This window comes from Scyliorhinus torazame, chromosome 4, assembly GCF_047496885.1.
Source record: "Scyliorhinus torazame isolate Kashiwa2021f chromosome 4, sScyTor2.1, whole genome shotgun sequence".
In the NCBI taxonomy this organism is placed as follows: Eukaryota; Metazoa; Chordata; class Chondrichthyes; order Carcharhiniformes; family Scyliorhinidae; genus Scyliorhinus; species Scyliorhinus torazame.
In genome coordinates, this window is record NC_092710.1 from 254262216 (window position 1) to 254334304 (window position 72089).

Below are 72089 nucleotides of genomic sequence, written 5' to 3' on the forward strand. Positions count from 1 at the left end.
TGTGTTGCCCTATTATGTATTTTCTTTTCTTTTCTTTTCATGTACTTCATGATCTGTTGAGCTGCACGTTGATAAAATACTTTTCACTGTACCTCGGTACGCGTGACAATAAACAAAATCCAAATCCAAGATCAAGGAACAAAAGTGAAGGAGGAACTTAAAACAAATATCACTCCTGCAAAAGTATTAGGGAAACTAATGGCACTAAAGGCCGAGAGCTACCCTCGGGTCTTGAAAGAAGTGGCTGCAGAGATAGTGGATGCATTGGTTGTAACTTTCCAAAATTCTCCAGAATCTGGAAAGATCCTTGTGGATTGGAAAACTGTAAATGTAACATTTCTATTCAAGAAAGGAGGGAGACAGAAAGCAGGAAATTACAGGTCTGTTAGTCTAACATCTGCCATTGAGAAAATACTTAAATCCATTATGAAGGAAGTAATAGCAGGACATTTAGAAAATCATAATACAATCAAGCAGAGGCAACATGGTTTTGTGAAAATGAAATTGTGCTTGATAAATTTAGGAGAGTTGTTTGTGGATGTCACACGCAGGATGGATAAAGGGGAATCAATGTATTTGCATTTCTTTTTTTAAAAGATAATTTATTGAAGGTATATCCAAAGCACATAGAAAATACAAAAACAGTCCAGAACACGAAACATCAATGAACACCGCATAACATATTAACAATACATATCACACTATAATAATACATTACAACAGGAACGTCCTATATATACAAGTACGACGCCAACGCCCTCAACAAGAAAAAGAGAGAAAAAATGTTATTCCTTAATAAAACAAAATAATGTACCCCCCACCCCTTAACAGTAAAAAATTACTGTGCTCCACCACCACTCCCACCCCCACCACCCTGCTGACAGTCTAGTAGTTCTTGAAAAAGTGGATGAACAGCTTCCACCTCACGGATATCCCTCATCTGAACATCGAATGTCGAGCTTGATTCTCTCCAAATGAAGAAACTCAGCAAGGTGCTGTACCCATGACCCAGTGCTTGGCGGTTCTGAGTGTTGCTAACTTTGCCTTAGTTCAATTGCTCTGTTTTATTACCTTTGCTCTCGAGTCGTCAGGTATCTTTATGATACCGCCACGAGGTTCAAGTCCGAGTAATGATCAATAATCCAATACACCGATTAGTAAGATTTAAATCAAAGCACATTTATTATACACAATAATCGCTACTCATGCACAAATTCTACGTCTAAGCTACTTCTACAACTAACAGGCCTATACTTAACGTCGGACTGGCCCACCAGGTCAGGGGAACAAATGGCCTTTCGTTCGGGTTCTGAGCCTGCGGGATTCGAAGTTGGTACGGATTGGTAGCGAGCGTTGAATTAAGACTTACGATTGCCGGTCTTCACTGCACCGGTCACGGTCAATGTTGGTTCGTGTTGCTGGGTGACCCGGGCAGGAAGAAGAGGTGAAGAGAGCTGTTGAAGAGTGAAGAGCGAGCGATTTGAACTTGGGGCTCAACTCTTATAGTCCCCAGGGGCTTCCCGCCTTTCGGGGCGGACCCTGTGCCTGGTCCCAAATGATTGGACTTTGTCCCAATCGCTTGGTTCGATTTTCTCCAATACTGGAGCGGTTCCGTGATCGATGGGCGGTCTTGAGGTGCTTGTTCACCTCCTTTGTGTTGGCTCCTGCTGCTGCCGAGGAGTCTGGCTTTGCTTTGTGTGTCCAAAATGTTACTTATTGTTCCCGGGGATTGCTCATCAGTATGCAGATAGCTGCTACTTTGTATTGCTGATGGTCGCTGGTATCGATGTTGTCTGGTTTTTGCAGAGGTAAATACACAGCAAACCTGCAGCTGCTGGTTTTTGTCTTGTTGGCTGACTTTCCCATCAGCCTTTGCCCTTCGCCATTTTGAATCGGGAGTTGGCCAATTTAAGTGGCTACATGAGGCCTGCCGATTAAGCAAAATTCTCCTTTGAGCTAGTAGGGAGGCGAAACCCACAACACCGGCCCCCTTTCCCACCATGACACCAGGATCCTCAGACACACCAAAGATAGTTACACATGGAGAAGGCATGACCCCCACACCTGAGACAATACATCCGTAACACCCTTCCAAAACCCCATTAGTTTTGGGCAGAACCAGAACATATGGATATGGTTCGCAGGGGGTCCGGCAGATCTTGCTCATTGACTAGCCACTTCCAGGAAGAAACGGCTCAGTCTAGCTTGTGTCATATGTTCTCTGTGCACAACCTTAAGCTGCATAAGACTGAGCCTAGCACACAACGTGGATGCATTCACCCTATGCAATGCTTCCTCCCAAATCCAGCCCGCACCGCGCCTCCAAAATCCTCCTCCCATTTCTGCCGCACTGTCACCATAGAAACTTACTCCGTACTGGCCAACTCAGCATACACGTTGGAGATCTTACCCTCCCCAATGTCATCATTCACCAGGAGCCTGTCCTGTCGACCCAATGATGGCAACATTGGAAACAAACCCACCTCTTTACTCAAAAAGGCTGTTATCTGGAGGTACCTAAACTCATTACCGCTGGACATTTTATAGGCCTCCATCAGCTCAGTTAGGACCCCAAATGTCCAACCCAAAAACAGGTTCTCAAAGCATTTGATCCACAAGTAGTCCCATTCCCAAACCTGACATCCAAGTTCGCTGGGATGAATCTATGGGTACCACTAATCAGAGCCTTCCTGTACATGTCCTCCAAGCCAAAATGTAACTGGCACTGGTTCCAAACCCTCAGGGTGGAAACCACCACTGGGTTTGATGAGTACCTACCCAGCGAAAAAGGAAGGGGAGCCAAACCAATGCCCTTAAGGAAGTCCCTCCACACGAGGCCCCCTCCACTCTGGACTATACCGACCCCTGATCCAACAACCATCTTCGGACCATAATAATATTAGCAGCCCCAGTAGTACATTGAAAATTGGGAGGGGCCAGGCCACCCCCTCGTCTACTCCTCTCCAGACAAACTCTTTTAATACAGAAAACCCTCCGCACCCACAAAAAGCCCAAGACAAGCCTATTAATCTTTCTGAAAAAGAATTTGGGCAGAAAGATTGGAAGGTGCTGAAATGCTAAAAGGAACCTCGGTAGGATCACCATTTTAATAGTCTGAGATCTTCCGGACAAAGATAGAGGCAAACTATCCCACCTTTTAAACTCCTCTTTCATCCCCTCGAATAAGCATGTCAGATTGAGCTTGTGAAGCTGGGCTCAATCCCACGGGACCTGAATCCCCAAAGAGTGAAAGCTCTCTCTAGCCAGGCGAAACGGGAGCCCACTCAAAGACTCCTGACGCCCTCCGGAGCCATTGTATCTGGAGAAGGAGCTTAATTCACTCAAAATTCCTAGGATCTTATCAATAGATTCCAAGGGGTTGGAAACATACAGTAGGAGCTCATCCACAAACAAAGAAAGCTGATGTTCGTCTCCCCCCCTCGCTTGATACCGCTCCACTCTTCAGACATCCAAAGAGCCATTGCCAAAGGCTCGATCGCAAACGTGAATAGCAAAGGAGAGAGTGGGCACCCCTGCCTCATCCCATGCTGCAGAGTAAAATACTCAGAACTAACCCCATTAGTGGAGACGCTTGCCTTCGGGGCTATAAACAACAGTTTAACCTAGTCCACAAATCCCTGTCCGAATCCAAATCGCTCCAAAACATCAAATAGGTACACCCAATCCACTCGGTCGAATGCCTTCTCAGCATCCATTGACAGCAAAACACGTCAAACAACCTCCGAATATTGGTTGCCAAAGCTCTGCCTTTAACAAAGCCAGTTTGATCCTTCCCAACCACTTCCGGTACACATCCCTCAATACGGGTAGCCAAGACCTTGGCCAGAAGCTTTGCATCTACATTCAAGAGAGAAATTGGATGGTAAGATTCACATTGCTCAGGATCTTTGTCCTTTTTTTGGATAAGGGCGATGGAAGCCTGCGACAGTGTAGGAGGGAGCGGGCCCCTCTCCAGCGCCTCAGTGTACATTTGTACCATTAACGTACCCAGCAGCGTATCAAAACTTTTATAAAATTTGGCTGGGAATCCATCCGGTCCTGGGGCCTTCCCTGACTTCGTCAAATTCACACATCCCAGCAACTCCCGCAGATCTACTGGAGCCCCCAATCCTTGCAACCTAGCATGACCCACCTTCAGAAACTCCTTCGCATCCAGGAATCTGCATTTCACTTCGACCCCCGGTGGCAGTTTCGATTGGTACAGCCTTCGATAGAAGGACACAAAAATTTTATTAATCCCTGCTGGGTCTGTGACCACCTCTCCCCCCTTGCTCCTAAGTCTACCTATTACCCTATCAGCTGTCTGCTTCCTTAGTTGATGGGTGAGTATCCTACCAGACTTCTCCCCATGTTTGTACAAGAACCCCCTGGCTCTGATCACCTGTCTCATCGCCTCATCTGAGGTGACCAAATTAAACTCCATCTGGAGCCTCTGAAGCTCCCTCAACAGTACTTCATCTTGTGGTTCCAGGTAACTGCGATCAACTGCTAAGATTGCCTCCACCAATCTCAATTGCTCTTCTCGCTCCACGCTTAGCCTATGCGTCCAGATCAAAATAAGTCCTCCCCTAACCACAGCCTTCAGTGCCTCCCACAACACCCCGGCGGAAACCTCACCAGTGTCGTTCTGATCCATATAATTAGGAATGACCCCTTCCAGAATCTCACACAATCCCTTATCCACAAGACCAATGTCCAATCTCCACTGAGGTCCACAAGTGGATATTTTTTCCGCCTGCAGGTCCACCCAGTGAGGGTTGTGATCAGACACCATGATCGCCAGGTACTCTAGGAATCAGTGACTTGTCTAAAACGAAAACATTTATTTGAGAATTACACTTGTGAATGTGTGAAAAAAAGGAAAACTCCCTCGCCTTAGGCCTCCCAAAGTGCCATGGATCTACGCTCTCCTTGAGCTGCATGGATTTTGACAGCTCCCCAGCCATTGCCGATACCCTTCCAGACCTAGGGCTTGATCGGTCTTACTCCGGGTCCAGGACTGTATTAAAGTCTCCCTCTAGGATGAGTCTGTACGAATCTAGGTCAGGGATCAGGGACAGAACCCACCTCATAAAGTCCATATCGTCCCAATTTGGGGCATATATATTGCACAGTAACACTGTTGAGCCCTCCAACTGCCGACTCACCAACACGGATCTACCACTCGGATCAGCAATGAATCTCTTCATTGAGAAAGACACTCTTTTACTTATTACTACAGTCACCCCCTCTCGTCTTCATATCCAGTCCAGAGTGGTAAACCTGACCAACCCAACACCTTCTCAGTCTTATCTGGTCTGCCACCTTCAAATGAGTCCCCTGGAGAAACATCAAGCCTGTCCCCAGGTGGATGAGCAAATATGCGCGACCTTTTAACAGGACCATTCAGGCCTCGAACACTCCAAGTTACCAATCAAATGAGGAGCTCCTGTGGTACCCCCCAGGTCCTCAAGCGCACCTAGGCTTCCGCTGCCATCGACTTCCACATCGTAGCAGCTTAATAAAACTCAAACCGTCAGCTATCCCATAACTCCCTCCCACTTCCCACCCTCCCCACCTTCAAGTTAACCCCCAAAAAAGAAAGATTCGAAACACTAACCTCTCTTCGCCATTTTGTCCCCCACATCTCCTTCGTTTTCTGTTTTTTACACCAGCATGGTGCCCCTGCATGAGGCCCGTAACTACCCTGAACCCACCAAACCACCTATAGCCGATCCGAGACAAATAAAAAGGAAAGTGCCCAAGTAAGTAGTTACCCCCCTCCCATCCTCCCCACACTCCCATGAGCACCAGACCCGCCTCATTAGAATGAAAAAGAAAACCGGAAGGAGAGTGATGAATAGAGGAACACCGTATTAGAATACATGGCAAGCAAACTAACAACAGAATCCCAACAACTCAGAACAAGTACATTATAACAATTTAACATATTTACAAATTCCCAATCCCTTGGTCTCGAAGAAACTTATCCACCTCCTCCGAGGGTGTCCAAGAAGTATTCCTATTTACAGAAGATGATCCACAAGCTGGCCGGATACAACATTCCAAATCTCACACCTTCTTTGTGGCGAACTGTCTTGACTTTATTAAAACCGACATGAAATTTAGCCAGTACTGTAGCCCAATCGGGGTATATCCTGATTCTGCTCCCCTCTCATGCGCTCTTCTTCGCCTACCTGGCCCATCTCAGGATTTATTTTTGTCCAGGATGCACCACAATGGCCCTTGGTTGCTCACCTGCCTTTGGTTTCCTTCTCAGAGCCCTGTATGCGCAGTCCACCTCTGGGGTTGATTAAAAACCTCTTCACCTACCAGCTTCAGCAGCATCTGTGCCACATACTCCGATGGTTGTGAACCCTCCAGCCCCTCCGGACATTCAGCCGCCGCTCTCAGTTCTCCAGCTTGTCTACTCTACCTTTGTTGCTCTTATTAGCCTTCGTTTTATTAGCTCTAATTCTGTCACATTTGCTCACGAGTCGCCAGGTATCTTTCTGATACCGCCACGTGGTTCAAGCTCTAGTTATGATTAATAAGACAGCACACCGCTTAGTAAGATTAAAATCAACGGTCATTTAATATGTACAGCAATAAATATTTACACAATAATCCTACTTTCTATATCACTACCTACCACTACTGGCCAATACTTAACTTTTGGGAATGGCCCACCAGGTCAGGGAAACGAATGGCTTATCGAATTGGGTCTGACCAGCGGGATTCAAAAGGCTGATACAGGTCGATGGCTAGGAGTCTCTATCAGGTAGCCATCACTGGAGTCAAACTTACGGTTGCTGGTCGATGGTTCTTGCGAAGGTTGCGAGCAGGAGAAGAAGGGAGAGAAGGGTCGATCTGAACTTGGCCCCTATCTTTATAGGTCCCAGGGGCTTCCCGCCTCTCGGGGCGGACCTTGACCCTGGTCCCAAGTGATTGGACTTGTTCCCAATCACTGGGTTCATATTATTGGAGCATTCGATATGCTCCAATAATGGGGCGATTCCTTGATCGGGGGGTGGTCGTTCACCTTTCTTTGCCTCGGCCACTGCTGGCGCCGACAGGTCTGGATCGGCATTCAATTGCTAATATGTTGCAATTGTTCCCGGGGGTAGCCGATTAAACTGCAGATGTCTGTGTTGATGTGCTGCTAATGGTCGCAGGTATCGATCTGGGCCGACTTCCCCAGAGCCGAATTCTGTCTGCAGCTGTCCGTTTGTGCCCTATTGGCTGCTTTTCCCATCAACCTTTTCGGTTAGCCATTTTACATCGAGTTTTGGCTAAATTAATCGGGAATAAGCCATTTTAGGTGTCTACACCTTGTTAAAACTGCTGGCAATCAGGGAAAGCTCTGCTTCCATCACGGCCAGCCGGTCATTGTGATCGGAGACAGACTCCTCCATTGTTTGGAGCAAAGTGCCCTGGGACTCCAACTGCTGCTCAACCCTCTCCACTGCTGCTTTTGTTGGATCAATGACCCTTACCAAGTCTTCAGAGGTTTCCATCCTCTGCTTCTCAAATCGGGTGTTTAAAAAGTAAATTGTGCCGTAGACCGGGAGTATAGGCTCCGGGCCTGTCGCCATCGCACCTTCGACCACGCTCTCCAGAGCCTCGGGGTCTGCCTGTTGACGTTTATTTCTCCCCACCATATTTTTGGATGGATGCATGTCGAGCCGTTCAAAGTTTTCCGGCACCTTCAATGAGTGGAACTCAGACTTTGGAATTGTACATGGTAGACTAGTACAAAAGGTGAAGTCACACGGGATCAGGGTTGAACTGGCAAGGTGGATACAGAACTGGCTAGGCCATAGAAGGCAGAGGGTAGCAATGGAGGGATGCTTTTCTAATTGGAGGGCTGTGACCAGTGGTGTTCCACAGGGATCAGTGCTGGGACCTTTGCTCTTTGTAGTATATATAAATGATTTGGAGGAAAATGTAACTGGTCTGATTAGTAAGTTTGCAGACGACACAAAGGTTGGTGGAATTGCGGATAGCGATGAGGACTGTCAGAGGATACAGCAGGATTTAGATTGTCTGGAGACTTGGGCGGAGAGATGGCAGATGGAGTTTAATCCGGACAAATGTGAGGTAATGCATTTTGGAAGGTCTAATGCAGGTAGGGAATATACAGTGAATGGTAGAACCCTCAAGAGTATTGAAAGTCAAAGAGATCTAGGAGTACAGGTCCACAGGTCATTGAAAGGGGCAACACAGGTGGAGAAGGTAGTCAAGAAGGCATACGGCATGCTGGCCTTCATTGGCCGGGGCATTGAGTATAAGAATTGGCAAGTCATGTTGCAGCTGTATAGAACCTTAGTTAGGCCATACTTGGAGTATAGTGTTCAATTCTGGTCGCCACACTACCAGAAGGATGTGGAGGCTTTAGAGAGGGTGCAGAAGAGATTTACCAGAATGTTGCCTGGTATGGAGGGCATAAGCTATGAGGAGCGGTTGAATAAACGCGGTTTGTTCTCACTGGAACGAAGGAGGTTGAGGGGCGACCTGATAGAGGTATACAAAATTATGAGGGGCATAGACAGAGTGGATAGTCAGAGGCTTTTCCCCAGGGTAGAGGGGTCAATTACTAGGGGGCATAGGTTTAAGGTGAGAGGGGCAAGGTTTAGAGTAGATGTACGAGGCAAGTTTTTTACGCAGAGGGTAGTGGGTGCCTGGAACTCACTACCGGAGGAGGTAGTGGAGGCAGGGACGATAGGGACATTTAAGGGGCATCTTGACAAATATATGAATAGGATGGAAATAGAAGGATACGGACCCAGGAAGTGTAGAAGATTGTAGTTTAGTCGGGCAGTATGGTCGGCACGGGCTTGGAGGGCCGAAGGGCCTGTTCCTGTGCTGTACATTTCTTTGTTCTTTGTTTGTTCTTTGTGTTAGAAAGTCCGATCGGGACTTTTAGGTAAAAAAGAAATTCTCCTCGCGGGAGCCACCAGTCCATGGCCGCCGAGCACATGGCCACCAACGGAAGTCGTATTTGCATTTCTGACTGGAATTCGAAAAGGTACCATGGAAAACATTACGTACATAACTCATGATGTTTGGGGTAATATATTAGCATGGATAGAGGATTGGCTAAATAATGAGAAATAGCGAGTTGGGGTAAATGGATAATTTTCAAGGTTGGCAAACCCAAACTATTGGGGTGTCTCAGAATCAGTTCGTCGGGTGGTTACGATCTATATTAATGAGTTGGATGAAGGGATAAGTATAATGTAGCCAAATCTGCTGTTGATACAGGGGGATGTAGGAAAGCAAGTTGTGAGTAGAACACAAATAGTATGAAAAGGGATACAGACAGGTTCAGTGAATGCGCAAAAAAATAGACATGTAATGGAAAACATAACCTTTGTTTATCCACTTTGCTGGAAAGAGTAAAAAACAAATATTCTTTGAATAGAGAGACTGAAATGCGGCATTATAGAGGGAATCTGAGGATTCCCTCTATAGTATAGAGGGTTCTCATTCATTTTTATTCATTCTTTCATGAGGTGTGGCCGTCACTGACTAGGCCAGCATTTATTGCCCATCCCTAACTTCGCTTCAGAAGATGGTAGTGAGCCATTGTCTTGAATCGCTGCAGTCCATGTGGTGCAGGTACACCCACTGTGCTGTTAGGGACAGTTCTAGGATCTTGACCCAGCAATAGTAAAGAAATTGAATTCTCCGGCCATTCAAGCTTGTGGGTTTGTCTGGTCCCGGCGAGTTTATCGGTGGCATGAGGTGGCTCCAGTGGGGCTTCTCATTGACAGCAGCGGGAGCAGAGAAACCCACCGCCAATGAACTGTGCGCCAACTCCCGCTGCCGAGAAACATGAGGCTGGGAGACTGGAGAATCCCCAGTGTAAAGACAGGATGGTGTGTGGCTTAGAGGGGAATTGCAGGTGGTTATATTCCCATGCATCTGCTGTCTTTTTTCTTCTTGGTGGCAGAGATCGCAGGTTCAGAGGTTTGGATCAAAGAAGCCTTGAATTGCTGAAATGTGTTATTGGTGGAGGGAGTGAAGGTCTAAGGTCATGGGTGTGATACCAATCAAGTGTGTTGTTTTGCCCTTAATGGTGACAACTGATCAATTATATGAATCATTAAATGTTAATATTCAGATATTCAGTTATAGTAAGTAATTAATGATCACTTAAGAGCAGCACGGTAGCACAGTGGTTAGCACTGTGGCTTCACAGCGCCAGGGTCCCTGGTTCGATTCCCCGCTGGGTCACTATCTGTGCGGAATCTGCACGTTCTTCTTGTGTCTGTGTGGGTTTCTTCCGGGTGCTCCGGTTTCCTCCCACAGTCCAAAGACGTGCAAGTTAGGTGGATTGGCCATGCTAAATTGCTCTTGGTGTCCAAAAAGATTAGGAAGGGTTATTGGGTTACGGGGCTAGGGTGGAAGTGAGGGCTTAAAGTGGGTTAGTGCAGAGTTGATGGGCCGAATGACTCCTTCTGCACTGTATGTTATATCTTCTATGTATGATTCCAATCCACCTCCACTGCTATAATACGCTGGGACAGTGAAAGGTGGGCAAGAGGAGGAAGGCTGTTTTTGCACCGAGGTTGGTGAAAGGGAGGGAAGGGAGGGGGTACATCTTTTGGGAGTGCCCTGACAGCCACCCACCACTCTCTGATGATCATACTCCTCTTTGTGCCTCCACGTGTGGCCTCCAAAACCTGTCCACAGACTTCCTCCCTTGGGTTCCTGATTTCTCTCTGCTTACAAAGGCCTAACTTACTTGTGTTTGGGATCCATGCCATCTTCTTTGTAGTACTGCTTGCGACCCCACTAATCAGATCTGGGACTGCTGGTACTGCAAGAACTGCTGGTCAATCAGATTGCCGGCAACTCTCCAGACTTCGTTCCATTGATAGGCGGAAGTCTCACCCTCTTGTTGTTAAGGCCACCTGTACGTCACCTGTGGAATGTTTTCACTATTGAGCAGCCTTCTTGAAATTCTGTCAATTTGCGACAAGGGTGGGGGAGGGCAGAGAACATGGAACATAGAACATACAGTGCAGAAGGAGGCCATTCGGCCCATCGAGTCTGCACCGACCCATTTAAGCTCTCACCTCCACCCTATCGCCGTAACCCAATAACCCCTCCTACCCCTCCTAACATTTTGCACACTAAGGGCAATTGAGTATGGCCTATCCATCTAACCTGCACGTCTTTGGACTGTGGGAGGATACCGGAGCACCTGGAGGAAACCCACGCACACACGGGGAGAACGTGCAGACTCCGCACAGACAGTGACCCAACGGGGAATCGAACCTGGGACCCTGGCGCTGTGAAGCCACAGTGCTAGTCACTTGTGGAACAATACCTCAAAGTTCCCCTCCAAGCCGCATTCCATCCCGATTTAGAAATATATAGCTGTTCATTCACTGTCACTGATTCAAACTCCTGAAAATCCCGACCAGTGTTCCTCTTGACCATGCAGTAATCCAGAATGTGCAGTGCAGGGAACAGACAAGTTGAGCACAACCGACATTCTCTTTAACATGGGTGCATGCGCCACCACACGTCAATCTTAAAGGGATCACACACAATGCAACAAGCAGGACACGCACAGCAAAGAGACATTCATGGGAACATTGCTCACTGAACCTAACATTACTATGGAAATACCATTGCTACACAGAATTCAGTCCTTTAAGAAGGTGGTTCACCACCATTTGTTACGGGCAGGTAAGGATGAATAATAGCTACTGGTCCTGCCAACCACGTCTACATCCCACAAATTAATATTTTAAAAAGCTGTTTATTTATCTTGATAGGACTAATGATGTCATTGAATTTCTTCCAGAATTGTAGCAATGTCCTTGGAGTTAATTTCATTTTTTTAATATAAATTTAGTCTACCCAATTATTTTTTCCAATTAAGGGGCAATTTAGCGTGGCCAATCCACCTACCCTACACATCATTGGGTTGTGGGGTGAGACACACGCAGACATGGGAAGAATGTGCAAACTCAACAAGGACAGTGACCCAGGGCCATGATTGAACCCGGGTCCTCAGCGGCGTAGGCAACACTGCTAACCACTGCGCCATTGCGCCGCCACTGGAGTTAATTTCTTACCACTGATGTCCTCATAACTGTTCTTGCACTGGCTGAGCTTTCTCTGGAGGGCTTTCTGCCTCCTGGGTGATCTTCCTCCTTTTGTCCACTGTCTGCATTGACCTCCAAGGCAGTATCGCTTAAGAACTCGATCATTCTTTTAGTAGCAAGAGTGCATCTTCCCTTTAAGTGGTGCTGGCTGCCTTTAAGTAACATCACAGATGCTCACCACCCTCAAACGGGTGTGCAGCCAGCGCTACCCACTGTATTCATTGGGAATGATAATTAGCAGGCAGTATGAACATTACACGTTGCCTGAGAGAACACAAACTTTCACGTTCAGTGCTCCCCACAGAATGCCCGTTTTCATTTGCGATCAAATTCCTAGGTCAATTCTTTCAGAAGAGGTGGGGAAAGCTGAACATTGGTGAGAATAACTCAGAGAGAAGTGCATGAATTGTAAAAATCTATAAGCCTTTTGATTGCAGAATGCTCCCTGGTGAGTTGGTGCCTGTGATGAGCTGCTGTTTCTGTACATAATAAACACTCTCCCAGTAACTTTATGCCGCACAATTTTGATATCCACAATGTCACTCGCGTTGTTTGACTACATCGTTCTTACAGATTACAGAAACCAGTGATTGCTAATTAAATAGTTAATTATTCATGGTGCTTTTCTATTTGCATAGCAGACACATGTTGGGATATGAGTTATTTGAGGTTTTTGAATCTTAAAAAAATAAGGATTCCTCGATAAATTAATAAAGGGGCCCAGGGGTTTCATTAAAAGGTGGCTGGAGGCAGCCAGTCCCAGAGAGAACCATAGGTGGCTCTTTCTCGTTTTTTAAAACCTTTTTGGGCCAAATGACTTGGGCCTGTGCATGCTACTCTTTCCTCAGGCATCTAATAGAACAAATTAATGAAACCACTGTTGTCTGCTGCACGGCTTTCATCCCTTCCTGAATTCTCCAGTGGTTTATATGGGCAGGTCAGGGCGGGGGAGGTAGTGGGGGGGGGGGGGGGGGGGGGGGGGGGCTCGCTCTATCTGCTCAGAAATAAAACTGGAATTCAGTAACAAATTGAAGAAGCAAACGCATTTCGATAAAAGAAAGATCAGCCAAGAGAAGAGGCAAGCAGAAAGATGGACGCCATCTATTAAGTCTACTCCAGGGTCTGCAAAATAAACAGCTCTATATATTTAAAGAAGTTAAGGTCCTTTTTCATTCTTATTGATGATAATCTCCCTCCTAGTTGTGCCCCACCTTTGACATTCCTGCAGAATATTTAAAACTCTGAGAACAACACCACTGGACAGGGTTCAGAAACCACCCTCAAACTTTCATAGAAGCTACAGGTGCGATTCAACAAAACCATTTCAGAGTCTGGTTTCGGGGAGGGTTTAGTGGGGTGTTTCCTGGCAAAGCTCAGCTCGAAAGTGCATGTATGTAAATGCATGTGTTGTGGAGTTGGCCTGTTTGTAAAACCTAGTAGTTCTATGATATGGGGAAATAACTAGGATCATATGATAGGGGCATCATTTTTAAAGGCACCCCTGATATTGCAACCCCCCATCAGCGACACCACAATGACCTCCAAACACCCCCCCCCCCCCACTTCACCCAACTTACCTCTTCTGAGATCCTTGAGCGCCAACCCCCCCCTCCCCCTGCACCCCACCTCTTATGGGTAAGGCACCCCTTGGCCTGACCCTTGGTAAGGGCAGCCTGGCACCTTGGTACTGCCAGACTGACCTATGGCAGTGCCCATGCAGCCAGCCAGACAGCCTGGCAGTTCCAGGTGGAACTGCTGGCGTGCGCAGGCTGCAGTGCCAAGGTGCCAGTGGGAGTGCCAGGATACCACCCTTCCCTGTCCCCAAACATCCAGGGGTCTCTAATGTCCTGGGAGGCCCCCAGAGGTGATGTTAGAACAAGTCCTAAACAAGGCGGCTCGGTAGCACAGTACCAGGGACCCGGGTTAAATTCTCGGCTTGGGTCACTGTCTGTGTGGAGTCTGCACATTCTCCCCGTGTCTGACTGGGTTTCCTCCGGGTGCTCCGGTTTCCTCCCACAAGTCCCGAAAGACGTGCTTGTTAGGTGAATAGGGCATTCTGAATTCTTCCTCAGTGTACCCAAACAGGTGCCGGAGTGTGGCGATGAGGGGATTTTCACAGTGACTTCATTGCAGTGTTAATGTAAGCCTACTTGTGACACTAATAAAGATTATTATTATTAAACGGCGCCCATGTGAGATGTCCGAGGCGCTACCGTAATGTCCCGGGTGCTGGGAGAATCTGGCAAACTCATATTTCAATGAATCTAATGATTCATTTATATATGCTGATCTGGTTCACGCCCAATGAGGGCGTGATCCAGAGCGCAACATCTCACCAGTTGGGAACCTCTCCAACAAAATGGCCAGATGCCAGCGGAAAGCAGCTGTCATTGAAATTGGACACCAGGAGACCAAAGTCAGGAGGTAGAGTAGCGACACAAAGTACGTTCTGTACGAGGAGAATCCTAGTAGAAGAGGTTGACATTTGAGTGGCTGCGGACTGATAGACTGCCCGTTCGACAGTGAAGGGGCCCCTTTCACTTTCAGACTCTGGCTTTGTTTTAATTTGTTTGAATCTGGTGAGACATCTCGAGCGTCGCGAACCTCGCAAGAGGCCTCTCACGGGATTCAACAAACTGACCACGACACCAAGTCGGATGTGACAAAGCCGTTAAATCACGCCCCACATTCTTTCATCGCTAAAAATTTACAAATACCAGAACCCTATTTTCTATAATTTGATCCTAGTTACTTCCCCATATCATAGAACTACTAGGTTTTACAAACAGGCCAACTCCACAACACTTGCATTTACATAGTGCCCGTAACATAGTAAAAGTGTTCCAAGCTTCTTCCCAGGAGTTTAACAGACAAAACATGACACCGAACTGAAGAGATAGATGTTAAGAAGCGTGATAAAAAGCTCGGGAAAAGAGATAGATTTTAAGTTTGAGCAGAAAGGAGGTAAGGGAGTCAGGGAATGAAGGAATGACATCCACCTTCTCAATATTGCACTGGAGGAAATTTAGGCAGAAAGAATACCTTTTTAATTATGCAGATCAAGCTCTGATGCTGTCACAGACTGCCAAGAACAGAAACCAGGACAGGTGAGCCTGAGATCAGCAAGTTTGTTAACATTTTCTTCACTTTTGTTGTGTGGCAAGAGGAGTGGTAGTGCTCTTCTGGTCCCAGATGAAAATCTTGTGCCTTTCCTCCCTTGAGTTTCTTCCTTCCACTCCTCTTCTACTAGGATTCTCCTCGTACAGAACGTACTTTGTGTTGGTACTCTACCTCCTGACTTTGGTCTCCCTGGTGTCCAATTTCAATGACAGCTGCTTTCCGCTGACATCTGGCCATTTTGTTGGAGAGGTTCCCAACTGGCAGGCTGGCTGTTGAAATAAACAATGCCGGTGTGGTGCCGATTCATAGAATCTTAGAATTTACAGTACAGAAGGAGGCCATTCGGCCCATCGAGTCTGCACTTGGAAAGAGCACCCCACATAATGAAATGAAATGAAATGAAAAATAAGCCCACACTTTCAACCTATCCCCGGAATCCAATAACCCCACCTAATGTTTTTGGACAGTAAGGAAAATTTAGCATAGCCATTCTACCTAACCTGCACACCTTTGGACTGTGGGAGCAAACTGGAGCACCTGGAGGAAACCCACACAGGCACGGGGAGAACGTGCAGACTCACAGGCAGTGAGATTCTGGAGGTTCTTTCCTGGGTGGGAGTTAAAACCAAGTTCCATAACAAAGAACAAAGAACAAAGAAATGTACAGCACAGGAACAGGCCCTGCGGCCCTCCAAGCCCGTGCCGACCATGCTGCCCGACTAAACTACAATCTTCTACACTTCCTGGGTCCGTATCCCTCGATTCCCATCCTATTCATGTATTTGTCAAGATGCCCCTTAAATGTCACTATCGTCCCTGCTTCCACCACCTCCTCCGGTAGCGAGTTCCAGTCACCCACTACACTCTGTGTAAAAAACTTGCCTCGCACATCTACTCTAAACCTTGCCCCTCTCACCTTAAACCTATGCCCCCGAGTAATTGACCCCCCTAGCTCCTCATAGCTAATGCCCTCCATACCAGGCAACATTCTGGTAAATCTCTTCTGCACCCTCTCTAAAGCCTCCACATCCTTCTGGTAGTGTGGCGACCAGAATTGAACACTATCCTCCAAGTGTGGCTTAACTAAGGTTCTATACAGCTGTAACATGACTTGCCAATTCTTATACTCAATGCCCCAGCCAATGATGGCAAGCATGCCGTATGCCTTCTTGACTACCTTCTCCACCTGTGTTGCCCCTTTCAGTGACCTATTTCTGCAAGTCAGCATGTTTCATTATGTTTCTGCAAGTCAGCATGTAAATTGGAAGTGGTAGGGGAATGTGGGCAAGAATTAATAATTAGAATTCCAGGATAACAGAGGGAAGCTGAAAGGGAAATGGATAAATTTGGGGTATGACAGAATAGACAAGAGTGGAAATTAAGAGGTAGCTAAATGAACAATTTTAATCTTAGTGACAGAGAATTTCATGGTCTTTATTGGAGATAAGTGGAGAGGGGGCATGGAAGTGAGGTGTTTAGGAAGATCACTGGTTCTGCAGATAAGAAGCTAGGTCTTATTCCACAATGATTCTAGAGTAAGGAATGCTTTTGGCAGAGGAGAGCAGAGCCCGATAATGCTTGATATGATTTAACATTGATCTCTTAACAGACATGGGGCAGACCTTTCAAGACTTGAGATGACTCCATGACTCTTATAAAATGCTAGCTGGGACATGGATGCGGAGGTCCTTGTCCCCATTTGCAACAGATACAATTTTTGCTGGCAGGGGGAAGAGGTGAGACATGACACACAGGACAGAAGCCTAAACACAGCAGAACCATTTGAACATAGTGCTGATCTCAAAAAAAATCTCATTTTACCTGGTCCAAGTGCCTTAGCCCGTAGAGTGAGAGTCACAAATTGATGGATCAGACACTCTTGAAGGGATGACAAGGCCTGTTTAAGTTTCATGATCTGAAGCTTTTCTAAATCACTTGATCATTATACATAAAAATTAGACTCAATCTGTCAGTAAGAGTTTTAAAAAATCTACTGGATGTATTGATTGACAGGCCAGCTAGTGTAGGTAATAAAATTTACATCTGTTCACACTGTTTCAATAGAGGTCTTGTTGACATTTCCCAAGTACTATTATTCTGTCCTTATGGATGTTTGGTTGACTATCAAAAGCTGACATTTTCTCAGCCAAAGGCTGGATTCTTTGTTTGGGAGTATGTTCTCTGATCAGAGCTGAATCACTTCTGGTTTGTACTGGCCCCAGAGCAACACCCAGAAGTGGTGGACTCTCCGCAGCCATGCAAATTTATGAATGGTGGGGATCACAAGGGATTCCATTCCGAATCTTGCAATCAGGCCTCCATGTTGAACATGTGGCCCAATAGTGAAGTCGGCTGCTGGCCACCCGCTTCCCTGCAATGTTAATCTTGGTCCTCCATCAACCCCCCATCAGACACCCCCACCAGATCCCCCCATCAAACCCACCCACTAGAGACCCCTCGGAAACTCTGTTACCATTGGCGGGTGGTGGAGAATACAGCTCCAGGTGTTCTGAGCTCATAGTTTAATTGAAAGTTTAAAGAGGCTATTAAAGGATTATGTGAGTCTAATGTGGAGTCTGAATAGAATTTTGCTTGTTTTTATATTTCTATCGAACTCCTTTCTCTGCAATATTAATAGAGGCATTAACCAGTTTATTTCAAATTGGTTAACAGCTCTCTTAAATAACAATTTGATTTGATTTCAATTCTTAATGCTGACAGTTGTTCCTCCTTTAAACTTTGTTCCAAAGCTTTTTAAGATGAAATTCCACTCAAACCACATTATGTTTTGCTCATCATACAATGTTCTTGAACTGATGTAAAATAAAATCACTTTCTGGTGTAGTTTGATGATTTCCACTGGCTCAGAGAGACTCAAATCCCGCTTTTGGCTACATTTAGTTTTTCAAACTGGAATGCAGATCTCGGAGGCAAATATTAAGTGGTGTGACCTTAGGTTGTGGGCAGTGCTTGAAATAAAGTCCAAATAAACTATGTAAAAGTTTGTGTCATCAATTAAGTTATATATCCATTGGTAGCTAGACAGGTTCCATTAGATATGTCTGTCCTCTGAAGCATCTTACGCACTGTTATATTAAATGATTGGACAATAAAAAGTTTTATAATGGCAGCTACAACAACCGACCCGAATGAGGAAACAAGCTTTTGGGCACTGACACTGAACGTAATTTTCATCACATTGGTATACAAGTTGAATTTTATATCCTGCGACCTCAGACATTAACCATTCCTAAAAACAGTTTATAGCTCTGCAAACGTATGACCAAAGTTGTACCAAACTGTGCTGGATTATGTCAGGTTATAGTGCTGCGCTCAGGTAATGTGGCGAGTTACTGTCACGTTTAATTTTTTTCTGACCATATGTTAGATTCATCTGACGGGAAACATGATTAACCAACGTGGTTGTCATTCCAAAAGCAGTTTGTAGGATTTGCTCCACTGAAAACCTTTCTGGTCTGAATTATTTTACAGAGTGTGTGTAAATGCATTCTTTGATGGCGTAGCTTCCGTTCTCGAAATAGCTTGATTCTTTCGTATATTTCATCAAGTTCACTTAACACCACTATGAATTGGCCAGTGGGAAACTCAGAGCACTGCTGCCAATACTGAGAAACTAAAGAAAAAAAATTTCCTTTCTCTTTTCATTTCCAGATGATTTCACAGAATTGTTCCAAAAAGTAAATCTTTTCTGTGCTCCCTGTGGCTAATCTCTATGATTAATTTGAAATTTCATGCTGGCTTTACTAAATCAATCATAACCCTTTGCACATTTCTGTCTGCCCCTTGAATTCTTTATCCCTTTTCTTGTTAGTGACATTTGCCCCCAACTGCGTGGATGAACACCACTTTCTTCCCCTTTTAATGCCATACAAGATTTGAATAAATTGACAAGATCAGATAAATAAGATTAGTATCTGCTTCTTTAAGCTGCTTTTACACACTGCAAGCATTGAGTATTTGTGGTGTCACAACAAGAGATCTGCTGATATCAGTAATTTCATCTTCTCCCCAATAGAAACCAGTATTCATACTTATTAATATTTTATAGAAGTTGCATTTTAAAAAGCACAGAAAGGAATAACGTTATCACAATGATATATATAAAAATTGCAGGCTATTTTCAGGAAAAAAATAACAAAAAAATGTACGAATAACGGACAATCACAAAACACTTTATTGGGCAGATCAATCGATGTTCCTATTAACAGCCAGGGTGGCAAACTCAGGAATACAACCATCTATGACCAACTTTACCTTTCAGGTCCCGTTCTGAAAAATTAACATTCAAATGATGACACCCAAGCTGCAGGCACTGTTTCTCCGAGTTATCTTTGATACATGCTGCCTCACCAAAATAATGCTGGCTTTTAAAGGCGAGGAACTGCAGCCCTATGCATTTAGTTTTGAGTTGAGAATCAATGGCACACTCGCAAAAATAATGGCCAGAATTCTTCAGTTGTTGCCATTCGATTTTCCCACCAGCAGCGCAGCACCACCAGCAGGTTCCGTGGCGGAGTGGGGTGGTGACAATGGGAAATCCCTTTGGCAATTGGCGGGAAGATAGAATCCCGCCGCCAGCGAATGGTGCGCCACCGAGAAACACGCGGCTGGGAAACCGGAGAACCTTGCCCCTTGTCTCCATTGATATCAGAAGTCTTCGTAGTTTCGGCATCTGAATTTTCAGAGTGGGAATGGAAAAATTGAGTGTCTGCCATCCTGCCACTCTCCTCGGGCAAAAGCACCTTGAAGTTATATTGCTGCCAAAATGAATTGTTTCCTGTGCTGTTAAGAAAACGGGGAGCAGGTTGCAATTGAAGTTAATGTTCACAACCAAACTCCTTTCACCTGAAGACAGGGAGGAAAGATTATAGGCTGAGCTTGTCGTGAAAGTAGGACTCTGTTTATTTAACATGGCTTTCTTGGGACAAATCTTAATCCCATTTTCCTCCCCGGACTTACACTACTGAATACAATAGAATACAACAAAAACTGTTTATTGTGCCACAGCAAAACAGGTGGTCATTCAGTAAAGGCACACGGTATGCAATTCTAGAATCAAGTTCAACACCATCCCCATGGGCTGGATTCTCCACCGTCGGGATGCTCCGGTTTGTCGGCAGCCCGGGTGTTTCCCAACGGCGTGGGACTGCCCCACAATGGGAAACCCCATTGACCAGCCGGCGAAACGGAACATCCCGCCGGCGTGCTGAACCAGAAATCTGGTGCGGCGGGAAGGAGAATCCAGCCCATATGTGAAACCTATTTCATCAAGCCCCTGCTGAGCAAGGCAACTTCAACCCAATAAATAGTTCCACGAGGAGTAACGTCCTATGTTACTGGAGGCAAACTATCCATTAGAGAGCGACACATGAATAAACATGGTGCCAGTAAGTTCTTACCCCCATGACTGTCAAACTCTGTTAGAACAGTCCCACAAATATAACTGCCTTTCCCACACTCTCTTTTTCTAGGATCTACGACAGAGTTGAAGTGACCTTAAAACCATAATAATCTTCTTGGCAAAGTTATTTGTTTCCCTTCCAAGGAGGCTAGCTTGGTCAGCGCTCAATAAACCTGTTTCTTTCAATTATTTATTTTTCTCTCTGTCTGTACCAAAATAGTCATGCGTCTAGAGCAGAAGCTTGAGCTTTCCACGAGAAACGTACTGACCGAGGTATGACCTCTGTTACTGTGAGCTCTGTTGCAGATGTTATGAAACTACCACACGCTTCCATGATGAACTGCAGTTCTGCAAATCTGTTCAGCTGGACTGTGTAAGCATAAATTCTAAACTCCTCCAGACTACCTGTTAGCTGCTGCAGACAGACAAGTCAAAGTGGCTGGAGTAAGTTCAGCAAACATTATTTATTCAGTGGTGGAACCCCTGAGATTTGAATCCCTGGGTTTAACAAGTGACGATGGAGTTGAACTGTATTGAAACTGGTAAGATTATTCATTACTTTTACTTATTTAATAAGTCTGCTTGAGTCAATGGGCTGAATTCTCCGATCGCCGACACCGAAATCGCGTTCGGTGATTGGCCGGAGAATCCATTTTTACACTGGAATCGGGGCGTCGCGGTTTTTCCAGTGCTCTGCCCCCTCACAAACGGCGTAGCCACGTGCTGTCAGGATGGCCTCAGAATGTCGCCTGAGGCCCTCCCACGATGCTCCGCCCCGATGGCCCGAGTCCCCGATGGCATGGAACACATTTCCTCACTGGACTGTGTCCAGCATCGCCACAGTCGGGGAGAGCTGTTCTGCTAGCAGGGGGGACTTCGGCGGGGGCTGGGGGGGGGACGCGACTGGTGGGGGGTTTTCCGGGGGTGGCGAGGGTGGGTACAGGGGGGCGGTTTTTGGCAGGCTGGGTCCCTGCACAACCATACTGTACGGCTCGGCCGCCGCAGGCATCACCCTGTACCTGCGCGGCCATGGCCATTCTGCGACCGTATCCGGAGGTAAAGCGGCGTGGCTGCTAGCCCCCCAACTGGCGGAGGATTGGTGCAGGGACAGCGCCGACTTTCTGGTCGTAAGACCAGACAGATCCTGTGGACACAGCCGCAGAATTGGAAAATCCAGCCCAATGTTTCCAAAGTGGAGGTAAGTGTGGGTAGAATCAGGGTGCTGACCCATTAGGCCAGTCTGATGATTCTGGGGCAGACCAAGAGAAAGAGAAGATCAACAAAGTTTACAATAGTGTCTTCAAGGTAACGTTTGGATGATATTTTGCACGGCCAATCATATTAAGCCTCCAGACCTGTAGAGACTCCAACTGCTCCTTTAGCAGCCCTAGCATGTGTTCAGTAATCACCATGATGATTCCTTAGCTTTTGTTATACCTGCGTTATTCAGGAGTGTTAGGGTTGAGGAATATTTTTATGGGTTATATGGGGCAGGTCTCCCTTGTTCCCTAAGTAGCTAATTTATCATATTCCTCGAAGGGTCGAATTTTGAGGGTTCATGACAGAGACCTGGCTTCTCAACAAAACTTTGCTTGATCCTGTTTCTATGGTTGGACACCAATGGATATTATTAGAATGATGGCTTTTCTTATTCACTGAGGCTTCTGGTTGGTATTCTGGAGTTGGTTAATCCCTAATTGCTCTCGAGAAGATGGTGGTGAGCTGCCGTTTGAACCGCAGAGGTCCTTGTGGTGTAGGTACATCCACCGTACTATTAATGAGGGAGTTCCAGGATTTTGACTCAACAACAGTGAAGGAACGGTGATAACTTTCTATGTCAGGTTGGTGAGTGACAAGGACAGGAACCTCCAAGTGCTGGGGTTCCCAAGTAACAACTGCCCTTGTCTTTCTGGATAGTAGTAATCGTGGTAATCATGGGCTTGGAAGGTCCTGTCGAAGGATCTTTGGTGAGTTATAAGAACAAACAAAGAACAAAGAAATGTACAGCACAGGAACAGGCCCTTCGGCCCTCCAAGCCCGTGCCAACCATGCTGCCCGACTAAACTACAATCTTCTACACTTCCTGGGTCCGTAACCTCTATTCCCATCCTATTCATGTATTTGTCAAGATGCCCCTTAAATGTCACTATCGTCCCTGCTTCCACCACTTCCTCCGGTAGCGAGTTCCAGGCACCCACTACCCTCTGTGTAAAAGACTTGCCTCGTACATCTACTCTAAACCTTGCCCCTCTCACCTTAAACCTATGCCCCCGAGTAATTGACCCCTCTATCCCGAGGAAAATCTTCTGACAATCCACTCTGTCTATTCCCCTCATAATTTTGTAGACCTCTATCAGGTCGCCCCTCAACCTCCTTCGTTCCAGTGAGAACAAACCAAGTTTATTCAACCGCTCCTCATAGCTAATGCCCTCCATACCAGGCAACATTCTGGTAAATCTCTTCTGCACCCTCTCTAAAGCCTCCACATCCTTCTGGTAGTGTGGCAACCAGAATTGAACACTATACTCCAAGTGTGGCCTAACAAAGGTTCTATACATCTGCAACATGACTTGCCAATTCTTATACTCAATGCCCCGGCCAATGAAGGCAAGCATGCCTTATGCCTTCTTGACTAGCGTCTCCACCTGTGTTGCCCCTTTCAGTGACATGTGGACCTGTACTCCTAGATCTCTCTGACTTTCAATACTCTTGAGGGTTCTCCCATTCACTGTATATTCCCTACCTGCATTAGACCTTCCAAAATGCATTACCTCACATTTGTCCGGATTAAATTCCATCTGCCATCTCTCCGCCCAAGTCTCCAAACAATATAAATCCTGCTGTATCCTCTGACAGTCCTCATCGCTATCCGCAATTTCACCAACCTTTGTGTCGTCTGCAAACTTACTAATCAGACCAGTTACATTTTCCTCCAAATCATTATACTACAAACAGCAAAGGTCCCAGCACTGATCCCTGTGGAACACCACTGGTCACAGCCCTCCAATTAGAAAAGCATCCTTCCATTGCTACTCTCTGCCTTCTATGACCTAGCCAGTTCTGTATCAACCTTGCCAGCTCACCCCTGATCCCTTGTGACTTCACCTTTTGTACTAGTCTACCATGAGGGACCTTGTCAAAGGCCTTACTGAAGTCCATATAGGCAACATCCACTGCCCTACCTGCATCAATCATCTTTGTGACCTCCTCGAAAAACTCTATCAAGTTAGTGAGACACGACCTCCCCTTCACAAAACCATGCTGCCTCTCACTAATACATCCATTTGCTTCCAAATGGGAGTAGATCCTGTCTCGAAGAATTCTCTCCAGTAATTTCCCGACCACTGAAGTAAGGCTCACCGGCCTGTAGTTCCCTGGATTATCCTTGCTACCCTTCTTAAACAGAGGAACAACATTGGCTATTCTCCAGTGCTCCGGGACATCACCTGAAGACAGTGAGGATCCAAAGATTTCTGTCAAGGCCTCAGCAATTTCCTCTACAGCCTCCTTCAGTATTCTGGGGTAGATCCCATCAGGCCCTGGGGACTTATCTACCGTAATATTTTTTAAGACGCCCAACACCTCGTCTTTTTGGATCTCAATGTGACCCAGGCTATCTACACACCCTTCTCCAGACTCAACATCTACCAATTCCTTCTCTTTGGTGAATACTGATGCAAAGTATTCATTTAGTACCTCGCCCATTTCCTCTGGCTCCACACATAGATTCCCTTGCCTATCCTTCAGTGGGCCAACCCTTTCCCTGGCTACCCTCTTGCTTTTTATGTACGTGTAAAAAGCCTTGGGATTTTCCTTAACCCTATTTGCCAATGACCTTTCGTGACCCCTTCTAGCCCTCCTGACTCCTTGCTAAAGTTCCTTCCTACTTTCCTTATATTCCACACAGGCTTCGTCTGTTCCCAGCCTTTTAGCCCTGACAAATGCCTCCTTTTTCTTTTTGACGAGGCCTACAATATCTCTCGTTATCCAAGGTTCCCGAAAATTGCCGTATTTATCCTTCTTCCTCACAGGAACATGCCGGTCCTGAATTCCTTTCAAATGACACTTGAAAGCCTCCCACATGTCAGATGTTGATTTGCCCTCAAACATCCGCCCCCAATCTAGGTTCTTCAGTTCCCGCCCAATATTGTTATCATTAGCCTTCCCCCAATTTAGCACATTCATCCTAGGACCACTCTTATCCTTGTCCACCAGCACTTTAAAACTTACTGAATTGTGGTCACTGTTCCCGAAATGCTCCTCTACTGAAACTTCTACCACCTGGCCGGGCTCATTCCCCAATACCAGGTCCAGTACCGCCTCTTCCCTAGTTGGACTGTCTACATATTGTTTTAAGAAGCCCTCCTGGATGCTCCTTACAAACTCTGCCCCGTCTAAGCCCCTGGCACTAAGTGAGTCCCAGTCAATATTGGGGAAGTTGAAGTCTCCCATCACCACACCCTGTTGTTTCTCCTCTTTTCCAAAATCTGTCTACCTATCTGCTCCTCTATCTCCCACTGGCTGTTGGGAGGCCTGTAGTAAACGCCCAACATTGTGACTGCACCCTTCTTATTCCTGATCTCTACCCATCTTGCCTCACTGCCCTCTGAGGTGTCCTCCCGTAGTACAGCTGTGATATTCTCCCGAACCAGTAGCGCAACTCCGCCACCCCTTTTACATCCCCCTCTATCCCGCCTGAAACATCTAAATCCTGGAACGTTTAGCTGCCAATCCTGCCCTTCCCTCAACCAGGTCTCTGTAATGGCAACAACATCATAGTTCCAAGTACTAATCCAAGCTCTATGTTCATCTGCCTTACCCGTAATACTTCTTGCATTAAAACATATGCACTTCAGGCCACCAGACCCGCTGTGTTCAGCAACTTCTCCCCGTCTGCTCTGCCTCAGAGCCACACTGTCCCTATTCCCTAGTTCTCCCTCAATGCTCTCACCTTCTGACCTATTGCTCCCGTGCCCACCCCCCTGCCATACTAGTTTAAACGCTCCCGTGTGACACTAGCAAACCTCGCGGCGAGGATATTTATGCCTCTCCAGTTTAGATGCAACCCATCCTTCTTATATAGGTCACACCTGCCCCGGAAGAGCTCCCAGTGGTCCAGATAACGGAAACCCTCCCTCCTACACCAGCTGTTTAGCCACATCTTTAGCTGCTCTATCTTCCTATTTCTAGCCTCACTGGCACGTGGCACAGGGAGTAATCCCGAGATTACAACCCTAGAGATCCTGTCTTTTAACTTTCTGCCTAGCTCCCTGAACTCCTGCTGCAGGACCTCATGCCCCTTCCTGCCTATGTCGTTAGTACCAATATGTACAACGACCTCTGCCTGTTTGCCCTCCCCCTTCAGGATGCCCTCTACCCGTTCGGAGATATCCTGGACCCTGGCACCAGGGAGGCAACATACCATCCTGGAGTCTCTTTCACGTCCACAGAAGCGCCTATCTGTGCCCCTGACTACAGAGTCCCCTATTACTATTGCTCTTCTGCGCTTTGACCCTCCCTTCCGAACATCAGAGCCAGCCGTGGTGCCACTGCTCTGGTTGCTGCTGTTTTCCCCTGATAGGCTATCCCCCCCGACAGTATCCAAAGGGGTATACCTGTTCGAGAGGGGACAACCACAGGGGATTCCTGCACTGACTGCCTGCCCTTTCTGGTGGTCACCCATTTCTCTGCCTGCACCTTGGGTGTGACCACATTTATATAACTGCGATCTATGACGCTTTCCGCCACCTGCATGCTCCTAAGTGCATCCAATTGCTGCTCCAACCGCACCATGCAGTCTGTGAGGAGCTCCAGTTGGGTGCACTTTCAGCAGATGAAGCCACCCGGGACGCTGGAAGCCTCCCGGACCTGCCACTTCTCACAGTCAGAGCACTGCACCCCTCTAACTGACATTGCATCAATTAATTAGTAAATTAAAATTGAAAGTTTAACATTTTTTTAAAAATGTAAGTTACTGTTAACTATCTGTTTCCTAGCACTAGATTTCTACTATAAATGTGAAAGCTAAATATAGTACTCTCCGATCTCTGGCTTAGATACCCCTCTAAATTATAATTAAGTAATTACGTTTAATTAGTTACCAATGCTTAATTTTTTTAATTTAGTGTAGATTCCCAACCAGCCACTCAGGTCACAGCTTTTCTGTGATGTCACTTCAGTCCCCCCCCCCCCCCCCCCACACACACACACACACACAATTTGAAAAGGTAATAAAAGTAAAAATGAGTAAAAATCACTTACTTACCTTCTTACCTGCTGAGGGTCTTAGATGTTCTCAGGTTCTCTCCCTGACAGAGACTGCTCCTCCTCCTCCGAACGGCTCCCGAAACTAGGTCGCGATCTTTTTAAATCTCCGCTCAGACTCGCAGCTCCCGCGCTTTTAAATCTCCGCTCCGACTCGCAGCTCCCGCACTTTTTAAATCTCCGCTCCGACTCGCAGCTCCCGCGCTTTTTAAATATTGCTAGGCATCTTGGATATGGTGCACGCTCCTGCCACTGTTTGCCTGTGGTCAAGGGAGTGAATGTTTGTGGAAGTGGTCCCAATCACATGGGCTGTTTTGTCCACGTTGAGCTTCTTGAATGTTGTTGGAGTTGAACTCATCCAGGCAGGTGGGGAATATTCCTTCACACTCCTGACTTGTGCCTTGCAGATGGCGGACTGGCTTTGGGGGATCACAAGATGATTTACTCGTCTCCAGCGAGGGAAATGGAGAGAGTTGATACAATGACACAGCCTTGTTTGATCTCAGTTTTACTGAGATAGGGTTTGTGGTGGTTCCACTGGTGAGGGTCACAGCATGCAGGTCATTGTGGACTGGGCGGAAGTTGGTGACAAATTTCTGAGAGCAGCTCAATTTGAGGGGGATACTCCTTAATCTTTCATGGTTGATAAGAGTCAAAGGCTTTTGTGAGGTCTAAAAAGGCAATGTTTTGCTGCATTCTTGGTCAGAGCCCACATTGCAGCTTCAAGGCTCCCCTAGCTTCACAGTCTGTGCGATTCCCCCAATGCAAAAATTCTCATGTCTCAGTGCTGATAGGGCTCTGACCTCACCTACACATACCCCTGGACCCAAAATCCCCTCACCCTAATGACGAATTCTAGAGTCCAGTTCCTCTCAAAGTTCTCAAAGCCCTTAGATCACCATCTCAACAGAGACAAAGTTAATAGGGTGAAGGTTCTGATGCACTCTTTCTTGGCTCTTGACAAGGGCACATATAGTAAAATTGCACTCTACCCGCTCACCCATAATTTTCTATTCATAAACTTGATTTTGCAAAAATCACAGACTGTGGCAATTTTGTAATACCTACCCACAGCACGTTTCCAGTGGTTTGACATCATCTTTATCCCAAGGACAAAAAGAGAGAGGTACGGGCACCAGAATAAGTAATCTGTGAAATAAATATCACATTGTAACTGTAAAAATGACATTAAACACTTGAAATTTAATTTGCTTTTTTGAAAGTTAAATTGCTGCCTCCAACCTTTCAAACAGATAATGTATTTTAAAATTCACAGCAGATGGATTTGACTTTAGTTCGAATTGAAAGGCATCCAGTGACATCTCCAAATCATTTCAAACACTCCCATTAAAACTCCTCAACTAAATACACTTGTAAAAGGCTGATTAAGGGTGACTACTATCCTGATCTGTTTGACATATTCAAAGGACACAGTAAGAAGTCTTACAACACCAGGTTAAAGTCCAACAGGTTTGTTTCAAACACTAGCTTTCGGAGCACTGCTCCTTCCTCAGGTGATTCTCCGATTTCCTCCCACAGTCCAAAGATGTGCAGGTTACATGGGATTGGCCATGATCAATTCCCCCTTAGTGTCCAAAGATGTGCAGGTTAGGTAGGGTTACGGGAATGGGGTGGAGGAGTGGGCCTAGGTAGAGTGCTCTTTCGGCAGGTTGATGTTGTAATGGGCCAAGTGGCCTCCTTCCACACTGTAGGGATTCTATGATTATATGTTACTTTGAACATGGCCATGCTGGGACCAAAAATACTGTGACTGCTCCACTCCAACCTGCAGCATTAGCTATTTGCACATAACTTCTGACTAGCTTGACTCATATCAGACCAGGAAATGTGCTGGAGCATTAAGTTTATGGATCCAGACCTCTATCTTACAGCGACATTTTTGAGGAGGTTTTTTTGCACAAAATCACAACAAGTAAATCACAACATGTTCGAGAAATAACTTTTTAGTTCTTAATTCAAGCAAAGATTCAAATATGTTTCTCTATTCAACTCAATTGAGATTTAAATCTGAAGCTCTAATATGTTGAATATAATTTTAATCTGTGGGGTATTCTGAGAGTATCAATATTTGTGAAGCACCTAAATGTGCAATAGATATATTGAAAGTAGCTGGAAACACTCCTAATACTAAAGCAAATTGTCGTGGATGTTGGTTGGGCAGCAGAGAGAGAAACAATGTTAAAATTTCAACTAATTCCATTTCTCTCTCCATAGATGCTGGTTGACCTACTGAGCATTTCCAGAACTCTCTGTGTTTAGATTGAGATCACCCTACTTGGTTCAAAATTGCATTCCAGGGTAGAACCAGCTGAATAGACACTGGCATAAATTTGAGCATAAATGCTGTTGAGATATTTTAAATGTATGGCAAATTTATTGACTCACATTGCCACATAACCAAAAAGAGAGACAATTATGCCCAGCATATATTAAATTAAACCTTTGAAACAAAACCCAGTCGATGAAATCTACTGGAATTGTTCTGATCACCTGATTCTGGGGAGGTGGGGAATTTTTAAGAGTGTCTTTCCCTTATTGGCCCGGATTCTTTTTGCCTCTCTCAAGAAACTATATCACATGGGTGGGAGGTGAAATTAACAAAAGATATCCAGCAGTTGAAAATCCGGGGATCAGGACACCTCAGCCACCATTTTAGCAACCGAAACATTCCTTGTGTGCGACTCAGGCGAGTTAAATGGAAGAGCAGTCTGCTTGCCTCAAACAGGCCTAAGATAGTTTCAATGTGCAAAACAACATGATTACCTCCAATTAGCGACCAAGTGTTGGTCACCAAAATCGATTGGTCCTCCCACCGACTGTTATCACTCCATCCACCACCTGCCTGTTGTGCACTCAGCATGAAAATCGGAACCAGTGAAAGCTCCAGATGTTGGCTGCGCATTTTCACCTGAGAGTCGAAAAAGACTACAACTGTCAGAATGCTAACAGCTGCATTTGGAATTTTTGGAACTGAAAGTTGCCCTTCTTTTCAATATGATTACATTTATTTATCAAAAAAAATATAGGATCACTCGTCAACCTTCTGTAATTTTGCAAACAGAAGCTATGGTCAAATGTACAGGAACAACTCTCTGCCCTACTACTTGTCACCCCTTACCAACCAAATCTGACCTATAGTGCCTCAATTGTACATTTCCTCTCTGTAAATTTAAATCCTTTTCATGACCTCACTCTTTCATGGCCTCACTCCTCCTTGTCTCTGAAGCTGCATATGCTGGCAGGTATGCTACTGAGTGCTTCACAAGCCAGGATAATCCGACCTGACTGTACGTTGGCTAGTGGGACTAATAGAATTTCAGGCCTCAGAGGCAAGTCCATCATCTCACCCTCACAGCTTCAGCAGAAACTAATCAGGGGGACAACTGAGTTCTGATTATGTTACTGTATGTTTTCATATCGGAACTACATGTTTCCAGATCCCTAAGCTTCTTCAATAACTATGCAATATCTTTGTCTGTTAGAAGGATTTGAAAGAATAATTTGGCAATGTGCCATCTATTGTAATGTCCTAGACCCTCATGTCTAGTACTACAAGTTAGGTTTATTCATTAATTGCTCAGCCTAGGTCTTCATGAGGCGTCATCTAATTCCGCTGCTGTGATTGACAAAACATCTATGAATGTGTCACTTCATTGTGAAGCTAACCTTATGGAGGTTTATTAGATCCAAGTTCTGATCTTTATTAATCTGTTACTATTTATGTTGAAATTTCATATTTAATTCTGCATTCAATCTGCATGCAATCTAAATACTAATATTTCAGTTTTATTATTTACACCCAAAGCTTCCATTTATCTTTTTATCAAACTCTTGTTAAAGTCATTTTTCTTAATTACCGATGCCTTCAATGTACTTCTGTCTCCAAAAATGTCTACCATCACCTGAGGGAGTTGTTTCACGTTAATTCACTGAAGCAGATAGTGTCAAGGAACACTACCCTATGTGACCTGTGCAACATTCCTCACAGTTATCACTGAAATGTCTTCACACAAAGCTTTCCCCCTCTGACTTCATTCTTTTTAGGAATGCAGGTAGATCTTAGGATTCTAATGTCTTTAGTTAGCATGTTGCATGGTTGGAAATAAGAAATATGTGAATAATGTAATTGTTCCTTTAGATAAGATGCATTGTTCGGTAAACAAAGATAGTTTTAAGGATTTTATATTTTATTGGTAAAAATTAGAAATAACGTATGGTTTTAAGTGAGTTTAATTTAATGCTACTGTTCTTGGAAGGGTAAAAGTCTGTAGATAGATTCAAACTGGACAAAGGCATTTGTATGTGTAGGGGCTGGTTTCAATTCCAATAATTGGAATTCTGTATTTTGTATTTGTATTTTAGGAAGCCTGCTTCTTTACAGCTTCAGTCTCGTTCAGTCTTTCTTCTGGCACAGTTGAGAGATGTTCACTCCCTGATGTCTTGGTCTCCAACTGCCCACAAATTCAGCTCAAACAATAAAAGCATTTTAAATCATTACAAGGGCCTCGAGTTTCTAAGCAACCCATTTATTCTTCACGCAGTAATCCTCTCTAAACACAATAGAATCGCAGTTGGAATTGAAACCAGCCCCCAAACATACAAACACCTTTGTCCAGTTTGAATCTTCCAGGAACAGTAGCATTAAATTTAACTCACTTAAAACCATACTGGGGCAGGGATTCTCCGCCCCGCCGCGCCACATTTCTGCCCCGATCGGCCAGTGGTATTTGCCGTTACGCCAGCCGGTCAATGGGGTTTCTCATTGTGGGGCAGCCCCACGCCGTCGGAAAACCCCCGGGCGCAGGCATAACGGAGAATCACCCCGGTGGAAAATCCTGGCCCTTATTTCTAATGTTTACCAATAAAATATAAAACCCTTAAAACTACCTTTGTTTACCGAACAATGCATCTTATCTAAAGGAACAATTACATTATTCACATATTTCCTTATTTCCCTTTGCAGTTCAGACAACCAGGGAATTGGGACAGAAAGAATGTTGAAGATGATTGGAGTTAAGTGAATAGAGACCAAGGTGTTGCTCAGAAGAATTCAAGGAAGAGTAAACAAAGTATTCTGAGAGAGACAATTGCAGTGACCAGATTTCGGTAAGACAGCATGCTTCAGAGGTAAACCAAATGTCGAATGCCACTTTAATAGTCTGGGAATCTAGAATTAAAGTAATTGTGAGCAATTTGCATAGCAGCCAAGACAAATAAACCTTAAAAGTGATTGCATAAAATCCTGGACTGGATTCATTGTTAAAAGTGGAGTGGAAGCTTTGTTTGACAAGTCATTTGGAAAACTTGGTCTTGATTTTGGAATGCAAACCGTTGGGAAAACATAATTAGAAAGAAGATTTTAAAGCATATTTTTGGGGATGGAGACAATCATCTGGGGATTCTGAAAAGACATCCAAAAACATTCACTTGGGGTTCAGAGTGGAAAGTTCATTTGCCCACAGTCATCTTGTGTGCTTAAAAGGAACTTTGTCATAATGAGACCATTATAGATTAAGATATACTTGGTAATCTTTTAATCCTAAAACCTGTGTGTAATTGTTGAACTAAGGGGAGAGTAAATGTGTATGCATCAAAATGTAATATTTTTTATATTTAATAAATGTTTTTCTCTTGTTGCCTTCTCCCATAATCCCTGATCCCCTTATTAATCAAGATCCTATCTATCTCTGTCTTAAAGACACCCAGTGATTTGGCCTCCACAGCCTTCTGCGGCAAAGAGTTCCACAGATTCACCACTATCTGGCTGAAGAAATTCCTCCTCATCTCTGTTTTCAAGGATTGTACCTTTAGTCGGAGTTTGTCTCCTCTGCTTCTAGTTTTTCCTACAAGTGGAAACATCCTCTCCACTTCCGCGCTAACCACGCCTCGTAGTATCCTGCAAGTTTCAATAGGATCCACCCTCATCCTTCTAAACTTTAATGAGTAAAGACCCAGAGTCTTCAACCATTCCTTCATTCCAGGGATCATTCTTGTGAACCTCGTCTGGACCCTTTCCAAAGGCAGCACATCCTTCCTTAGATACGGGGTCCAAAACTGCTCACAATACTCCCAATGGGGTCTGACCAGAGTCTTATACAGCCACAGACCAATGTGGAGATCAGCTGCAATAATGCCCACGTAGTGACCAGGAGCATGATTGAGCGGTGCTTCGGCATCCTGAAGATGCGGGTGACCCTCCCAGTGCCATACTGGGGGTGGGACACCAGAGCAGTGAGCGCTCGTTACACCGAGGTCCCCGAGCCAAACCCACCCTAATGTCTGCCCATCCCCCCCCCGCCTCCTCTGCGGCCAACCCTGACCAGTCTATCCATCTGACAGAGCACCGAGGCGTTGTAACATTGTGCGCAAGTGATTCCCTTGAGGTGCCTGATGGCCTCCAGGCTACTCCATGGGACAGGTATGCGAGCGGAGCTATCCCCTGAGGCTCCCCCGCCACATGGCACAGCGTGTCCTGGAGGCCAGTTCTGGTCTCAGCCAGGACCTGCATGCTCGCTGCCAAGGAGCTCAGGGAGTGGAGCCCCTCCATCTAGGACTGTGCCACATCATGCTGCGACTGTGTCACCACCCTCTGGGTCTGCATCACATCATCCAGTGACTGTGCCATCTCCCTCTGGGACTGACCAACCTCTTTCTGTGTCGACGCCATGTTGGCCTGCACCTGGGCAATTCCGCCGACACCATGGCCCGCTGTGACTGGGCCCCGCTCAGATGCGCCACTGCAATGTCTATGTTGCTCTGGCACATGGCTGCCTGTGAGAGGGCATCCCTGTCCTGGGCCTAGTCAACTGCCTGCACAGATTGCCCTTGACCTTGGACATGCTGATTCATAGCCAAAACCATCGCCCCCAAACCCTCCACCGCTGACGCAACCCATCGATGGAGGACGAGGTGTTAGCCTGAGTGGCAAGCATGGTCGGCACCACCTCTTGCTTCTGCATGTGGCTGGACTCCTCCAACTGCACCTGCAGGTGCTGGATGCTCACTGACAACCCGTCATGCAGTCCCTGACTCTGCGACTGCATCTCAATGATCAATAGGACTGTCCGTTCCAGAAGCCCGAAACCCATCTGGACGGCAGCTAGTCCCTGGGATCGCCTGCCCTCTGACAGTCCACCCCCTCGGGAGTTCCTACCTCTACCTGCTGTACTGGAGCATGTGTGCAGTGAGAACCAGATAGTGTCCCAAGAGTCTCTTCGCTAAAGTGCCCAGTTTCTCTGGGATGGTGGAGAGTATTGGACCAACTGTGATGGGAAATCCGTGTCATCCAAGAACTTGAGCTCCGGGATGCCCTGGGTCTTGGGTCTATGGCTCGCATCCTTGTCGGTGTCCTCGTTGCTGCTCGGTGTCCTCGTTGCTGCTTGGTACCTGGGGCTCTGGGTGGCTGTGGCTGGGGGCGGGGCCAGACACAAGAAGAGCCCGCCCCATCAGCAGCAAGACACAAGACAAGACGCATGATTAGACCGCGGGCCGGGGAAAGAGGGGTGGTGGGGGGTGCTGGGGAGGGTATTATGTTGGGGAGGGGGGTTGTTTGGGAGGGGCCAGTAGGGGTGCTGATGGTGGTGGAACGGGGATGTGGGGGTGGTGTGAGGGTGGTGTTGGGGTAAGGGGGTATGTGGGGTTGAGGGTGGTGTGGGGATGCAGGTGATGTGGGGGTGAGAGAATGTGTGGGGTTGAAGGCGGTTTGAGGGCGATGTGGGGTGTGGGTGTTGGGGAACCGTAACTCAACGTGGTCTCACTTCCTCACCCGACGCCGACCTCCACCTCTGCGACTGTCCTTTCCTCGGGCCCACCGGCCATGCCCAGGGCCCGTTGCTCTGCCGCGGTGAGTGGTAGCAGGTGGGTAGCTGGTGGCTCCAGTGGCCAGGGCACCCAGCCATGGCGGCTGGATTGGGTGCCGACATGTGGTGCAGGATGGGGGTTCAGGTGCCCTTTGATGGGGCGGAGGGGGGGGTTTGGGTTACAGGTGTGTAGGACGGGGGGTGCAACCAGGGGCACAGTGCTGCCAACTCACCCTGACGAGGTTGTGCAGTTCCTTACGGCACTGCTGGCCGGTTGAGACGGTGTTGCTCCCAGTGCTTATATCCTCTATCACCTGTGCCCAGGCACGGCAAATGGTGGCGGCTGGTAGCCTCCTTCCAATTCCGGGGTCCAGAGTTCCCTGCCTCTCCTCCACAGTGTCCAGCAGGATTTTAAGCTCAGCGTCTGTAAAACGGGGTGCCGCTCTCCTCGCTGCCATCTTGTTGGCTGGGATGGTGTATGTGGGGAGTGAAGTGTGCATATGCGGCTGCAGCTTGTCAGCCTCCTGAGTGTCAATTGCGAAACCAGCGAATCCGGCACCGTTTCTCATTGGGATCGATTGTGTTCCACGTGGTGCCGGTGCTAGCCCCTTAACTGTAGCTGAATCGGTCCAGGTGCACCGCCGGTTTTGCTGTCGTGAACTCTGTGAATCCAGCCCTAGTGTGAAAACTTGGGCCGGGATTCTCCCTTCCAGGGACTAGGTCCCCACGCTGGCGGGAGAACCGTCGCCAATGACTCCGGCATCAACGGGCCTCCAAGGTGAGGAATTCTCTCCTGTCTCGGGGGCTAGGTGGTTCTCACCTGTCTAGTGGTTGGCGCCGCTCTAGCCGGCGGCGAAGGGACTGCGCGAGTTCGAGCATGCGCAGAACGGTAGTCGTGATCTCGCGCATGAACGGAACCGCTGATGTGATTCCGCGCACGTGCAGACCGGCTGTCGTATTTTGTGCATGCGCGGGGGGGTTCTCTTCTCTGCGCCGGCCATGGCGGAGCCCTTCAGCGGCCAGCGAGGAAGGAAGAAGTGCCCCCGTGGAACAGGCCCGCCCGCAGATTGGTGGGCCTGGATCGCGGGCCAGGCCACCATGGGGCCCCCCCCGCGGTCGGATACCCCTGCGCCCCCCGAGGACCGCCCACGCCGACTTACCTGCCAGGTCCCGCCGTGTGGGACTATATGTAACCCACGCCGGCGGAACTGGCCCAAAACATCGGCCGCTTGGCCCATCGGGGCACGGAGAAACGCCGGGGGGGGCGCTGCTAACGGCCCCCGATCGGCGTGGCGAGACACCCGCCCCCGCCCGAAAAACGGCGCTGGAGAATATGGCAGTTGGCGTCGGGGCGGCGGGGTGGGATTCACGGCGCCCCCCCCCCCCCCGGGGATTCTCCGATCCGGCGGTGGGGGGGGGGGGGGAAGGGGGGTGGGGGAGAATCCCGCCCTTAGTCTCAGGAATGGAGAATTCCACCAACAGTCTTTTGAGGCCATGTTCCATTCTGGGATCTTCTCAACCAGTTAGAACATCAACTTGGATCGTATGAGTATCATACAGCGAAATCTGAATTGTAATTTAAAAATAATTGAAGTCACCATTGATGCATCATAGAAAGGGAGAGTCCAAACCTTTCTGTCTCTTGTTCCTCAGCTTTGAGAACATCAAGGAAGATCATCAGGACCATTTCAGAGATGAATTCAACAGATGCAAGCTACTTCATCATGGCTCCTCAACAATGATTGCAAAGGCTATGCTTCACCACAAAGCAATAAATCAGTTTTGTTGTTCGAACCAAATCCTTCCCCCGGTCCAACCTTTAATGATTGCTTCCCTACCAATGCCATTGTGCAATTGCTGTTTGTGACCACCTCTTGCCATGTCCAGTATTCCAGAACCTACCTGATTTACCTTTCATTGAGGGAAACAACACATCCATACTTACTGCCGAGGTTGCTCCAAGGCTGCTCAGAAGATTCATCACCAAAGTAGGATTTCCTGATATAGTGTCTCTTTTTCACTGTCGCTCTGAAGGATTGAATATTGAATTATCTGCTCAGCAGCAAAATCTCACTTTGACAACGTGACTTAGTAAGTAATTATCTACTGCCACAAATTGGACTTGCAAATTATGGATTTGAAAAGTTTTCACCCACACTGAACAGGATCATAGACGTTGCAAAAATAGCTGCGGAGGCTTGTGGCATTAGGTCAAACATGGGTGATGAATTAGTATTCCGCCATGTTGAACAGCACTTGGGTAGAGCACTGAGGGTACCTAGAGTGCAGAATGTTCTCTTGGAGGGAGATGTCAATCTCCATCAATAAAAGTCGGTGGTGAGGAAATCAACCAGAGAGAAAAACCTACTTAACATCATCCTCACCATCCTACCTGTCGCAGATGCATCTGCCCATCACAATATTGCTAGGAGAGACCATCCCACAGTCCTTGTTGCGACAAAGTCCCATCTTCACAATGAGGACCCCCTCCATTATGTTGTGTAGCACTACCACTGTGTTAAGTGGGAAGCATGTGTAGCCACCTGGGTTGGCCAACTCCTGATGTAAAATGGAGAACAGCAAAGGCTGAAGGGAAATTCAGCCAACACAGGCAGAAACTAGTAGGTGCAAGTTTACTGTGTATTAAACTCTGCAAAAGCCCAGATAGCATCGATCCAAGCAGCCATCTGCATAATAATGTAGCAGCCATCTACATACTAATGCGCGATCCCTTGGAACAATCAAAACATTTGGGATAAACAAGGCCAAGCCAGACTCCTCGGTGCCAGCAAGAGCCAACACAAAAGAGGTCAACAGACACCTCAAGACCGCCCATCGATCAGGGAACCGCTCCAGTATTGGAGAAATCGAACCAAGCGACTGGAACGAAGTCCAATCACTTGGAACCAGGTACAGGGTCTGCCCCGAACGGCGGGAAGCCCCTGGGGACTATAAAGTTAAGCCTTCAAGTTCAAATCGTCCTTCTTGACAGGGTCACTCAGCAACGCGAAGCAACCCTTGAGAGTGACCTGTCCAGCTGCCGCTCCAATGAAGTAAGTCTCAAGTCAACGCTCGCTACGAGATAGGCGCTCCTAGCTACCAGTCCATACCAGCTTTTGAATCCCGCAGACTCAGAACCCAAACAAAAGGCCATTTGTTCCCCTGACCTGATGGGCCAGTCCGAAGCTATGTATAGGCCTGTTAATTGTAGAAGTAGCTTAGAAGTAGAATTTATGCATGAGTAGCGATTACTGTGTATAATAAATGTGCTTTGATTTGAATCTTACTAATTGGTGTATTGAGTTATTGATCATTACTTGAACTTGAACCTCGTGACGGTATCATAAAGATACCTGGCGACTCGAGTGCAAAGGTTGTAAAACAGAGCCAATTGAACCAACCAATAGTTAGCAACACATGGTAGCACAGAGGGTAGCAGAGTTGCTTCACAGCTCCAGGGTCCCATGTTCGATTCAAGCTTGGGTCACTATCTGTGCGGAGTCTGCACTTTCCAAGGGCCGGTGCAGACTCAATGGGCTGAATGGCCTCCTTCTCACTGTAAATTCTATCAGTGGGGCAGATTTTGAATAAATTGAGCAACTCCAGACTATGAGATGCTGTGGGCGATCAGCAGCAGCAGAATTATATACAACCAGCATATCCTTCATTCGACCATTACCACAAAGCCAAGGGATGAAATGAAATGAAAATCGCTTATTGTCAAATGAAGTTACTGTGAAAATCCCCTGGTCGCCACATTTCGGCACCTGTTCGGGGAGGCTAGTACGGGAATTGAACCCACGCTGCTGACCTTGGTCTGCTTAACACACAAGCTGTTTAGCCCACTGTGCTAAACCAGCCCCTATCAATCAGGATCAACCCTGATTCAATCAAAAGTGCAGGAGAGCATGCCAGGAGAAGCACCAGGTATATTAAAAATGAGGTGTCAACCTAGTGAAGTTACACTGCAGAACTATTTGCATGCCAAACAACAGAAGAAACATGTGACAGACAGAGCTAAGCAATCCCAGAAAGAAAGGTCAAGTCTAAGCTCTGCAGTCCTGCCACACCTAGTTGTGAATGGTGGTGGACAATTCAGGAACTAACTGGAGGAGGAGGCTACACAAATATCCCCTTCCTCAATGACGGAGGAGTCAAGAATATTAATGCAAAAGATAAGGCCGAAGCATTTGCAATAATCTTCAGCCAGAAGTGCTGCGTGGATGTTCCTTCTCCACCTCCTTCTAAGGTCCCCAGCATCACAGATGTCAGTCTTCAACCAGTTCAATTCACTCCACATGATAACAAGAAACGGCTGAAGGCTCTGGGTACGGAAAAGACTATGGGACCTGGCAACATCCCGGAAATAACAGACATTTGCTCCAGAACTATTGACAGCCCTAGCCAAGCTGTTGCAGTACAGCTACAACACTGGCATCTGCCAAGCAATGTAGAAAATCGCCCAGGAATGTCCTTTCAACAAAAAGCAGGACAAGTATAACACGGCCAAACACCACCCCAGCACTCTATTTTCAAAAAGATGATGGAAGGGGTCATCAACAGTGCTATTAAGTGGCACTTCCTCAGAAATAACCTACTCACTGATACGGAGTTTGGATGCTGCCAGGGTCATTCAGCTCCTGACCTCATTACAGTCTTGGTCCAAACATGGACAAAAGGGCTGAATGCCAGAGGTGAGGTGAGAGTGTGTGCCCTTGACATCACAGTGGTATTTGATTGAGCTTGGCATCAAGGAGCCCTAGCAAAATTGGAGTCAATGAGAATAAGGGGCCAAAATGTCCACTTGTTGGAGTCATAGCTGGCAGAACGGTAAATAGTGGTGGTTGTTGAAGGTCAATCATCTCAGTCCCAGGACATCGCTGCAGGTTTGTCAGGGTAGTGTCCTAGGCCAAACTATCTCCAGCTTCTTCATCAATGACCTTACCTCCATCAAAAAATCAGAAGTGGGGATGTTCACTGATGACTACACAATGTTCAGCAGCATTTACGACTCCTCAGACACTGAAGGAGTCTGCGTCTATACAGTTTATACAGTGAATGGTAGAACACTCAAGAGTATTGAAAGTCAGAGAGATCTAGGAGTACAGATCCACAGGTCACTGAAAGGGGCAACACAGGTGGAGAAGGTAGTCAAGAAGGCATACGGCATGCTTGCCTTCATTGGCCGGGGCATTGAGTATAAGAATTGGCAAGTCATGTTGCAGCTGTATAGAACCTTAGTTAGGCCACACTTGGAGTATAGTGTTCAATTCTGGTCGCCACACTACCAGAAGGATGTGAAAGCTTTAGAGAGGGTGCAGAAGAGATTTACCAGAATGTTGCCTGGCATGGAGGGCATTAGCTATGAGGAGCGGTTGAATAAACTCGGTTTGTTCTCACTGGAACGAAGGAGGTTGAGGGGCGACCTGATAGAGGTCTACAAAATTATGAGGGGCATAGACAGAGTGGATAGTCAGAGGCTTTTCCCCGGGGTAGAGGGGTCAATTACTAGGGGGCATAGGTTTAAGGTGAGAGGGGCAAGGTTTAGAGTAGATGTATGAGGCAGGTTTTTTAACACAGAGGGTAGCGGGTGCCTGGAACTCACTACTGGAGGAGGCGGTGGAAGCAGGGACGATAGTGACATTTAAGGAGCATCTTGACAAATACATGAATAGGATGGGAATAGAGGGATACGGACCCAGGAAGTGTAGAAGATTGTAGTTTAGTCGGGGAGCATGGTCGGCACGGGCTTGGAGGGCCGAAGGGCCTGTTCCTGTGCTGTACATTTCTTTGTTCTTTGTTCTATATGCAGCAAGACCGGACAACATTCAGGCTTGGGCTGATAAGTGGCAAGTAGCATTCTGGTCAAAAGAGTCAGGCAATTTCTATCTCCAACAAGAGAGAATAAAACCATCTCCCTTTGACATTCAATGGCATTACCAATGGGGAGTCCCCCACTATATACATTCTCGGGTTCACCGTTGACCAGAAATTGACTGGACCAGCCAAATGAATACTATGGCTACAAAAGTCATGCTGGCAAATTCAGCTCACCAGTGCAGAAAAAATACCTAAGTATGGCCTTGAAGGGTAGAAACTCCCCATGACCAATAAAAATGGCAAAGTGCCAGTGAATAGCGTGGTCAATCTCGGCCCTGCAGCCGCCGAGAAACATCACCAAATAACATGACTGAAAGCGGACTTAGAATTTTTTTTGTTGAATCGCACCCAAGATGTGTGCAGGTCAGACCTGAGAAAAGAAAATCTAAACCTTGTGGAATTGCTTGGATAGGTGAGGTACACTTTTGAAGAGGTAAGATACCCTTTTGGATATAGTCGCTGAACATTTATGCAGGAAGTCAGGTGCCCTTTGTGATTCTTAAAAGTCCTCTGAATGTACATAAAATATGCATAAATGCATCGGAACTGTCAGACACTTTGCAACTGTCAAAAGGTACTGTCAAAAGTAATTGTCAAGCTGTAAAGCTCTTGCCTTCAATTTTCAAAAAAACTATCGGCAATGTTTGAATGAAATCAATACTTGCAGGTTCACTCTACCATTGGCATAAGCTTGATGCTTATAATTACTGGATTTGTGCTGGCTGATGTCACAACCTTCCTTTATCACAGTGGGGTGCCTCACAGTTCACAGTTTGATTGACAGCTCCAAGTGCTTACAAACACCCTGAAGTGAACAAAGAACAACAAAGAATATTCCAATGAAATATTCCAATGCTTGCTTTTTGTAAGGGATTAAATGAAGATAAGACAGTGTGTTTTTAAGTGTATCATTCAATAGACAGTTAATAACTTTATTTTATCTCATCTCACAATGGTTTCTGAGTCTGGCCATGATGAAGAATGGGTGAGTTGGCATGTAAAGTGTAAGTGTAAAGGCAAAGGATAGTGGTCGGAGAATCCCTGGGGGGGAGGCGCGAATCCTGCCCCGCCGCCCCGACGCCGGCCGATGTATTCTCCGGTGGCGTTTTTCAGGCGGCGGCGGGATTCCCGCCACACTGGTCGGGGGCCGTTGACAGCAGCCCCCCCCCGGCAATTCTCCGGGCCCCGATGGACCGAGTGCCGTCCATTTTTTGACAGTCCCACTGGCGTGCATTACTCACCTCAGGCATGGTGGGACCTGGTTGGTGAGTATGTGGGGGTGGTCCTCAGGGTGGTGTGGGGGGCCCCGACCCCGGGCTGGCCTCCACGGTGGCCTGTCCCCGATCGGGGCCCACTGATTTGCAGGCGGGCTTGTTCCGTGGGGGCACTTCTTTTTTCCGCGCCGAGCCCCTGTAGGGCTCTGCCATATTGCCCGGGGGCCGCGTGGAGAAGGGAACCCCCCCACTCATGCGCGAAAATACGTCGGCTGGTCTGCGCATGTGCGGAATCACGCCGGCCACTCTGCGCATGCGCGAAAATACGCCGCCGTTCTGCGCATGCGTGAACTCGCGCCGACTGCAGCAGTTCCAACCCCTCCGGCGTCCATCTAGCCCCCTAACCTGACCTTCTAGGGCACATTCTTCCTGATGGCTTTAAGGAACTCTGTGCTCCTGACTGGAAAGTGAAAATCCAGGTCTGAATGTTCACTGCTTCTTCCACAAACATACACAAGGCCCCGTCAGCTCTTTTAAGGTGATTTAATTTCTTATTTCCCTAGCACTGAACCTAAAGGAGACCTTAGTATCTGCCCACTTAAAAAAAGTACAATAATCAGTTCCAGGAGGAAATGACAATAGACACAGCGCTCGTCCTGAGTGCGGCCTACATATTGCGACATCCCCTGTAAGCCCTAAAAGAATATGTTCATAGAAAATATTTTTGCTCAGTATTTCAATTGAACTATTACGGCTGTTTCAACGGCTGTTAAAATAGTGGTCATATGAATCGCACAGAGATGTGTTAATCGTTGAAATCTTAATATCATACATTATGATTTCAAGGCTATTGACTTAATGGAGTAATGTTTCATAAACTGGCCAAGATTCCAAGTATATAAAGAATTGAAACTGGCTTGGTTGATATGCTCCAGAGCTCTCAATTCTTGATGCATTAGTCAGCAGTAGAAAATTATGCTTGAAAGGAAAACTATGAAAGCATCGTGTTACAATCAGGTAAGGACTGGTTACCACTCCTTGTTTGACCACAACAGTTTTTTAAAAAGGATATGCTTGCCAATTCAGTGAGTGTTTAGCTACTTATGTGCTGTGACTATAAAAGTAACAAAGGCAAGGTTCCTTCTTAGTCTTAACACCCAATCAAAATAAAAACAACAAAAATGTTCTGACTCTCTCACACATGCATTTTAGGGTTCACACACATGCAAGAAAGTTACAAAGTTACAGGATCAATTGTTTAAAAGTCCAATAAAAGTCAATGGGGTATTTGGGTCTTGCAGATTGATGACTTGAATGGTTTCAGACTGGGCTGAATGGTCTTTCTGGATTGTGCATCGAGCCAATTTAAAGATGTTGATAGATGGTTTATATATTTTCATCTGGAGTTAATAGTTGATGGATTGAGTCTTAAAACACTGCCCGCAGTGTAGAGCTGGTGGAACAACAAGCAGGGCATAAGACTGCAGGAATGATGGAAAAAGAGAGAGAAAGCCTCACCCGTGGCCCTTCTTCTGTTCGGACTTACAGGAAAGCAGTTTCTTAAGACACAAAAGAGGCCTAACTGGCTCATTGCATGATTCCCTCTCGTAAACTGACCAGTTATCCAAATATGGTCACAACACGGTGATTCCGGACATGATTTAGACATGGTTAGACTGTGACTGGAAGAGTTCCTTTCTCAGTCAAGGTTCTTTGTTCAAAATGATTGCATCTAATGGCTTGTTCCAGACCCAGTTGGATGTACAGGTGGTTTTGTTTTCTGAATGGTTCAGGAGCTGGCCATTCAAATCCCTCCAAGGTGATTGTCTCTGAAGGGTTTTTAGTTTTCATGGCACAGCTATGTTAATGTTCGACCTTCTTAGAAACTACTGTTCTAAGTCACTGAAATGTTGTTCAGTATTTTGAAATGCAACTGGTGTTTTCAGCACAATCAATACATAAAGTTATTTTTGATAGAAAGCATGGCTTTTTAACTACAGTCACCTAGGTTCCTAAAGTAGAGCAACAGAGGAGAGTACATTTGTTGAGTTGATTGTTTTCTTCTTTTTTCTCTTGTCCAGTGTGTATTTAACTGTGAAAGGCTGAGTGAGTGTGCGTGTGTGTTTGTGTGTTTATTCATGTATTATCTTCATAAATAATATACCACTGAGTAATTTTATGTAAGCCACTTGTCAATTGAAAGAATATATATATAATTGTAAGATTAGTACACATATGTCTCTGATATTAAAAATGTATGAAATGATACAAACTTAACAGCTTGTAGAAAACTAAATCTATGTTTAAAATTTAATACTGTAATTTGTAAAATGAGCTGTTGTTATTAATGGAATATTAAAAACACTCTCAAAAATGTTAGAACATTAAAGCTAATCAAACAACATGCTTAAATGGTACCTTTAGAGAAAATAAAAATCTTACTCTTGTGCATATAATATACAGGGAACAGCTCTCCATCAAAATGACTAGCAGATTGGTCAACAATTTACCAGAATTTGTTTCCTAAAGAAGAAAATTGAAATCAAGAACAATTCATGCAGCATGTATTAGGCACCAGCTGCTATTTACGTGAATGTCGTGTCAAATTTTACTGAATTAAGCGAACAGTTTTAATAGACCTTTGCAAGTCAAAACAACTGTCCTCAGCAACAGGTCAACACAGTTTAATTGGGCTGCACGGTGGTGCAGTGGTTAGCATTGTTGCCTCACGGCGCTGAGGTCCCAGGTTCGATCCCGGTTCTGGTTCACATTCTGGTTGCACATTCTCCCCATGTCTGCATGGGTTTCACCCCCACAACCCAAAGATGTGCAGGGTAGGTGGATTGGCCACACTAAATTGCCCCTTAATTGGAAAAAATGAATTGGGTACTCTAAATTTAAAAAAAACACAGTTTAATTGTATGGCTCACATTCCAGTTCATTCCAAATGCGACATCCGGCACAGCAAGCACAGTTGACAATGGTGATAGAACATGGTGCCTCAGAGAGAATAATGCAACTGTATAAATCCAGGAGCTCAGTTTGCCAGCGAACTAATAAATTATTTTGGTGTAAGGTCAGAATATCCTTACCATAAAATTAATTACCATAACATATTACATTAACTTCACTTTATTCTGCAATTGCGAGGGAGCATGAAACTCATAGCACTCGACGGTAAGATGCGAAGGGAAATTGTGTGACAAGTTTATTAGAGCTTTTTGAGGATGTGACAAGTGAGATAAAAAGAAATATTTGTATGTGTCGTGTTTGGATTTCCAAAAGGCATTTGATAAGGTGCCACATAAAAGGTTACTGCACACGGTAAGAGCTCATGGTGCTGGGGCTGACACATCAGCAAGAATAGAGGATTTGCAAACCAAAGGGAAACAGAGAATCAGGAGAAATGTTCTTCTTCAGGTTGGTAAATTGTAACTAACAGCGTGCCACAGGGATCAATGTTGGGGTCTGAACAATTTATGATCTATATTAATGACTTGGATGAAAAGACTGACCATTGTAGTCAAATTTGCTGATAATACGAAGAGAGGTAGGAAAGGAAGTTGTATGGAAGATACAAAAGAGTCTGCAAATGAATATAGTTATGTCATGTGAAAAGGCAATTGACAGATGGAGTAAAATGTGAGGAAAATGTTACGTTGTCCACTTAGGCAGGAAGAACAGAAAAGCAGAATATTATTTAATTGGAGCGAGACTGCAGAATGCTGCAACACAGAAGGATCTCGGTGTCCTTGTACATGAATTACAAAAGGTAGCTTTCAGATACAGCGAGTAATTAGGAAGGCAAATGGAATGTTGGCCTTTATTGAAAGGGGAATGGAGTATAAAAGTAGGAACTCTTGCTGTTCATGGCATAGGTGAGACCACAGTTTTCCGTCTCCTTACTTAAAGGGGAAATACTTGCATCACATGCAATTCAGAGAAGGTTCATTGGGCTGATTCCTGGGGTGAAGATATTGTTTTATGAGGAAAGATGAACTTATGAAAACAAAGAAGATTCTGAGGGGGCCTGACAGGGCAGATGCTGGGTGATCGGTTTGTCTTGTGGCAAAACCTAGAGCAAGGGTTTAATAACCAAGGAAGCCAGCAGTAGGAAGGAAAATATTTATTTTACCTTTAACACTCATCTGCCCAATGCAGTAACTATCGACAATCACAGTCACTATTGGGCCAACCAACATGCTGGTCCCTGCTTGGGCCGGCTTTTATGCTCAGGTCTATCGAGCCTCAACTAGGTGGGCCTCGGCCCCCTACCTGGGAGGCTAGTACTCCACGGACCCCACAGGGAGATCAATAAAGGTTTCCCCGTGGGCCTTGAGGGGGTTATAACACCCCTCGCCCCCAAAGTCCGAAGGTTTCCACTTTGGCATCATCGATGGGACCTTCTTCACCATTTTGCCCAAGGCTGAGCTTCTGCGTATGGCGGGTCAGATGTTGTAAACCGGTTAGTTGACTGCCTTTTTCTGGCCGACCTCAGTAGGGCTATCGCCAGAATCTTGGCCCCAGACATGACCTTGTCCGTCTGAGCGGATGCTTGTGTGTCCATATCCTAGCCAGAGTCATCTTCCTCCTGCTGATCTAGTCAATGGGTCATGGCTTTGGGTTCCCTGTTTGAGGGGTGGTTCTTTGCATGGTGGAGACGTTGGCTTTGTTGGTTAGGCATCGTATAGTGCGGAGCCCGCTTCTTGAGGTGATTCACGTTTTTGTTGGATTTTCCCTTGGAACTTAAATTAAACTTGACCTGTTCTCTCGATCATGACTCCAGGAAGCCAGAGATCCCCATCTACAAGGTTGCGGGCCTAGACAGTGCCCCCTGATTGGAACTTCTGCCCTGTTATCCAATGGTTATGGTGCCATTTCTGCGCTTCCTGCGGTACTTCAACGTTCTCACCCAGGATCGAGAAAGTCAGGCTTAACCACATATTGAGCCTAAGGCCCAGCAGAAGTTCTGCTAGAGCTACCCCTATTGTCACATGTGGCGTCCTCTACTAATTAAAAAGGAACCGTGCCAATCGTAAGTTTATGGAGCCTACGGTTTGCTTCTTAATACCTCTTTTGAATGTCTAAGCCGCCTTTTCTGCCAGATTGTTAGATGAGGAATGGTAAAGAATGGTTCTGATCTGCTGGATGCCGTTCAAATTAGTAAATATGGCAAACTCCTCGCTTGTGAATGGCATTCTTTATCCATCACCAGGGCTTCAGCGAGCCCATGTGTTCTGAACGAGCACATCAGCTTCTCAACGGTGGTCCTTGATGTCATTGAGGTCATTTAAAAAATGTCAAGCCATTTCGAGTGGGCGTCCATGATAATGAGAAACAAGGACCCAATGAAAGGCCCGGCGAAGTCTGCGTGCAGTCTCACCCAGGGATGTCCTGGCCATTCCCTATTTTGGTCGGCGGCCATTTTTCTAAAGGGACTGCACTTGCGCAGTTGCGCGACGCTGCGCATGCGCAATCACGAAAATGGCCATCAGTAAAGGAACCGCGAACTGCGCATGTGCAAACGCCTCCTACGTGCTACGTCACGCGCGTCATAACGTCAGAGGCCCCTGACCACGCCCATTTAAAGGGGAAACGTCCCAAATCAATGAAAAAGTGTTTTAGAGCTGTAAAACAACCTTCCTTCACCTGGAATAACAGCACAATGCCTCAAATTGAACCAGGAAATGAAATAAACCTCCGAAGAACCCTGCAACAAGCAGTTACCTACGCCCAAACCGAGCCCGATTCCGACTTCCCGCAGACCAGTGACACCGAGGACCCAAGGGAACCTTTTTGAGTCGCTGTTATAACAAAGAATAGGCTGTCCCCGAATCAAAACCACCAGCCGCTGTCGGTGCACAGCATTGATCCAGACGATGAGTGGTGTGCCACTCTGACGGTCAACCGATCCCAGATACGATTCTGCCTGGACACTGGTGCTTCCGCTACTCTCCTAGCATGGTAAGCCTTTCAGACCCTTGCGGTTAAACCAACCATTCTTCCGTCGACCTAGTGGACTACAATGGCAACGTCATTCCTGCTACTGGTTCATGCCAACTCGAAGTGACGCACAACTCGCGAAAAGCCATCCTTCCCTTCGTGATCGTGGGCTCCTCGAAAGACTCTCTGCTAGGCGCACAGGCGGCGAGCAAACTCCTAAACCTCGTTCAACGAGTACACTCTCTCTCTCCAGAGGACACATCTGCCTTCCAGAATGCGGACTTCAGGGCGCAACTCAATGCCATCATCGACCAGCACCGCGACGTTTTCGAAGGCATGGGCACGCTTCCATACACTTACAAAATCCTGCTCAAACAAGACGCCACACCTGTGGTTCATGCACCTCACAGAGTCCCAGGACCCCTCAAGGATCACCTCAAGCAGCAGCTGCAGGACCTCCAGGACCAAGGAGTGCTCTCCAGAGTGACGGAACCAACCGACTGGGTCAGTTCCATGGTGTGCATAAAGAAGCCTTCCGGCGAGCTCCGGATCTGCATTGACCCAAAGGATCTGAATTGCAACATAATGAGGGAGCATTACCCTATCCCCAAGAGCGAGGAGATCACGTGCGAGATGGCTCAGGCCAACATCTTCACCAAACTTGACGCCTCGATCCCGTTTGGGATTATAGCGGCATCAGAAGTATTCCACCGGATCATGGAGCAAATGATGGAGGGCATTGAGGATGTGCGCGTCTATGTTGACGACATCATCATTTGGTCCACCACCCCGCAGGAGCATATCAGTCACCTCCAGCGCGCTTTCAAACGAATACGGGACCAAAGCCTTCGCCTCAACAGAGCCAAATGTTCCTTCAGCCAGATGGAACCTAAGTTCTTAGGGGACCACATCTCCTGGTTGGGTGTGCGGCCGGATGAGGACAAGGTGGCAGCCATCACGGCCATGCAGAAGCCAGCGGATAAGATGGCAGTCCTCCGATTTTTGGGCATGGTCAACTTCCTGGGGAAGTCCATCCCCAACCTCGCCTCCCATACCACAGCTCTCCGGAACCTGGTCAGGAAGACGACAGACTTCCAATGGCTTCCCGCCCAGGAGCGTGAATGGGAGGAGCTTAAGACCAAGCTTACCACGGCCCTGGTATTGGCATTTTTTGATCCCACGAAGGAAACAAAAATTTAGCGGATGCCAGCCAGTCCGGCATTGGGGCGGTGCTCCTGCAATGCGATGAGGCCTCATCATGGGGCCCCGTTGCATATGCGTCACGTGCCATGACCCCCACGGAACAGCGCTACGTGCTGATCAAAAAGGAGTGCCTGGGTCTGTTCACTGGGGTTGACACATTTAACATACTCCTCTGCAAGGCTGCCGATGCAGGATCCGACTTCTACCTCGCCTTGCTGGCCTATCGTTCGGCCCCACTCTCCACGGGCCTGTTACCAGCCCAGCTGCTCATGGGTCGCACCCTCAGGACCACGATGGAGTCCATTCACGTCCCAGACCTCGACCTCGTTCCGGTGCTTCAGCGGATAGTCTCGTGCACAACACAATGCGGCGCATGACGCTCGGGCGACTGATCTCCCTGCTCTGGCGCCGGATGACAACGTCCGCATCCATCTTCCGGAGGGTGGCTGGTCTGAAACTGCTGTGGTTCTTCGGCAGGCGGCTCCCCGCTCATTCCTGGTTCGTCTACCGGATGGTTCCATTCGCCGGGGCAATCGCCGTGCCCTTCGTCTCGTTCCACGCTCGCTACGTGATCCTCCACCGGTGCCACGCCCTCCTGTTGTCCCCAATCTGGACTATGTGGAGATTCCGAATACTCTGCATCCTCCTCACTCTGCCGTGGTCCAGCCCGTTCCTCAGCCGGTGGCTCCTGACCCACCCTTGAGGCGGTCAACCAGAATTCGTCGCCCACCTCAGAGACTTGACATGAGTTTTACAATGTTGGACTCTTTGATCTGTTCTGTTATCCTGTTTCATCGTTCCAGTAGTTTGTATATAATGTTCATTTCGTTGTTGGTGTGACACCCTATTTCTCTGCACCAGGCACCTTCCCGTGTAAATAGATTAGCCTCATGTACATAGTCATGTAAATAACACGCACACACATAGTCAGGTACATTCACTACACGATATATATTGTCACGCAGGCACATGTTCTTTATATAAAAGGTGAGATGTCATAATATACACCAGTATATTATGGTGCAGACACACACACACACATTGATGGACATGCAGTGGGACCAATCAGCATACACAACACCGTAGCCAATCACCAGTGAGAGCACACGCACTATAAAGACAGGGGACAGGAGAGTTCCCGCTCATTCTAGTAGCAGCCAGCTCGGAGCACAGAGCTCACAGCCTGCAACACAGACATTCACCATGTGCTGAGTGCATCACCTGGTTAGGACTAGGCAAGGGTCAACAGTTAAAGCTGGTATTGCATTTACCCACAGTTCAAGTATGTTAATATAGTTAACCTTATAATAAAATAGAGTTGCACCACTTCAAGTGTTGGTGATCTGTTTGTCATCCAGAACACCCAACACATCAGTATCCATAGAATTCAGGGTCGTCATTACTTCATTCCCGGCTGGTGTGGACGGGGGACTCACGAGAAATGTGAGTGGACTAAGGGCATCAGCATGGGCTATCTGTGTATCCAGATGATGTTGGAATAAGTACTCATACGCAGCATACTTCAGGTTACCTGCCCAGGATGACATACAGGTTTCGGGGGCCAGTCCAAACGGAGGACATGCACGCAGTCACGTCCCAGCAGATCGGCTCCCAGTTCCTGTACCACAACCAAGGGAAGCCTGATCGATTGCTGTCCATGTGTCACCGGAGTCATGGTGGACCCCATGGTGCTCAGCGGTTCGCCGGTATAGGTTGACAAACTCGCCTTGGTGTCTCGCAATATTCGTGGTAACATCCATGCCTGAAGCCAGTGAAAGGTCGTTTGGTCCGCAATGAAGGCAGCAGCTCCGTGGTCAAAGGATGCCCGTTCACTTGCAATGTGACTCTGATCGACACCACCTTCAGGGCCATGACACAGTTCATCTGTATCATAAAGTCGTCTTCTGGAGGGACCACATGCAAGGCCCTGGTTTGTGGTGACCTCGGCAGCTGTCCTGTGCAGCGTTCACTTAGCCAGTTCTGGCGGCTATGACCACCACGGGCTCTCCGTCTACACATCTGGCAATGTGGTCGGCCTTCCCCTTCTTCTTCATGGGAGGTATCCCGCAATTCTGCAGTGGGCCCAACTGTGGAATTGTGCTTGAGTTGCCTCTTGGGAGGTGAGCTGGCCAGTCCAATATTGTCCCATGATGCTGTAGGAGTCAGATACGGGGGTGGTTCTAACTTTGGACCCCATAGTCCATGGACCCCTGAAGCTCCTGCATCCGTTTCTCTGCATTTTCACAGAATAATGACAACATCAGTGGTCTGTTTCAAGGCTAATGTGGGCTCTGTCAACAGCTTCCTTTGCATGGCTATGTTATTTATTCCACAAACAAGCCTATCCCTTAACATCTCCGAGAGGGACGGCCCAAACCCGCAGTGCTCCGCCAACTACTTAAAGCGTGTCAGAAAGTCAGTTACCAGCTCACTTGGAGTCTGCACAGTCATGTTGAACCTACAACGATGCATTTTGATTTTCTGGGAGCGGGAGAGAGAGAGGGAGCCGGAGTACGAGTGCAGCTTGGGATTCAGGTAGGTGTTTAAACTTGCCCCCAGGTTCCAGCGGCCTTCATTTTCGGGAGAGAGAGAGGGAGCCGGAGTGCAGCGAGTGCAGCTTGGGATTCAGGTAGGTGTTTAAACTTGCCCCCAGGTTCCAGCGGCCTTCATTTTCGGGAGCGGGAGAGAGGGAGCCGGAGTGCAGCGAGTGCAGCTTGGGATTCAGGTAGGTGTTTAAACTTGCCCCGAGGTTCCAGCGGCCTTCATTTCTGGGAGCGGGAGAGAGGGAGGGAGCCGGAATGCAGCTTGGGAATCAGGTAGGTGCTTAAGTGTTTGATTTTTACCTCTATTTAATTTGGGCGGTTGCTAAACCCGAGACACTGCACTTGTAGTGTCTCTCACCTTTCCACCTCCTCTAACCTAAGGGGGTGAGTGAATATCAGGTAAGCTCTCTCTTTTCTTTTTCTTTTATCCGCAAGTTATAGCTTCAGATTTTCGGCGGGAGCAGTGGCCAGGGGTCTGTCGGGAAGGTAAGTAGCTGGGCGAAATTTTACTCTTCGTGGGTTGGTAAGCATTGTGATTGGTAAGTAAAATCCTTATTCCTTTCACTTATTCCTTATTTGATATTATATTTGTAATCAGTTATGGTAAAGTGTAAAAATGGCAGGAGATCCCAGACCCGTGTTATGCTCCTCGTGCTCAATGTGGGAGTTCAGGGACGCGGCCAATGCCCCTGACACCTTCATGTGCGGGAAGTGTGTCAAGCTGCAGCTCCTGTTAGATCGCATGATGGCTCTGGAGCTGCGGATGGACTCACTTTGGAGGATCCGCGATGCTGAGGAGGTCGTGGATAGCACGTTCAGTGAGTTGGTCACACCGCAGATTAGGATTGGTGAGGGAGACAGGGAATGGGTGACCAAAACACAGAGAAAGAGCAGGAAGGCAGTGCAGGTGTCCCCTGCGGTCATCTCCCTCCAAAACAGGTATACCGTTTTGGATACTGTTGGGGGAGATGACTCACCAGGGGAAGGCAGAAGTAGCCAGGCTCATGGCACCGTGGCTGGCTCTGCTGCACAGAAGGGCCGGAAAAAGACTGGCAGGGCTATAGTCATAGGGGATTCAATCGTAAGGGGAGTAGACAGGCGTTTCTGTGGTCGAAAACGAGACTCCCGAATCGTATGTTGCCTCCCGGGTACACGGGTCAGGGATGTCTCAGATCGGCTGCAGGACATACTGAAGGGGGAGGGTGAACAGCCAGTTGTCGTGGTGCATATAGGCACCAACGATATAGGTATAAAATGGGATGAGGTCCTACAATCAGAATTTAGGAAGTTAGGAGATAAGTTAAAAAGTAAGACCTCAAAGGTAGTAATCTCAGGATTGCTACCAGTGCCACGAGACAGTCAGAGTAGAAATTCAAGAATAGTCAGAATGAATACGTGGCTTGAGAGATGGTGCAGGAGGGAGGGGGTTCAGATTTTTGGGACATTGGAACCGGTTCTGGGGGCGGTGGGACCATTAAAAATCGGATGGTCTACTGGGCAGGATTGGAACCAATGTCCCAGGGGGTGCTTTTGCTAACACTGTTGGGGAGGTTTTTAAACTAATGTGGCAGGGGAATGGGAACCAGATTAGGAAGTTAGAGGTCAGTAAAGAGGCAGCAATTAAAGACAGAAAGGTACTAGATAATAAACTCAATGTGACTAAGGGGAAGAGTAGACAGGGAAGAGATGATGAATGCAAAGGGACAGGTGGTCTGAGGTGCATTTGTTTCAATGCGAGAAGTGTAGCAGGTAAGGCAGGTGAACTTAGGGCTTGGATTAGTACCTGGGAATATGATGTTATTGGTATTACGGAGACTTGGTTCAGGGAAGGGCAAGACTGGCAACTAAATATCCCAGGGTATAGATGCTTCAGGAGGGATAGAGAGGGAGGTAAAAGGGGTGGAGGAGTTGCATTCCTGGTCAGAGATGATATCACAGCTATGATTAAGGAGGGCACGATGGAGGATTCGAGCACTGAGGCAATATGGGTAGAGCCAAGAAATAGGAAGGGTGCCGTAACATTGTTGGGACTTTACTACGGCCTCCAAAAAGCGAGAGTGAAGTAGAGGTAGGTACAAATATGTAGACAGATTATAGAAAAATGTAGGAGCAATAGGGTGGTCGTGTTGGGAGATTTTAACTTCCCCAACATTGAATGGGACTCATGTAGTGTTGGAGGCGTAGATAGAGCAGAATTTGTAAGGAGCATCCAGGAGAGTTTTTTAGAGCAGTATGTAAATAGTCCAACTCGGGAAGGGGCCGTACTGGACCTGGTATTGGGGAATGAACCCGGCCAGGTGGTTAAAGTTTCAGTCGGTGATTACTTTGGGAATAGCGATCACAATTCCGTAAGTTTTAGAATATTCATGGACAAAGACGAGAGTGGTCCTACAGAAAGAGTGCTAAATTGGGGAAATGCCAAGTACAACAAAATTCGGCAGGAGCTAGGGAATGTGGATTGGGAGCAGTTCTTTAAGGGTAAATCCACATTTGAAATGTGGGAGTATTTGAAGGAAAGATTGATTAGAGTGCAGGACAGACATGTCCCTGTGAAAATGAGGGATAGAACTGGCAAGATTAGGGAACCATGGATGACGGGTGGAATTGTGAGACTAGCTAAGATGATAAAGGAAGTATACATAAGATCTAGGTGACTTAAAGCTGATGAAGCTTTGGAGGAATATCGGGAAAGTAGGACAAATCTCAAACGCGCAATAAAGAGGGCTAAAAGGGGTCATGAAATATCTTTGGCTAACACAGTTAAGGAAAATCCCATAGCCTTTTATTCGTATATAAGGAGCAAGAGGGTAACTAGAGAAAGGATTGGCCCACTCAAAGACAAAAGAGAGAATTTATGCGTGGAGTCAGAGGAAATGTGTGAGAGTCTTAATGAGTACTTTGCATCGGTATTCACCAAGGAGAGGGACATGATGGATGTTGAGGCTAAGGATGGATGTTTAAATACTCTAGGTCAAGTCGGCATAAGGAAGGGGGAAGTTTTGGGTATTCTGAAAGGCATTAAGGTGGACAAGTCTCCAGATCCGGATGGGATGTATCCCAGGTTACTGAGGGAAGTGAGGGAAGAAATAACTGGGGCCTTAACAGATATCTTTGCAGCATCCTTGAGCACGGGTGAGGTCCCGGAGGACTGGAGAATTGCTAATGTTGTCCCTTTGTTTAAGAAGGGTAGCAGCGGTAATCCAGGGAATTATAGACCTGTGAGCTTGACGTCAGTGGTAGGCAAACTGTTGGAGAAGATACTGAGGGATCGGATCTATTCACATTTGGAAGAAAATAGACTAATCAGTGATAGGCAGCATGGTTTTGTGCAGGGAAGGTCATGTCTTACAAACCTAATAGAATTCTTTGAGGAAGTGACAACGTTAATTAATGAGGGAAGGGCTGTAGATGTCATATACCTGGACTTCAGTAAGGTGTTTGATAAAGTTTCCCATGGCAGGTTGATAGAAAAAGTGAAGTCGTTTGGGGTTCAGGGTGTACTAGCTAGATGGATAAAGAACTGGCTGGGCAACAGGAGACAGAGAGTAATAGTGGAAGGGAGTGTCTCAAAATGGAGAAAGGTGACTAGTGGTGTTTCACAGGGATCCGTGCTCGGACCACTGTTGTTTGTGATATACATAAATGATCTGGCCGAAAGTATAGGTGGCCTGATTAGCAAGTTTGCAGATGATACTAAGATTGGTGGAGTTGCAGATAGCGAGGAGGACTGTCAGAGAATATAGCAAAATATAAATAGATTGGAGAGTTGTGCAGAGAAATGGCAGATGGAGTTCAATCCAGGCAAATGCGAGGTGATGCATTTTGGAAGATCTAATTCAAGAGCGGACTATACGGTCAATGGAAGAGTCCTGGGGAAAATTGATGTACAGAGAGATTTGGGAGTTCAGGTACATTGTACCCTGAAGGTGGAAACGCAGGTCGATAGAGTGGTCAAGAAGTCATACCATGCTTGCCTTCATCGGACGGGGTATTGAGTACAAGAGTCGGCAGGTCATGTTACAGTTGTATAGGGCTTGGGTTAGGCCACATTTGGAATACTGCATGCAGTTCTGGTCGCCATATTACCAGAAGGATGTGGATGCTTTAGAGAGGGTGCAGAGGAGGTTCACCAGAATGTTGCCTGGTATGGAGGGGGGTAGCTATGAAGAAAGGTTGAGTAGATTAGGATTGTTTTTGTTTGAAAGACAGAGGTTGAGGGGGACCTGATTGAGGTCTGCAAAATTATGAGAGATATGGACAGGGTGGATAGCAACAAGCTTTTTCCAAGAGTGGGGTGTCAATTACAAGGGGGTCACGATTTCAAGGTGAGAGGGGGAAAGTTTAAGGGAGATGTGCGTGGAAAGTTTTTTACGCAGAGGGTGGTGGGTGCCTGGAACGCTTTGCCAGCGGAGGTGGTAGAGGCGGGCACAATAGCATCATTTAAGATGCATCTAGACAGATATATGAACGGGCGGGAAACAGAGGGAAGTGGATCCTTGGAAAATAGGTGACAGGTTTAGATAAAGGATCTGGATCGTCGCAGGCTGGGAGGGCCGAAGGGCCTGTTCCTGTACTGTAATTTTCTTTGTTCTTTGTTCTTTGTTCTTATTAGAGAAAGTTTTGAATCATAATATTCAGCCACTAATGCAACCAACTCATCGAATGATTTGGAGTCTGGTGCATTTGGATAAATTCTTTAGAATTCCAAACGTTGGGGCCGCATGGGCTGTCAGGAGGAGCAACTTTTGACCGTCTTCCCCTAAGATCCCATTGGCCTGAAAGAAGTTTGTCATACGTTCTGTGTATTGACTTCAATCTTCCAGGCCTGGGTCAAAGGCTTCTAGCTTACCAAACAGTGGCATTTTCAAACTTTATATCCTCACATTCCTATACAGTAGTTGTCTGGGGTGGCTGGACATTTTAACAAGCGAGTCCGTAAGACCATAAGACATAGGATCAGAATTAGGCCACTCGGCCCATCGAGTCTGCTCCGCAATTCAGTCATGGCTGATATGTTCTCATCCCCATTCTCCTGCCTTCTCCCCTTAACCCCTGATCCCCTTATTAATCAAGAACCTATCTATCTCTGTCTTAAAGACACTCAGTGAATTGACCTCCACAACCTTCTGCGGCAAAGAGTTCCACAGATTCACCACCCTCTGGCTGAAGAAATTCCGGAGTCCAGAGTCTCCTTTGTCCTCATCACCAGTTTAATGGCCAAGGAAGCCAGCGGTAAGAAGGAAAAGGTTTATTTTGCTTTCAATGGTAGTCTGCCCACGTCAGTAACTATCTACAATCATAGTCCCCATTGGGACAACCAACATGCCGGCCCCTGCTTGGATCAGCTTTCATGCTCGGTTCAAACGAGCCCCAGCTGGATGGGCTTCCGGCCGCTACCTGGGAAGCTCGATAATGGTTTCCCCATGGGCCGCGTGGGAGTTATGACAAAGGAGAAACAGTTTAAGAAGAGTCTCCCATTTAGGAAGGAAGCGTTGTGTTCTTTGTATTGTTCTTCAGGATGATGAAGGTTGTAGTGCTGACAAAGAACAGAAAGCAGTGTTTAACAACAAAGCTAATTTATTACACTACACTTAATTTGAGTTGAACATTTACTAAGGAATTAGGTAAGTAAAGAATACATTACACTTCTACAATGCTAAACTGCTATCAGCTAAACTATCTCACATCTACTCAGTCTGACTTTCTTCCAGTCTCTCCTGTGCCTCCCATCTCTCTCCTGTGCCTCCCGTTTCTCTCCCAGAAGTCAAGGAGGCATGTGACATTTACATGGTTGCTCTGTAGCACCATCCAGTGACGAGAATAGTAACATTACATTAACTCTTTATGTTCCTTACAATATCCACATATTGCTTTTTTTGTCACTTTCAAACTTAAAATGAAATTCAATTGTCTTATCGTCATTTTCTCCCAGCAGATCTCTTACTGTGAGATATTAATTAATCCAGCCTCATTACACAATAGTGCATCTAAAATGTATGGTTCCGCAACGCAGCATTCAGCACTTTTTCATATTCAGCAGTACGATTTAACTTTTGGTTTAACTTAGATTTTAGAATATTTATTAAGTTTAACTCAGAAATTTTTGATTATAATAGTTTCTCTGTAATAGTTGCGCAAATTAATTTAAGTTAAAATATAATTAGTTTACCGTGTTTTAAACCCCTCTATGTTGCTGTGAATCAAGTGCAGCTTCATTCTGTGCCAAAGTATGATCTCAAGAAAGCAGAAAGCAATGAACACAAACAAACTACAACAATAAAAAAATGCAGAGTCTACAATCTATCATGACGTAGCACCATAAATCTCCTTCTCTCTACAGATGTTGCCTTCTGCTGAATATTGAGACTTGGTTCTGTTTTCTGTTATATTGTGTGAACCTCAGTTACTTCACTATTAGAAGATGGCAATGGGCGTGATTCAATGGCCATGCTGCGCCGGAAAAGTAGCGGCCCAGCATGGCTGTTAAAAGCCGGGAGACCCTGCTCCAGGGACCCACCTGGCTAGCAACACCTCGCAAGATCCAACATGACCTCACAGAATCACAGACTCGCGAGACATCAAATGTAAATCCCATCCATTGTGGGCGGGATCACTTTTTGGCAAATCTGCATATTAGAACGAGACAGTAAGCCTCACTCTAAAGTGCAGATCCCCAAGGTACCTGAGGCTTTGGGATTCATCCCCATTGCCTCAGAGACCTCAAACAAGCGTCATTCAGCACTGCTCCCCACAAATGGGGACCAGATGGGCTCCCATAGTGCATTTGGGCTGGGGGAGGAGGTCGGGGATCGCTTTGTGGGCCTCGGCAGCATTTTTCAATGGAGTCCCGATCATTCGCTACACTGGGGAGTTCTGTCGAGCGGAACAGTGATATGTGCGGCCTCGGCCGAGCAATCCCCATTCAGGCCCCTTATACACCATGAGTTGCATTGAATAGCCAGCCATGTGTTCCTCGGCACTGCGAGCGCCGGGAAACACGCTCCTAAACCCGCTCACTATGGGACTTTGTTCCCATTTGGGTGAATCGCAGCCAATGTCTTTTACTTATGAAGACTTAAATTAGTTGCTCTCATGCAGAAGTTGCAAACAGGTAATCTCTTCATGACATTCTGCCGTGAGCAGCCATCTTGTAAAAGGTCACATTTTGGGAGGTAGGGAAAATTCCAGAAAAGAGTAATCTTTGCACATAATCACGACCTAGCTATTCATGTCAAAAGGAAATAAAATTGTATGAGGTGCTGTTAGTAAAATCCAATATAAAGTTATTCACGAGCGAATTCTCATGGCCTCATTTTCATGACATCAGCATTCAATTTAGGACTTAATTTTGACTCATGCTGAAACAAAAGTAAACTAGCCTGGTCTTGTCCCCTCAATTTAATTGATAGAAATGAACAGACAGAACTTTTATCCTAAACCTCCCAATAAGAAGCTGGAAGTCTGAACAGCTCCTTCATGATGTTTGGTGGGAACAAATGGCATCCAAAATAAGTTTCTATTTAATAATTTTCTTTGCTCTTCAGAAACCCATAGACATTCAAGAACCACATGGAAGTTGATTTGGAGCCAAAGATTTACATCACACTTCACTGAAGGAAATAATTCTTTAATCTGGTTGAAGTAGGTTTACATTCAATAGATTTGAAGCCAAGTAGATTGATAGAATGTAAACAAGCATGAGATTATCAGAGCACATTAATTACTTTTAATAATAGGTTCATACTAATTTTACCTTATTCTGCGATTCCTCATTCTGTGATTGTGTGTGGCTGTCATACTGTTCTGCAGGGGCTGTAAGTGGTTACACCAGGTTCAATCTGATATAAGATACAAACAAGGTAACTCTGCTTTCTTGATTAATGAACTTCCCATCACTAGTAAATCTGGTTGACTGTCTGCCAAGGAAATGTGAGATGCAAATCTTTTATATTGCTGATTTCCCAAAACCTTGTTAGTTTTGCAAGTTGTTTTGTCTGATGAATTATTTATCTTTCTCCTTAAAATATATTTTTCTAGTGCAAACATACCCTGTAGGCTTTATGGACAAGCTACCTAACGCTGGCTCATTAATGAAGAACTGGCTACGAGGAAGTAGGAGAACAATTTGATCACGACTTTCCCTCTAGGTTTCTGTTTCTCTCGTGGAGAGGAGAGCAGCTGCCATTCAGCAGTTCAACTAAGATGGGGAATTCAGTGGCTTCCATGTTTTGTTGGTACTGTATTGTATTACCATACTTTCTTCAGCTGATGGCTATTGCAGTTGTCCATGTTTTCTTCCTAATGTGACTTTTCAAAGTCGGGCCCTTGTTTGAGAAATGTAGGGCTTTGCAGTGCTTCATGGTAGAAAACATGACGATTGGGCCAACTAAATCAAGAGAGGCCGCACTTCAGTCTCCTGGCAGCGGAAAGTTGGAGTTAGGTTAAGTTGGAGGCAGGACTTGGCCCAAAACGCCCCTGCTCACAGTTGTCAATCAGGTGCATTATTCAGCTAAAAGATGCCATTTACTCCTGAGCACACTGGAACTTAGTGTTGGCTGAGGGATTACATGCAAGTACCATGGCTTTCCTGCACCTCTGGAAGGCCACCAGGCAAACCCTGTCAGGTTTGCCTGCTGCCTTCTTGAGGCATGGGGCCTCTCCTTCAAAGGCACTTCATCAAGGAACGGTGCATCGGGTGCGCAGGGGCAAGCTGAAAACACCACCTACCCCACCCTCACCCACCCACCTTTGCACCCAGTCCCGCTCTCCTCTTTCCAGAGTCCTTCTTCTCCTCAGTCCCCCCTCAGTCACCTTTGCGCTGGATTCCTTGGTGATCCTCGGCCTCTCTCTAGCTGCTTTACTGGCAGCTGCCAACCCTCTTGGTGGTGCTGCTTGTAATGCAGAGGTGCAGGCCTCTGATAGGACAATAGCTCGGCAGGTGAGATTTCCACGCCCAGGGTAATGAATTCCAGAAAAGGCCCAAAGCTGGCCAGTTATTTGCCTGAGAGGCATTCAATCTGGTCAGGCCTCTTCCACAGTGATGTTGTTTGCTCACTGATTCTCCAACTGGTTGACTAGACCCACATCAATTACATTAAAATCTGTCAGTTGTGTATTATGTTATGCAAGCACAGTTTTACATCAAAGCTGCTCCATGTGCTTAAAGCTGCTGGAAAAAATGAATAGAATTACATAATAAACATGTCCATAATATGTTAACCATATTACATCACATTGGCCAAGGAGCCCTTCATTGCAGAACCCTTGATCATTCCCTCATTTCCGAAGATCTAATAGGAAAATTTCAAGAGACTGTCTTATTGGAGGGCACTCAAAATGTCTATGTCCTGGAAAAAATTAAGGTGCAGATATTTTTAACCATCTTGTAGACCACAAGGAAACAATGCATCAGAACAAAGATCATATCGACCCAAAGATGCTACAAAGAAATTCAGAAAAAGAAAACTACATTTGGAAATAAATAATTAATTAAGAGTAGAAAGAAGTCACCTTGCTCTGAACAGTATGTCAATTTTGGAAGTGCAATAATGGGCCCGATCGAATGGCCTCGGCGTGTCCGACATGGTGACGCGACAAGGCTGTTAAATACCGCAGAAGGCCTCTCTCTCTCGATCGAGATTTATTTATTTATTTATTTCTATTTTTTTTTAATTTAGAGTGCCCAATTCACCTTTTCCAATTAAGGGGCAATTTAGTGTGGCCAATTCACCTACCCCGCACATCTTTGGGCTGTGGGGCAAAACCCATGCAAACACGGGGAGAATGTGTGAACTCCACAAGGACAGTGACCCAGAGCCGGGATCGAACCTGGGACCTTGGCGCCATGAGGCAGCAGTCGATCGAGATTTATGAAGCTCAGGGTAGCTCGCAAGATCTTATTCGTTCTTGAGAGACATCGTGATCTGGATCCCACCCTCACTGGGCGGGATCTAGATTTGCAAATTCAAGTGAGCAATTAGCTTCAATTAAACATGTCTATGCTGGAGTATCCCAAGGCCAGGGATTGAATGCCAATGCTTGTGAGGCCCTGCCATGGCGCTATTTAGTACTGTAAATAAATGTATCACCCGGAATTTTCATCCTCAAGGTGGGTAGGGAGAAATCAGGAAAATTTGCAGCTCATAACCCCCACCCACCTCCCACAAAGGCGGGATCTTCATTACTGAGGGTCAGGTGCAGGTGGAGGCCAGGCCACAGAAGCTGCCGGGTGCGAAGGCAGGCTGTTTAAAAGGGCTTTGTTCCAGTTATACTAAAAACAGAAAGGCCCTCCAGTCCACACAACCCCCCACACTCCCTCACCTTCTAAACACTCCATATACCCATCCATTCTACCACATGTCCCTTACCCCTGATACCTCCAATGCATACATAATGAGACATGGCTGAGAGCCCAGGCACCTATCAGACATGCTGAAACAGCTGTTCCCCAGAGAAAACATTGCTCGATGGACAGCTCAGGCCCTTTGATTTCCAGGGTCAATTTCACAATGTTTATTTACTGAAGGCTAAATGGTTTCAAGTGCTAATGAATTTGTTGTTGATACTTAAAAGGGTCTGTATGATTGACACTTTTATTGCCTTCTAAGTGAAATGACTTTTTAAAAATACAGTAGAAAGTTAAGAATGAATTACTTTTTGAAAGCTGTCACTAAAGAGTGCATTGATTCTATACAACGCATTATGGCACATTGGGAATGATAGTGGCATATATTGTCATTTGGTAGAAGGACATGGCCTGGCATTGAAGGTACAAGGGGTCATGGGGTGAATGGAAGGCCATGGTCCAGGCGGCATAGGAGCTAGGGGGGTGAATTGAAAGCAGAGCTTGGCATGGAGGCATGAGGAGGATCTTTTGAACTTACCCTTTAATCATCATGCAGATTAGTATTCATGACTCCTCTGAGGGGCCAAAAGCAATGACTTTTCAAAAACCTGGCATAACTCCATGAAAATTGTGGTGGGGTAGGACATGCCTATCTCTGCAAATGAGGTGATCAGGTTGGGGCTGCTGGATGCATGAAGTTGACCGGAACTGACCTGCATCCATTAAAGGCACTGCTGAAAATCAGACAGCTCAGGAATGAGGTCGGTAATTATCCGGCATTTTTACGAAGCTCCAGAGTCATCCAAATTCAGTGAAAGCCCAGGCCACCATGTCCATTCATGTAATACAATTTATTGCAGCCACTGAATGGATCTGTCCAATATTAAATTAGATAATGTTGTATTGCTTCCTCAACTTGTATATATTAACATATGAAACTATAATTATATAGCAAGCTTAGCTACAGATTAAAACAATAATGATGCATCAGATTCTTTATCATGGTTAGGGACAATAAGGATCTCAGGTTGAATGTGTTACAACTGAGGTAAAGTAATGTAAGCAAATCATAGGGTTACATTTTTCCCTATCCGCTGGAGGGATAGTTGTGGGTGGGACGGAAAATTTGACAGACCACTAAAGATCGGTTGACCTCGGGTGGGAATTTCCAGTTTTGTGGTGTTCCCGCCCAGAAAATCCATGCACCCATAGTATTAAACATTGGGAGATATTCAACAGAACCTTCAATTCTATTTCGATAAACTGAAGTAATTGGCCTCAGAATTTTTGGAAAATAAATTTAGAGCACTCAATTATTTTTTTTCCAATTAAGGAGCAATTTAGCGTAGCCAAACCAGCTACCCAGCACGTCTTTGGGGTGTGGGGCTTGAGACCCATGCAGACAAGGGGGATGCAAACTCCACGCGGACAGTAACCCGGGGCCGGGATCGAACCCAGGTCCTCGGCATCATGAGGCAGCAGTGCCAACCACTGTGCCACTGTGCTACCCTGGCCTCAGAAAAAATGACAGTGTTTGGCATATTAAAATAAGAACTGTACTCTAATACTCATCTCTCCTGATGTTTTAATCAATTTAGCTTATTCTGTAAACTGTGTCCTTAACAGATTATAACATTCAACTGTAGTACTACAGTACCCGAAGTGCCGCTTCATTGTCAATGGCAACACAATGCAATCAGTGTTAGTGTAATAGTCTCCTGTTTTCTCAACCCAGAACAATGCAATCTATTCACCAAGGAAACCTCTGTGTGCCCAGTTTCTCTCTTGCTCCATTTTATGTTGTGTCAAAGGCAGGTAGTGCGTATGAAAATATAAACATCACTCACATTTAACATAAAAATTAAGCCATGCATACCAACACCAATGATGAACACACAAGATAGAAGAAGTAACAAGTCTGAGCATCTTTCCCAAACTTAATTGCAATGATTTGAGGTAAATCTTTATCGATTTTCTTTTTCTAACGAAACAAATGTCACCTATGAGGACACAAATTGGACTTATTCCCCTTCAAATGTCTCAGCCAGTTGAACAATGAACAACCGAGTCACAGGTCAGGAAGATCCTAGGTTCAAGCCCTAATTGATGCTGATTTACCCATTGTGGCTGGGACATTGCAAAAACTATGCAATAACATCCTGGAGTTATTAGCGAGTATTGTTAAAGGCTGTTTAATCGCATCAGTCTTCCTTTGAAGAAACTCACAAAAAGCTAGTGACTCAAATACTTACTGAACCACTTTTGCTGGAACAGAAATGATCGGAAGTTTACTATTCATTTAGATTTTGAGATTTTAAAAATATATTCTGGTTTTAATAACCAGTCATCTACTTAATCAAAACATTTGTTCTTCACCAGAACTGAGTTTTATTTTAATTTGAATGATTATGATTATTAATTCCAGACATTTTGCTCTCCGTGATCCATTTCTTGAATTTTTGACTTTGTTTATCATGTTGCAGTCTTATGACTTGTTACTGTTGCAGTAGAAGTTATAAGGCAGGATTCTACGTTCCTGAGAGGATTTGTCGACTTTCATGACATCCAAACTGGCGCTGAACCTGGACCAATTCAGTGACTGTGGAGGGGCTAGCACGGCGCCACATGGAACACAATTGATTCCAATGAAAAACGATGCGGGATTGACACTTGGGAGGCTGACAAGCTGCAGCCGCATATACACATCTCCACGCACACTCATCCCAGCCAACAAGATGGCACTGGTTGTGCTGGAGTGCGCCCATACAGCTGATGGGTTGGATGGGGCCAGAGGGCACATAAAAGGGTGGCCTGGGGGGACACCTATACAACCCATCGCCCTAGGTTCACAGTGGGCGTTCACAGTGGGCTGCCAACAGCATGCGCAGCTGCATGGCTGTCTTGCAAGCCGCGGCAATGATATTCCATGCCTGTTCACCCCAACCCCGCAGTCCACCTCCTGGCCACCCTACGCTACTCTCCCGGCCATGGCAGAAGCCCCCCAGCCAGCGGCACAACTGTCAGCAAACTATGGCAATGTTAGACACTGTTGGCCTGTTTCACGATTTTTAAAGCACAAGTGAACCGCCCCATTGGGAACTCGGCCCATCGGAGGTGGAAAATCGTGGAGGCGCCAGAGAATACCGGGTCAGGCCTGCTAATGTGATGCAAACGGTGTTGACTGCACGTGCGTTCCGGACCACATTAACACCACCGGTGAGGCAACAGAGAATTGTGATTTGGCATCAAATCGGCAGCCGGCGCGATTTTAGCATCAGAATCTATTCTCCGTTCAATCACGTTTCCCGATTTCGGCATCAGCCAACGGAGAATCCTGCCCATAATCTTTTTGTAAAAAAATATATTTTATTAAAGTTTCCATAATCTTTTTAACAAGGTAAAATATACCTTCACTATTGTTGTTTTCCCTGTGTTTGTGTCAAAGTACCAGCCTCCCCGAACAGGCGCCGGAATGTGGCAACTAGGGGCTTTTCACAGTAACTTCATTTGAAGCCTACTTGTGACAATAAGCGATTTTCATTTTCATTTTCATTTCAAGTAGCTTAAACTAATGATTCATTGATAATCTAGGAACTAATAAACTCAATACCTAACTCTGCTCCTAACATTTTCTTAATGATCACTTTGGAAACGCTACAAGAAAGAAGATGGTGATTTGTGGCCAGTGTTCCCTGCAATCGCTATTCTGAACTAGAAACATCTTACCACAGAATCAAGCCTGAAATATCATCCTGACGTAATAGCTTGCGTCTCTTGTTACCAACTTCTAAAGAGAAGGGCACAATAATATGGTGTGACACAGTGAGCCTATTGTGTTACCAATTATGCTTGCTGCTAAATGTTATGCTCTTTATTGAAATTTTATTTCAAAATTAAGGTTGTCACATGAAAACAAGATTGTATTATTTGTTTCACAGACTGAGCCTCCTTTGTTTTCAGAGGAGACTTGCTCGGGAAATGGAGATTTTAAAAAATATTCCCAAATGTAGCCCTGAATATATATTTTTCTAAACAATTAATGAGGATGTGCAACTACATAAACCATGGGGCAAAGGATGCCGACAAGTGAAATCATTCATGCTGTGGAAAAGAAGATTCAATCACCCAAATTTTGAAAAGCCAAGACTTCTTTACTATTAAGGCATTACAGTCTAGTGATATTGCATGGCTAATGTCAATCGTCCTCTTAACAATTTTACAGGACCAGTGCCAACCATTTTACTGTATGACTTTTGAAAACATTTACAGCCATTGCTCCCAAGCTCATTTGAATCATGTAAGTTGAATCTTCATGTTGCCACTTGTCTGCACGTCAGCCCTGACAGCTTGGCCTGGCTTGATTTAGTCTCTCACACATCATTGTTTACTAGTCAACTTTCAATCTGCTGTCAGGATGATATCCTGTCAGTTTCCATTTAGTTTGATAGGTTAGCCTTCCTTGTGCAAGCTGAGGCACTGTTTGACTGTCATCAGCTGTCAAACCATTAAAATCTCTTTGTTCATCGAGCTAGGAACCGAAGGATTATTAATTTAAGCATTCCCATCATTTTCTTCTTCTTTAAATTGTCTAATAACTTCCGGCCTAGCTAATATAATTTACTTAAATTATAATATCTTTGTTTAACCTTAAGGAAGGTTTAAGTTTCACATAATTCAATTCTCATACATAACTTTCAGATGGCATTTAATTCACCATTTAATTAAGCTTGAATGTTGCAATTGTTGATGTTCAATATAATTAATGTGCAAAGTAATGCATCATAATTAACTAATTTCTGTAATTTCCTTATTTTTTGAATATTCAACAGAGTCAAAATAACTTATACTTTACTGCCCCACATACATTTTTCAAAAATGTTCACTTTTATGTTCATTTCATTATGTGAACAGAGCAACTTTCTTGGTCCTGTTTCGCATTTATAATTTAAAACGATTTACTATATATTTCCCAAATCTTCTCCTTCTTCTGTAAGCTTTTGTCTCCTTGCTAAGGTCAGGCTGCATGAGCTTCAGCAGTATCTAGCACACTATTGGTACCTCCATTAATTGTCTATCACTCCATATGATCCTTTAATGAACATTGATGACCAATTTGAAGACGAATCACCTCCAGTATGCATCCAGTGATTGTCAAACTTTCGGGGGAAAGGCCACTTTAAAATTGACTTAATAATAAATGACCACCCTCATCTAATGCTTAGAATATGAAAGTGATGCATGTAAAAAATGTTTTCAATGATGCTGTTAACAAACACATTACTTACAAATATCAGTGAGATTTGTGAGCCTAATGTTCACTGAATATGTCGCACTTAAACATGTAAAAAGACTCCCTGCTCTTAACCAGGTTTAACTCACCTAATGCCCACCATCAGCCTTGGTTACTGTGAGTCTACCTGGTGACCTTCACGCAACTCCCAATGCCCTCCATATACACTCCCTCGCAGATGAGTGAGCCAACCCACCTTGTGCTGCATATGTGGTGGCCACATTCCACCCCCGCCTCCGAGCTTGCACCAAGTCTTCCACTGGCCATCAATCAATTCCTTAGTGGCCCCCCCTGAAAAGTTGTTGCAGATTCTAATTTAAGGACCACAGATACACACATATTCACTGGTCATTGGATAGCAATTAGGAAAGTAACTCATGGCTTTTCTATCTTTCTCACCCAGAATATCAAGACCAATTGTAGCGGCTGTATATAAAAATTGAACTGATAATAAAAAAAATTGGCTGTCTGTGAGAGATTTTTGTTTTCCAGATTGTTGAGTTCCAAGAAACCAAGAAATAGAGCAAATGCCCAGAACACCCAAATCAATTATCTCACATAGGCTATTTTCTCTTTCTCATCAATTTTCTTGCACCCACTCCTATGACAGGAGACATTTTGACAGATACTAATTGTCCTCAGTCTATTTCAAGGCAAGAATTCATTTATGAGTCTTAACAATAACAATAGAATGTTATACTGATTCTGTCTTCACCTGATGCTAATTCACATTTTTTCACATCAGGGGTTGCGAAAGATTGATCAGGAGCTGGATTTCTGGTTGACATTCGTTCCCTCGGGCCACAAAGGCTTATTGTTGTCCCACTCTTTCCATTGTCACCACCGCTAAGGTGACCTAACTGAGTTCAATGTGGAGTTGGAATCTGGTTCCTTTCTGCTCTGTATGGTTCAGCTACTTATTGGATACACTTGCTGAGCCAAAGGGAATGCCTTCATTCTTTTTTGAAGGGGGCTCAAAGTGCAGCATTTGATTTATGTGGAATGGAACAATTTTCTGACTTTAAAGTTTCTAAAATCAGAAGCATTAGACCACAGATGGAAGTCATTCACCTCTTTGATTCTTTGCCAGTGGGAAATCTTCAACTGATGCTATCTCAGCTCTAATTCCATTTCCTGCTTTTCCCTGTATCCCTTTATATTCTTCCTTTTCAAATAACGTTAGAGTCCATTTGAAATCATACTCTACTTTCTGCCTCAATAGCCATTTGTGGTGAAGCATATCCTGCCCTAATGGTTCTCTGAGGGAAGCAAATTCTTCTAACTTCCCTTCAATTTTCACTTATGTAATTCCAAATGTCACAATATTACCAGCTAAAACAATGCTTTAGTGTATGCCCACAGTAGCACAGTGGGTAGCACTGTTGCTTCACAGCACCAGAGTCCCAGGTTCGATTCCCGGCTTGGGTCACTGTCTGTGAGGAGTCTGTACGTTCCCCCTGTGTCTGCGTGGGTTTCCTCCGGGTTCTCCGGTTTCCTCACACAAGTCCCGAAAGACGTGCTGTTATGTAATTTGGACAATCTGAGTTCTCCCTCAGAGTGCCCGAACAGTCGCTGGAATGTGACGACTAGGAGCTTTTCACAGTAACTTCATTGCAGTGTTAATGTAAGCCTACTTGTGACAATAAAGATTAGTATTATTGTTATTACTCTTAGATTCCACCCTTCACTTTCTGTCTTAGCGAAAATTATTGGACTGGATTCTCTGTCCTGCTGCACCCATTTTCTGGTGCAGCGTGGCCCCACCGACATCGGGATTCTCTGACATGGCAGCTGGCCAATGGGGCTTCCCATTGTGGGCAACCCAAGCCGCCTGGAAATCCACGGGTGTGAATGCGCTGCTGGCGCAGGGGACGATTCCGACGATGAGAATCTAGCCCATGATTTCTCAAGCCATTTATCAGTTTAAAAAGGCCTCAATTTTCTGAGCCTTTTGCTGCGGGCGCAAATCCAAGCTCACTCCAACTCATCGTTCCTTACATTCACCTTATGGCAGCTAACTCTCATGAAAGGCCAAACGGGGTTTGAGGCAGCGAAGCCTCACTCTGAGAACATCGCCACCTCCGCCTCTTTCGTAGATGAATATAAGCCTCAGGTGGTAAGGGACATAGCCGGGCAGTGCCATGGCAGAGCTCTCTGGCACTTCCAGGGGTAACTGCAAGGACTGGGGTGCCAGAGGGGCAGTGCCAGGTTGGGGCTGGGATGGGCCCAGGGCGGGGCCTCTAGAAAACACTGTGCGGGTGTGGTTCCTGTTATGTTTGGGAGTGGGCGGCGATGATAAGGAGGGTTGTGTCACCCTGAAACCTGCTTGGTGTGGGGGGTGGGGGGCCGAGTGACCTGAATATTGAATGGGGGAGGGAGATTGCCCCTCTGTCTTCTACGGTTGGAGGGATTTCCGCTGTTTGCCGGGAATTCCGATGTCTGGGGGTGGGGAGGCCTCTACTTTGACTCTATAATCGGGCCGCCCTTCAAAGTTGGCACCCTGATCTCTGTGCAGCCGGGCCTGCCTGTTCTATCAGGCCCCTCCCCATCAGAGTGATGGCGCAAAACATGCCCTCCTGCTTTTTCTTGAACAAGTGTCTAGAACATTTGGAGTGAAAACTGGGCTGTTTTTCTGGGGCGTTTTCAGTCAGAATCTGACACTTTGCCATTTTTCTTAGGAACATTCCGCCCTAGTCCTCTAAGCCTGATATTAAGGTCATGAACTATCTTATACTCCAAATGTTGTCTAACCAGTGTCTTATAAAGAATACATTTATGCAACACTTTATAATCTTAGGATGTCCCCAAGTGCTCCACAGTCAATTAGTTACATTTGAAGCAATGGGCTGAATAAGTTCCCAATGCGCTTGGAGTGATACATCCTATAGTGGGTAGGAACCCACGGCTAGCCTGCAGTGGCTTTGTAACCCAGCAACTGTTTAACAAAGTTAATTCCATGGTTCAGGACCATTGAGCTTGGGCTGGCATGGTGACAACCCATTTGAGTCAATTTTAGCTCCAGTATTTAAAGAGACATTGCAAACATGAAATATGTTGGATTCTGGGATAGGGGGCGGAATGCAATAAAGTAATAGGTTGGCGATTCTCATATAAACTCTGCTCCTCGCTTTAGTGACTTCCTCCTGGACCTGGTGCTGGGGACTGTAAGGGCTCACAGGGAGACACTGTCCTCTACTGGTGAGGAAGAAACTCATCAGTCAAATCAGGAAGACATGGCTGGAGATTGTCCTTAAGGTTAGCAGCAGGAATGTGGTCCCATGTGCATGGATTTAATGCTGAAATAAGCTTAAAGGTCGAAGCAGGGTATGTAAGGTGAATATGAATTCATCTACATTCTAATGTAAGTATCATGCCAAACCCCTCACTCGGCCTTCTCAAGCTCACTCCAACTCATCGTTCCTTACATTCACCTTGTGGGTAAAACCCATCCTTCATTTTTATGAGCTCCTTACATCCCATCTGTCCCATGAACCTATAATCTTCAGTCTCTTTTACACAATGTCAAGCCTCTCCCTCATCGTAATGCCCAACAAATATTTTCCATCTATCCATTCTATACATGTCATTACCCTCACTCCCAGGTCTCTTCTCTCACTCCCTGCAGAAGAAGTGAGCACGGGACAGGCAGAGAATCCAAGGTCCTCCAGCAATGTCGCAACTGACATATGCAAAGAAAGCTGGACGTCAGTGTTGGATTGTTTGCCCATCAGAAATGGAGAAATCTTTTGCCTACCCGTTGACAGAATTAATTTTCATCTAAATCCATGACCAACAACACTCACTTATGTTAAAGTGCATCTACAGCATGCTGATAGTTTTTTTTCAATGACATATCTGGCTGTCATATGTCTTTCATTGCATCAGTTCTGGGTGTCCTTGGTTGTGTTCCTCATGCCACGTTTTAAATGGGTTACCCTTGTCCCTGGATAGTCAGCTGGTAAATCTACTTTGAGGTGCAAAGAGATTAGGGACGGTGGTCTCCTGCAGGGTAAAAACTTCATGGCAGCTGGAATCTTGTGCACATCTGCAACAAGGTTTATTTTTGTTTGCATGGGAGCTACACAAAAGGAGTGGGAAACTTTGCATATGTCTGGGTGATCTGGGGATGCTTAATTGCTGTGTTTGTGCAATCAATGATGCCTTGTCACTGTGGCAGGCCAGATTTCTCTGACTGCCGTTACTGGTGGCAAAGTTGACAACCATGTCACATAAACCATCAGTCACTGATCTTCTGCATCTGTGAGCCCCGTCTGCAAATATCCCCAGCAGAGCCCTTGGAAGCATCTCCAGGCAAAGGCATTTAGGGCAGTGATGAGTTTGACAGCTAGTGGTAACATGTGGTATTAGATCTAGGAAAACATCACAAAAGCAAGAAGCAGAGTGTATGCGCGTGCACTCAATTCTATCAATTTGTTGCATCCTGCTTCTTGTCCCAGAATCCAACCAGTTTCATGTTATTCCAGCAGGCTCTGATTATCTGCCACAAACCAATGCAAGATCTGGACCCTCTTGAAACAGTGGTGTTCCAGCACACCAAGGAAGCATATCCTATGTCGGAGCGGCCTGGATGCCGAATGGCTGCCCTTTCTGCCAGCCATTGGCGAGGTGGTGCATGACACGCTGCAAGATGGGCTCTTTGGCTGTCTCCTCGCGGATACGAACCACCTTCTCATCAGACGCCAGGAGGGTGCTAGCACACAGCTGCACCTGTGATTCAATCTGCCGGATGATTTCCAGCGGTTCACTAGGCAATGTGATGGAGCGGGACAATGCATCAGCGATGATGAGCTCCTTGCCAGGCGTGTACACTAAGTCAAAGTCGTACCTTCTGAGTTTGAGGAGGATGCGCTGCAACCGAGGCGTCATGTCGTTCAGGTCCTTGTGGATAATGTGGACCAG